Raw genomic sequence first — 72,089 nt, 5'->3', positions numbered from 1 at the left:
CTGATAGCGTTTTGTGTAACACACGCGTCAATCAATTTTCCGATATTTTTTTTTTGACGTCGACAACAACAGATGCTGAAAGGTTTTTCATTTATAAAAAAATTATATTTACCTCGTGTGCGATATAATGCTTATAATAATATATACGTAGAATATTACGCACATGTTATATAAATAACAATTTATTATATCCGTTTCAAATATGATTAAAAAACGATTCGTCGTCACGGCGAAATGCGCGCAGCGTGCGCGTCATTTGGAATTGAAAAGCCAAGACATTGGTATGAATAAATTGTTTGTTAAAATGTATAAAAAAAACAAGATATCCGCTGATGCTGTCTCGTGCACACGTCATATTATTATATTATATCACATATATACGCACACATCATAAACGATTATAAATAATTGATCGTCTTGTGTCACTTTTCCACCGCGTCGGGTGAAAAAAATCGAAAAAATCGCTTTCGCAAATGTTTAGTTGCGTTCGCTTTAGGTATACATATATATATATATTTGAATATTATACTGAATAAAATCTATGTATACATTATAAACATACTTGCAGGGTCTATGATCTTGGTATATTTTTATCCGCCTATTCGCGGTAGTACAATATTTCGTATACGCCCCATACACCAATATCCATATACAGACGTATCGTGTTAGGTATAGGGATTTAGTAAACAATTCGTTTAACATCGTGAAACCATTTGACAAAACGTAATTTATTATGGGATATATTACATTCTATGTATTATATAAATTGCGTGAATATAACATATATATGTTTACGGAGTATTGATTTACTGTAAGTGTGGGAGGCTTTCATTTTTTCTTTGGGCGAATTTATACATATCATTTGGGCGAAATTTTCAAGGACCCCTAATTTATCTAATACATAGTTTGGGCGAGCTATAAATATATATTTATATAGACTAATAGGTTTTCCTTCCCATTTTTAGGACTCTTAGGGCCAGTTGTAACGTCTCTGATTAAAGTTAACCGGAGTTTAATCGGCCGAATTTGCATGGTTAAATATCTGTTATCAGCTGATTAAGCGTAATCGAAGTTTAACCGTAGACGGTACAACTGGCCCTCAGTTAACTCTAACTGGCATGGTTAAAAATCTATTATATTATCATATATATATAATATTTATTATATTAATTAAATTTTAATTAATAAATGTCACACTTCAGTATGTGATTATAGATTTATAGACATGTGCAAAAAATGAAAACCCACACGTCTTAGTACAATCTAACAAATTATCATTCATTATCTATATTTGTAAATTGGCGTATAAATACCAATCAGCCGAAACGATATAATAATAATATTTAGCTGTAGTAAATATTATAAAAATTATTGTAGACGTAGGTATGTTACTTCCATATTATTCAATAATTTATAAATACGCCTATTTCTCGCCCAAATGATATATGCTTTACCCAGGTAAATTTTGGATTATTCGCCCAAATGAATGACACCCGTAAGTGTAAACGCTTTTTTATTGATCAAGAATATATACTTACATATTATGTGTATTCTAATATATATTATATACATACCCATCTTATTAATACTTAGAATGCCAGTTATCATTGCTATATAATATATATATATATATATATATATATATATATATGTTAGCGGTAATGTATGTAATACGTTATTTTATTAAATAACTATAGTTATTCTATAAAATTCCTAAATATGTTCGTTAATATATAAATTACACGGTTTTACTAGGTAATATATAAAATACCGATTGGGTTTTCGTTAATGTATGAAATTTTTATCATTAGGTAGATGACCGGGACTGGATTAGATAACATACAAAATTTGTTACCGTTGTTGTTTTTATTAATAAAAATAATAAGATAAGATAGTATTGAACCACACCATTTGGCATAGACTAGACTTATTCGTGTGACAGTGTACCGCAATTGGCGCTATTTAATTTATGCACAGAAGAGTTTATTACACTTAATGACGTTCCAGATCTAGATATTTGCCTTCGAAAAGCATCCGAATCCCAATCAATTGGTAATGGACAAGGGTTTTTTAAATGTACATGCCAACAAAAGTGCACCACAAAACGGTGCATATGTTTAAAAAATCATTTACTATGTAATTCTAAATGTCACCCGAAAAGTTCCTGTACTAATAAATAAATTGTAAATTTAAAAAAAAAATTATACAAATATATTGACGTGAAAAAAAAATTAATATTAATATTTTATATAATAATGTAAGGTGTGTTTGACTTAATACTATAACATTTGATTTTTTTTGTAATTTGTAATTTAATTATAACTTTTATTCAATAATAGTTTTAAATACATTAACTAAACCCTTATTGTTAGTTTATAAAATATCTAGTTGGTATGTAGAATAACTATTTGAAGTATATATTTATGGATTCATTCAATACATTAACTGAAAGTACCCGTAATTCTATAAAATAACTAGTTATTCTATAGAATTACGGAATTTCATACATTAACGCTAACATATATACTTTTAGCCTTTAGGTATATATATACATAATACATACATATTACATATACTACTGTTTTACAGTTTTGCTGCAGCCGCTGCAGGGTATATTCTATTCTTGGTTTATGATATGTGATATATGTCTTTCTGCGGGCATATAATATTATTATTTTGCACAATATCTACCGACAGTTCAACAGTTGCGATGTATAGGTATAATATACCTAACATAGGCACCAATAGCTCCATCTCTGCAGCAATTTTATCAATACCGTTTAAATAAATTAGTTTGAACGTTCGACAAAAATATTAAACGTATATCGACATATCATATATAATATAATATAATATTTCATGTTGTAATATCTGCGATTGAAATCGATATTCGATGTATTAAGGCATTACTTGTTTGAATAAAGACTTATAAAGTAGTGATAGTAAGCGGAGGGGGTTGTACCATATGACAAAAACTTATATAACATTATAGTGACAAAAAATGGTTTAAAAATAAACCAATTCAGAAAAAGTTTAAAAAATTTAAACACGCTCATGAGATTGTTGTAGCGCTCTCTATCGGTGAAGCGCGGGCTTGGTTTTATTACCTATGTAATTATATTATATTAATAAATAAGGCAGTATATTCTCGATCGTCATCAATAACAACTGAGATTCGAACCGGTAGGGATATAAAATATATAGGTAATATAATTTTCTGTTGGTAAGTTTATTTTAAATCATAAATCATAATACTATAATAGTAACAATAATTGTAGACGTTGTTGATTTATCGATCATATTACTTATTAGTAATATAGGAATAGTGTCGTTAAAATCACATGCTCTTACAATCCAAGACACGTTGTCGTTAAGGTACATTTAAATATTTAATTATATAATTAATCATTGAATATAAATTGAATTATATTAAACCTATAGGCTATAAGTTACCAATGTACCATATTATAATATATATAAGTATAATAAGTAATAACCAACATTTATGATTATCTAACATCGTTTGTTATTGGAAATATTTTATAACAATAAGAATAAAATAATATAACAACTGCAATATTACTATATATGTCTGTATCATATAATAATATATATTATGTTTTATGTGATACTCTACATTTTTCGTTTATTAGTCATTAATAATTTCAATTTTTCACTAATAAATATTATCTGTCATAACTTATTTTTCTCAAAAACAAAAAAAAATTGTGATTACAAGAACGTTCCTTTTAAAAAATATTTTCTAAAACTAAACAAAAATGTTTTCTACAAATACCTGTTCTATTGGACTGTCTAATGTGTATAGTAATGTAATAATATAATTGTGGATATACCTACTTATGATTTAATTGTCATCTGAAATGATCTCTCGTCTTTGTCACGTATAACAACTGTCAGTTTTGTCATCGTTCTATCTTTCTCCCCGTCTCTTTTCTTTTTTTTTATTCGTTATTATTATTATTATTATTTTTTTTGTATATTCGTTCACATGATGTATACAGTATATACACACGCAAACAAGTATATATATATATATATGTATAGAAAAAAAATAAGAAACAATAATACGGTCCAAAGCGCGACTGGGTCGGATGTTGTACTGTTTGTTTTTTGTCGATACTTAATTTCTTTTGTATATATAAATATAACATATCCCCGAAACAGGCACCTGTTTAAGTGCTTTAACGTGTTTATTGTTCAATTAACCATCCGAATTTATAAACAATCCGCGGCGAACATCTATTAATCAAACGGAACGGGTTTCGGAGACGATTTTGTATCACGATAAAATAATAAAATTCATTAGAAGAATATAATATAATGTAGGTAATTCTCTCTCTATGTCTGTCTGTCTGTCCATCTCTCTCTCTCGGTCCATCCAGCCATCTCTTTGTAACTCTCTGGCTCTCTCGTTTATTTTTTTACTCACCCATCGACTTCATTCACTCTTCGACGACGGCGCCATTCGATACAACAATACATGTTATTATATCACACGAAATATATGTACATATTATTACATAACAAAGTCAGTGTGTATACATTAAAACTTCTTTATATCACATATACGCTTATGCACGCATATGTACCACAGCGCTGTGTTTTCATCGACTGTCAGAAATTCGATAGATTCGACGACGTTATCGATGTATAATAAAGTATTATACGAGTACGAATTGTTGTTTCGATTGTTATAAACAAAACAAAATTGTACATCGTTGTCATCGTCGTCGTCGTGTATCCGTAACAGCGGCAGCAACTATCTTGTAACGTTTTGAATTCGATTTAGTCGAAGTGCGTGTATTTTTTTCTCTCTCTCGCACCCTCTCACAGTACGGCGCTCCTCGGCTCCGCCACCCCTCCCATCCAGCTCACCCAGTCGTTAATGGCAAATCCGTGTAGCAGACACGACCAAAAATACTGCAGGACAAGTACATCAATTAAAAAAGTATAATAATATACAACTCGAACGCTAGTCGAAGACATCATTGCACGCGAGTGAACTCGTGTAGACAATATAACGACATTGGCGGGGTAATATAGTAATAACAATGATAACTGTAAATTAATAAGCAATATTATCAAACAGATTTGTTTTTGTGACAGAAGCTCAGTTCGCATATCATTATATCATTCAATAATTGTACTGTCAACTCTCCTTATTTATTTAGTTAAAATTTTTAAAATTGCTATAAAAATAATGTTATTATGGGACAGCGGAGTGCGATGTTATTGTATAACTCCAAATTAATAATTATCATTATTTAGCATGCGACGATAATATTATTTCGTGATGATATAATTATTATATTTCCGTGTCAAAAGCAATCATTATAATAATTATTATCATGTGATTTCGGAAATATATAGTCAACGCCTGTTATTCCGACAGGTATGCACGAGCGTACCACGCAGTCGCTCAAACGTGTGCCTACAGGTAACGCCTTAAAACGTGGGGCTACGTACATAGGGTATTCCTTTTAATAATTAAATGGATAATATTTTTCAAATAATTCTGTTGATAGAATTTCCTGACCTAAACACTGTCTGAAAATATAGTCATACGATGATTTAAATGATTTCTATTCTTGTTATGAATTTCTATTATTATAGATAGGTACGCTTACTAATATTAATCTATTAAACCATAATATTGATTTTTCCAGCTTGTTAGTTTATAATTTTCATTTAAGTATAAATATAACTATATAAGGTTTATTTTTACCTTTTGTATTTTACATATTATACACTTATATAGGTATCTATTATTTAAGATAAATAAATAAATATTATGTTTAATGAATAAAAAATTTGAAAGTGACAAATATCTTAAAAATTAGTTAAAAATATAATATAATACATATAACCTAATTATATATAAATCTAAGATTCAAAAAATATTATTCTAAAAACAATATCTACTTAAAGATAAAAAATGTAAAATTTCTGTGTTAACAACTCGGATCTTAAACCTACTTTGATATAATTCCAATTCGGATACCAAAAACGAAAGAAGATCTGGACTTGGCTATATAATATACCAATCACATTCAAAACATCGCATTCCGTGAATTAACTGTACACGTTTAATGTATTATCGTATGCATATACTGCATTATAACATTTTGAATTATGATATACCTAGTGTAATAATATATTATTATATCTACTATTCGTATTTTATTGCAGTTGGATATATCGTGTACACGGCCCGGTTGGACGACGATGAGGGGGATAACATAATAATTATCAGACACCGCTGCGATCGTTTCATGGTTAAACTACGCGTGTATATAGGTAGGCGCTGCCTGCAATATTATTATATAAACAGCCAAACTAGCAAACGGCATTAAGACTCCAAGTCATATTTGTTTATGGTATGTACATGTCGTATTATTATAATAAGTGGTCCTCTACCGAATGAAAAAACAAATACAAAATACTTATATACGTAATGATATTATATTTCACCGTCTCTTATGTATATGTACATTGTACATCCTTAAGTGGTGTCGAACAGATAAGACGCCGCCGTCACTACCGCCAAAGCGCAGAGGTGTATAATAATAATAATATATCGTACAAATATACGAAATCGGTATACGATTGATTAAACGCCGCGCGCGCCCGTGTAAACACGCCACAAGTGTTAAGTCGTCGCCTCCAAAATACGCTTAATACCTACAAAGAATATGTCTTATCTCGGTAACTGTGGTCCGACCAAACCGATATCGAACCTGTTATACTGTATAAATTTATTGTAACGTAATATATTATATAGAGCACACACACTACAATGTCGCATCTTACATAATATTTACAGATACATATAAATATTTGTGGAAATCGGAGATGAGTTAAAATAAGAAGGAATTACCGCAATATTATTGTATAATAAGTGTATACTTAAATGCGATTGAAAAACAATTTTTAAATTTAATTCTGTGTGAATATTGTCAGTAGACAGCCGTGGTGTTTATAAATGTTAACATTTTTAATTTCTAATTTTCTACTCATAATTTTTAAGAAACCCAATATTTAAAATTCAACGAACTTGTTTTACGATGTTGAATCTTCAATCTTAAAAAATAAAAAAAACATTTTTTTTAAATCCTCATTTTGAGATGCTTGTGTTGATGGCATCGCCCAGCTGACTGCTTAATTATTAATCTATAAAATTATAAATTAGGTATATGTATATGTATAAAAACCCTCCAATAAGTTCGATTATATATTTATTACCTACAATACTATACCTATCGATAAATTATGTATCTATTAAACCTGTGAAAGAATACTTTCTTTACATTGCTGTCCGTTATGATAATTATTACAATAATTATTGTAGTTTTTCAAGTGAGCAGTGAGGAAAGAATATTTTTTTATCGTATTACGAAAATGTTAACCATTCCCCATTAATTTTACCCGATTTCCGCTTATGTTTGTATAATATAATTAAATCGGCGGCGTGCACACGGTTTTTTCCCCATTTAAGCATACGTCGTATAATAGTTATAATAATCGTATACATTACAATATTATAATTATGTGTATATATATATACATAGGAACCTACTCTCACTGGTTTTTTATTCGATATATATTTATTTTTATTTTTTTTGTTCACTCTTTACGATCTAGACGCCAACACGGCCGTTCCGACGATGGAAATCACATCACATTAATAAAAATTTACTTATATAGGTACGCGCCGTCGTCGTCTGCGGCCAGCGCCTCATCTCAACCTGCGGCAGCATCATCGCTGCAGTGTGTATACGCGCGCGCACTCTCGCTCACACGCCGCATAATAATATAACATCTGAGATATGTATATAAGGTATATGATAGTACCTATTCGACATTTATTATTATTATTATTTTATTTTTTCTCTCCGTGCGGTTCATTAATTAAAACGATCGTCGTCGTTTCATTCAACGTACGCGGCCAGCTCGCCTCAATGAACTCTCCATGCAGATAGATCGTTATCTTTTACATTATATAAACACGAACCTCTTGTTTCTGCCCTCCTCTCGCCCATCGCACTATCGTTTCAGTCGTCGAAGTCGTCGCCGTCGTCGTTGTCGTCGTAGGCCGTTCGATCTCGCCGTAACATCTTTGCTGTGTGTATAATTTATTTTGTAATATACACCGCGCAGATCCGTGACGATGAGGGACGTTTTTCGTCTTCCATCACCGATTATTGTGAACGAGCGAGTGCATCAATGTATACTACATATGTATATTATACTATATTATACTATTATGCACAGATTGAGAATTCAAAGAAAATAAGGCTGAGTTTCCGTGACGACATCGCTAGGTGCGTTGTACTGTATATACCTAACTAATACGTTAATGTATATATATTATATTTATATAATGATATAGCGATGGAAATTTTTCTGCAGAAAACTTAGCAAAATGTTAACGACATATATATTATACAATATATATATATATATATACATACATAGTACTACATGCATATATATATATATAATATATACAAATTCACTCTGCCAGGCATGATTGCACGAAGCGAAAACGGTCGGCGGTGATGGCGTCGGCGATCGGGTGTGAGTGCGCGACCGGTGGTGTAGAGGCGGCGCGGCGCACGGTGGATGTGGGTCGGGTAGACATCTCTTATTTACACAGTGGAAGTTTGCGAGTTGGCAACAACTTTTGCGCAAAGTTTTTCAAGCACTCGTTTATATAAACTTCGGTGTTTGTCTTCGCAGAAAACGCTGTGTGGAGTTTTTTGATAAACGCGTAAAAGTCGTTTGTCGCACGAACGCTCGCGACTAAATTTAAGTGAACTTACAAAACCCCTAAAATAATTTCGAAACATTTTACATTTCATAAAGTGTGTACTAGCAAAGACTATAATATATACGCTACTTGTATATGCATAGAGTTTCGAAGTTGAGTTATTGTGAAATATAAATGCACAGTATTATAATATATAATATGCCGTAGGTGTAATAATATATCACGCATGTTCGTGGCTAATGCACATATTGATAAGATACACTTATCGGACTGCAATAATATCAGTTGAATGTACAGTATAATGGGTATCGTGTAAAGATAATAACAATTTCTAGTTTTCTACGCAGAAAATATACACGTGAGCCCCGTGGGTAAAAATGTACTATATAATATTATATTATTTAATTTAATAATGACCGACACTATAGCTGTAATAGTTATATAGCCACCGAACATATTATACCTACAAAAACATAGTGCTTCTATAAGTACAGTGTTCACTGATAATATATGTAGTGCTATATATGAATTATATGTTCATGATAAACGGTCACGCGAAAAGAGTTATATATACTGGAGGTACCCAATTTTCTTTGAAGGGCTAATATGCATCTATATTATATAATATACGTGATACAGGCATAAAAACTTGTAACACACTTTTCGCCTGATTATTTTTATTTTTATTTTAAACAAACTGACCATTCGGTGTCGACGTGATTTGCAGAGTTATACCAAGGGTATATCAGCACTACAACTCTTTTTTTTTTTTTTTAATGTATAAAATTCAAATAAAATTAGAACTGTGTAATAAATTATAAATAGTATCAATGAACCTTCATTGAATCCATAAACACAAATACAAAACAAATACAATGTGAATATATAATAATATTGTTTTATAAACCTTTCCACCCAATTCCTTAAATTAATTGCTGGATTTAAGCAATTTTGGAGATATAAATTTGTATTTTAAAATAAATTATATAGGAGCAATGATGAGTAATTATGTGAATAGGTATCTATAATGTATATATTTTTTTATATCTAACCTGAAAGTTCAGTCTGATATAATCGAAATCAATATTGCTTATTAGTTATAAGCTTATAACAATAATATAGTTTTATACCTAGTCGTTAGCTATGGTTATTAGTAAATGAGGAATAGGTGTACTATAGGTAATATATAGGTATAACTATATAACTCATATTGAATTATATAGTAAAACCTATTTGTTTTTAACGGAAATTAATTTAAGTAAAATATATGGCTACCATGAAACAATTTTCCTAAAAACACGGTACCTCCCACAAATAAATCCTTTTGGCTACTGATATATATGATATATACATATATCATACTGCACCAAGGGTGAAAATACGATGAAAATATATTATGCCTCGTTGTTTTTCGACTTGGGCGGTGCTGTTGTTACACACAAAATACTCGACGTGTGTTGTTCAACCACAGACAACATTTCGCATGTCGTTGGCATTTATTTATTAGAAAAAACGATGTACAAGTCCTGCATTATACAAATAAACGCTTTAAGCATAAAACATTAATTAAAAGTTTTAAATAACTAAAAATAATTTTAAATAAAATATATAATAGTATAAACTGTGAAACAGAGTTTAAGATTTTCTTTTTTTTTCTAAATTATGATTATACGATGCGTTTTTTTAAAATTTTAATCACAAATAATCTCAAAATCGAAAGAAGAAATGGAATTGCGACCTTAACAACTCAGGCCGACGTCTTGTCTCGTCATAAATAACCGTTCATAATATTATCCATCACTATACAAACTCGTGAATATAATATACAACATCTAAATATGTACAATAATGTGTATGCATATGTTATGATATCGAACAAACGTCTTCGAGTGTGTGCCACGACAAGTGATGTGTATAATACTATAATGTATATAATAATATAATGTAATTTAGTTATAAATATATATTGTTTAGTATTCGAATTGTCGCGACGGACGCGAACTATCGTTAGTAAATTATATAGATATTCATAAACGGAATCGTCTAGTCGTATATAATAATATAATATGTGTGTGCTTACGATGACAAGACATATGCGCACCGCCGCACCATACACTGCAGGTCTGCAGCACATAATATAATATGTATATAGTATAATCGTCAACAGGAACCGGGACCGCGTGATTGCGGAAGTCAAACACCGCCGGTGTACATTATTGTTATTATATTTATGTATATACGTTACAATATTTTATATTATACTTATAACTTATAACCGTTATATGTATACACCCGCGGTTGTTCGCCTCGGAAGTGCAAGCGGCCAAGATGAGTCACGTCACAGGAACCGGAACTTATTTCTTGGCTGTATGCACACACGAGCGCGCGCGCGAGCGCTTGGGCATTATTCCTGCCGGTATATACACACACACTAACACACATGCATATATATATATATACGTATATGTTATATTGACGCGTGCTGGCAAACACAATAGGAAAAAACATTATACATTTCGGTTTTTATATTATATTATTGTATATCGTTATTACGTTACGTTTTTTTTTTTTTTTTTTATCGTCGTTATTATTCCGCACGAACGTCACGTGTAATGATTATTGGTGATCGTGACTTCCTGCGTCTTACAACAAGTCGGGCTGACGCGATGACGTCGAATCCGTCCATTAACCGCGACGCGCGAGCTTCACTATATTGCCTACTACAGTACATTATAATTCAGGTTACGGTATATACCTATATAATTATATGTTTATATAAATGTATAAACATTGTATTTACTTACCTAAAAATATTATCATATATACCTCTATATATATTATACGTGTGCAAGGCTTGGATTAAAAAATAATAAATGTTGACAATTTTGCCGTCTGTTGCAGTTTATCCAAACAAATCCGGGAGTCACTTATACATTCAATCGAAGAGATGTGTCATTTCAACCGTCATTTAATTCCCCATAATGTCATTTAACTTGATTTTATTTTATTTGTGCGACGGCTTGGCTTATATATATCAATATTATCGTGTGTGAAATATTGTGTTTTATGAGTCTGTGGAAAAATAAACTCACTTGTGTAGGGTTTTAGCCCGGGTTAGTCACTATTAAAACGCATCATATCGATTTGTGTATATGGTGCAGCGTGTATAGCGGGCGCGATCGAATTCGTGTACAGACATGTGTCGAGTACGAGCTTTGCTAGATGAATTGAGTGGAAAAACAGTATAAAGTGTAATTAGGGGTCCGTCTGTACGCTGCACGAGGGTCGGTCTGGCATGTCGGCTTGTTTTCCTTGGTAATGGATGACGAAGTTATCGTGGGGGTTGAGGTATTATACGTCGAAAACTGCTGCTGCAGCAGATGACGAGCGGTGAGGATGCGTGCGTATAGAATGATTATTACCTACAGAGTCCTGTCAAAAGAATAATATATAAATATATATATAGTTAATTGTTCTAGTATATATGTGTACGTGTAGAAGAGTTGATTGTTGCAAAGCAGACTGTGGATTGACAGTCCGAGATTATATAAAGGAATAGCCGCTCTCTGAAAAAAAAAAATATATATATAGCAGTAAAGCTGGTACTAAATATATATAGGGCTAGGAAAAAATAATAGTAATTCCTTTTTATTGTTAATACCGTTGATTGAGGCGGAGGCGTAGTTGAGTTATATAAAACTAAAACTCGTGGCATTAAGCCTGGATCATTAACATTATAATAGTAATATACGTATATTTTATAGTTTTATATATACCGCGCTTTGAGTCGTTGTACATAATATTGACGTTCATTTTTCAGTAAACCAAACGGCACTGCAATGATAGACAATCTTGAAAGACGTTTGGACGGTAATGAAAATCGGATGTAGACATTGTAGTGATACGCGGCAGTAAATCTGACGGTTTCGGTATTCTAATGAAAGACAAAAACAGTTTCGGATCGATCAAAGACAACCCTGTGAGTGATTACGCATTTAATTATAAATGTTGTACCAATAACAAACCTGTATAATTTAAACACATTCAAATAAAATGTCAATGTAAAATTGTCAGATGATTCTGATATACCCTGTTGTTTGTACAATAACATTTAAATGGATATGTACACGAAATAATAATTTAAAAAAATCATTCTCTTTCCAGGGTTTATACAGCTCAGAAATACATGGTATTATACTATTGTTTCATTATTTTATTTCGTTTTATTTTTTATTTTTTGGGTGGAAGGGAGAAAGGTTGACAATTTGTGAAATAGGTTGATTTATTAACCAAGAGTCCTCAAAAGTTTGATATACTGTCATGCTGGTGTATAATATTTTAGAATTTTTAAAGAACCATCATACAAATTAGAATTTTAAATTTTAATACATCATAGTTAAGTCTTACAGTCGCTGAAAGCATTTTCGAATTCCCTGAAATGTCTGGTTGGGCTACTATCTCTCACTAGATATTCCATCACATAGATTGTTATTATATCTGTGTTCGTAAAATATATATATTATACATACTTGTATTATCGACCTGCATGCGGCTAAAACATAACGCACAATTATTATAATATAAATTTGTCATTATAGGATGGTGTAATACTTCTCGTCACAGTGCTAATCACCACTCAAATTTAGTTTACAGTTTATAGCTGCAGCGGTCTTGTGGTTTTTCGAAGGAAAAATCAAGTCCTCTTTAACAGGTAGTATTTTTGTCCGCACCTATACGCACATCACAATTAATACATTATTATATTGTAAGAGCGACGGTGTTTGAAATGAAAAATAAAAATATCCCGAAAATGAACCCGCCCAATGGAAAATACGTGTGCACGCCCACGGTGTGTTGTGCGTAACGTGTGAGAATCGTGCTGTACCTTATATTATTATACTCCGTATAAACATCTATAATAATAATAATAATACATGCGCATACGTAATCATGTAGACTCGAGTTTTAAATTATTTATACGATTTATATTGTTTTTATATGCAGCCTCGTGCTTTAATTAAACGCGCGCGCTCGTATTCCGTGAACAATATTTGCACACCGATATAATGATGGCACATTCGCCGACGAACACACGCATATAGCATACACTTATTTTTTTCGTCAAAAAAAAAAAAAAAAACGATTTCACGCGACGAGGTGAATATCTCAGTTATTCGAGACGATAGACTTATAATATAATATATATGTATAGTCTCAAGGACCTTATTGTCCGCCGAACGCTCTTATAAGCCGCTTATACGCGCACACTTCTAAACACATTTACGATCGACGATTCTCTATAGTTTATTTTTCGTCTCGGAAGACAGAGAGTGATACAGAAGGGAGAGCGCGAAAAATAATAACGATAATCCGATTTCGTCCACTCATCGCGGCGGTCCTCACTATGTGTACGTTCGGGATTTCGTGATAAATATGACACGTATGTTTGACACGCGGATAAGACGTGGGAAATATATCACAATATAGAAGGGACCGTATACTGTACATACTACATATATATGAAAAACGATCGGATTTTCTAATACGCGATTTTGACGGGGCGAACATTAAAGGTATATATTATTATATACAGACAAATACGTCAAAGCTAGTTTTTTCGGTAATCGACGACGCATCACCACTGCACACTGCTGTATTACAATATTTTTATAGGAAAATAAGGAATATAGCGGGCGGTTTCCATGTAATATTCGCACCACTACCTTAGTATTCCGTCAGATTAAAATTAAATCGCGAACGTTGAAACGAAACTGAATTAAATCACACCTATATATTATAAGCTATCGGCAACATAATGTCGTATCATCGAATGTCATTATATTATAGCAGTGGCGTATTTTGGGTGATTTCTCGGGGGGTGTCAACATTTATTGAACCTCACAAACAAAATTTTTAGTTCTATTTACTAATGTAAAAAGACATTGAATTAATTTTTTAACAAATTAATATGTTAGGAATTGACAAGAAGTTTTACATTTGATAAAAATACTATACTATAAAATAAGTGACAACACCGGGGACAACACTAATGTCCAATATATTAGGACTTTTTTTTAAATGTCGGGGGGTGTCAAGACATGGAGGACACCCCCCCCCCCCAAAAAAAAAATAAAAAAAAAAAATACGCCACTGTATTATAGTGACAAACACTGACGTACAAGTAATACATAGGTACAATACTTATAGTAGTGTAAGAAGCGAACAGATAGAGCCGTCGGGTGTGCTTAGATACAAACATACGTACGCATCCGCATGTTGGCAAGATGCGCAGTTCATTGCGCCCCGGGCGACGACCATAATTGATAATATTATATATATATATTTATGATTGGTGTTACATAATGGGTATGAAGATGATATTATTATTTTCGTTGGTAATGAGTAATGACTAAAATGATTATATTAATCTATAATCCGTCATATCCATTGGTTGAAATTAGCGCGATATTTGAGTGTAGGTATATAGCAGATGCCAGATAGCAGTATCGCAACTATACTAGGCATATATTATAATAAATATATATTATATACGTATTGCTAAGCGATGCAATCTTCGTATCTTCTACTTTGTTCGCTTAGGTTTATCAAGAGTGACTCCATTAATTTTTTGTAATCAAATTGATCTACTATTTACAGCCATATTTACGGTTACTTATATAAAAACTATAATAAAATTTTTTTTTTTTTTTTTAATTAGATACAATAAGAAGTTCCTAGCCTTGGCTATCTACATCTATTGATATTACAATGGATGGTACATTTTTAACAATTTTAACATGATTATTAATTTATATAAAATTTAAATAGTATGATGAATTTGCTATCTAGTATAATATGTACATTAGTGATAGTTACGCCGAGACGTAATTGACTATAATTAAGTTCACTAATATTAAACATACTCTATTTGATCGAAAATTGAATTAACTTATTATTCAGTCTAAATTTTAAGTATATCTTCATATCTCAACAAAATATTGGTATTTATTCTACCACTTTACTTATTGCAGCTTAATCATGCACCACTCAGATTTCCAATAATAATTGTAAATATTGTAATATTCACTGACTGAAAGCTAATCAAAATAAAAATAAAAATAAATTTAAAATATTGCGATTTTATACCGGACGGTCTAACAGTTTAGCTTGAGATTTCTCATTATTACCAGAGCTCTTCAAAATTGTTTATCTGATTATATATATATATTTATATAATATATAAGATAAAATACAAAGTATGGCAAATGGCCATAATCAATCGTACTTCATTATTATTATTATCATTATTATTCAGTGGCTGCAGTGTGCGATAATAGGGAACTACATTACATATATACATGAAACGTATGACTATATCGACCACTATAGCAACAATAATCACGGACGACGAGTGTATTGACGTATAGTATAGGTATTATTGCAGTGTCGTCGAGTAGTAACGTGTAATATTGTTATGATAATAATATTATTATCATATTATATTCTTTGTCTCGTGCGGTCGTTCGTATATATGGCTTATATGTATATGGTTTGAACACGCACAGCAATATAATATCATAATATCGATTATATTACTACAATACGTCGACGATAATGTCACGTATTTTATTTCGTTTTATATATTATTTTTTTTCGGCACAAGCCGGTATATATGTGCGTAGAATATTTTCTTGATTCCGGCAAGTCGTGCGAAATCCGGACACGCGTAGGTGTATGTATATTATATATATATATATATGTATAAAATAATGTGTGTTTGTACACGCAGGCGTAATATTTGCCAGTGCGCCAATATAGGTAATATATACGTTTATACATATTATATATTATGATAGAATATTAATTCAATTTCTAGTGATAGATTTTATATTAATGTTATAATTAATATTTTTTGAACCATCCGATACCTACAGGTCGTGTCTTTTCGTTATTATATTATATATATTTTATTTTCGTTCTAATAATATTATAATGAATAATGATATTTATATACTGTCTGCACGTTATCTAAAACTTGAATCGTGTATTGTCATCAATTATATATATATATATATGCAAAACAATGAGTGATTCTTCATATATTATAATTTTTTTTTTTATAGAACTACGGTAAAATATTGATATATTTAAATAAAACATATTTGGCTTAATATAGGAGAACGCCAATCATCAGATATCTCATTGGTATAATGATAAAAAAAAAATGCCTTTAAATTCAAATCTATATATTTTAATATTAGGTATCAAACAATAAAACGCATTTATCTAAATGTAAAATATAATATTTTCAAGAGTAAAATACACGTATTTATTTTACGGAATAATAGCTAGTTAGTATTGTTTGGTTAAACGGATATATATCTATATAGTAGAGGTATAAGCATTTTCGTATAACATACATAGGTACACCTTTATAAAGTGTTATAGTGTGTAAAATACATAATTTTAAATGAAAACGCGTGTACCTACTACATATTCTCATGTACCTACATATATGAAGTATGGACATATGGAAAATAAGAGCATTAGTTCTTATAGTTACTCATTAGTTACTTTAAATTTTTTATATGCATTAATTGTTTTGAATATTTTGAACCCTATTAACTAAAATTAACGGTTCATGTTATTTAAATAACACTAGATCAGCCCGATATTTAGTAGTACTGATTCTCTGTAATCCTATCCACTTTTATTTATTATAATACACAATTTTACAATCATTAAAAACTAAAAAGTAAAACTAGTTTACTTAAAAAATTAATGAATTACACATAATACTCGTAATAATATGTATTATATAATTTATAATTTTTTTTAAAATTAATTACAGTGATAAAACATAACAATTAAACCCGTATTGCAAAACCTTCAATAAAATTCTATTTTTTTCATAACAGATGCTATACTTTTTTATCGAAACGGACTATTTTTCTATGTTACTTTACTTTTGTATACCTATACTATGCGTGTCTGTATATTCTAGTATGAATATACCTATAGTTGATCTTATATTTTTGTATTTAACTGGATATTTGTGACATTATATAAATCTAAATCAAATTAACGATGAGAAAATATGTCATAAATAATTGTGACACCATTGATAAAATCGAATAATGAATTTTCCAGAGTGGATAAGTACCGACTATAAACACAATTTTAAATAAAGTTAAAAAGTTAAAAATCATAAAAGATATTACCTATAATTTATCAGCAAATATAAAGATAAATTCTCAAAGTATTTCAAATCTTTTAAAATCATTTATGGAAATTTGACATTTTCAATCTTTTTAGTTTTTTTTTTTTATAAATCACAATGAAATTTTATTCGTTGGGTAAAAAAGCTAAAAAAATTAATACAAGGCTCCTAATATATTGTCACAATTAAAAAATATTAAAAATATATATTCATTTTTTTAATAATCATTGAAAGTTCGAATTTTGACAATAAAATACGTAAAAATCAAGAAAATTTGCAATTTATTTTGAGTAAGAAATTCATAGTAATGTATCTCTTTATATTTAATATTTGAAAATTTAATACAAGATTCTTCATGAGTTTGTTTAATTGTATCAAATAAAAAATTTCTACCGCACGGAAAGTCAAACTAAATGTTTATGAACATTTGAATTACAACATGGATATTTACTTAATTTCTCGTGTACTGATATTCTTATTTAAATTTTATTCAATAACTGTGGAAACTTGAAATTTACACGATATGTTTATTTTATTAATTTTTATACATGATAAAATTTTCAAAATATTTCAACAAATGTTGAGTTATTTATAGATATTTTTGAAATTTCCTGGCTTTTTTAGTTTTTTATTCTGTAAATGTCAATAAAATTTTATCCGTTAGGTCAAATAACCTGAAAATTTAATACAAGGTTTCCATAAGTTGATATTATACTTTTTGGAAAATATTAAAAATACATAGGCACGTTGTTTTCATAACCATTTTAAGTTCATATGTTGACAACATTTATTTAATTGAAACTTTACAAATTCTTCAGTTGTTAAAAATGTATAAAACGTTTTAACTTTATACCTAAGATTTAAAATTTAAAACAAGGTTTCACTTAAGTAGTTAATTCTGCTGCTACTGTAAAAAAATCTAAAAACCATACAAACACAGTTTTTTTTATAGTTATTTTAAGTTGGATTTGGATTAATAATTACATATTAAATAATCAAGAATTAAAATTTTAGTTACTTTTTGTAATTTTAAAATATTATTCGTGGGTATTTAAATTTCTAAAGTATACTTTAATATATTAATAGCTAATGTTGTTATAATGACTTATATTATTATTTTATAATAAATTGTATATACTATACCTATTATAAATGACTGATTGAGTTGGGTTGTAGGTATATAATGAATATGATTTAATTTATTTGAAATTTATTTTATTGTTATCTACATTTTTTTCTTTTGAAATAATAACAATATAATAAATTAATATACTATAACATATCCTAGACTGATAAACTGTCTCCACTCAGAATCGTTTTTCGTATATACCTACAATGATAATATATCATTGAATTCAAATTTAATACCATACACTATTACTATTATACCAGTTTTTTTTTATTCAATTTCTGGCGTGCGTGTAGTTTTACACGGTGACTAATAATTGATAAATGTATAAATATAACATAGGCACTTAATTATCATTAATTTTTTTGTTACATATATCATGGTGCTCAGAATCGGCAATGGCGTATATCATTTACTCGCGAGTAAACTACTAAAATTATTTTAACGTTCTAGGACAATGCGTATAGACTATAGGTACAATAAAAGTGCTGCACTCTGTGAAGGTATCATGAGCTAGTTAGGATAAGTTTGTAGTATATATATATATATACACAGAAAGAATAAGGGGTGAACAAAAATAAAAATAAGGTCGTGAAATAATCTTTGGTTCGCGAGGTCAGGTTGTTTAACACGAAAGTCCGGGACGACCGCTGCGCTCCGCCTGCGTCCCTTCTTACATAAAATACCTCTCCACCGACTTTCCATACAGCAGAAGACTCTTGTTTCTCGTTTTCCTCGGTTATCACCATGCCCACAATTTAACTCCGACTGTTCCTATAACATACAATTGCGTGCCGGATTCAATATAATATATATGCTGCAAGTGCGTAATAAATTCAGTTTTTGCCGGGCTACACAATTTTTCGGAAATATTTTACTACTTAAATGGTTTCAAAAATTCAACTGTAATTGTGAATGTTAAATACAAACCGTTTTATAGGTACGTGTGTTCTAATCTTTGTCAATTTTGAAGGAGCATCAAATTATTGATCTGCAATAAATATGATGGAATCAAAATCAGCTCTATCCTGAAAATGTTTATACCTACCTGTTTTTTTTTTTTTTTTTTTTTTAGCTTGAATTAATAAATTTAACTCTACAATTATTATATTATATGCAAAACACTGTACAGGTCTGAGTGTATTCATTAACAATTTGAAAGTGTTAAGGAAGTGCTAGAAATCATAATCATTTTAAAACTGTATACCTAGTGTAATCAAATATTAATAACAATCGTTCGAAATAAAAGTTTCTTTATTTTATTGTTTTAAGAATTTATATAATATTATCCTAATTAGATACATACATAGTAAATAATGAAATGTATTTCCTAATAATAATTTAATAATGAATAACATAATATGTAGGTACAATAAAATAAAATTGATAAATTATAATTTATACATGGACATAGGTAATAGGTGTACGACTTAATTAGATAATTAATTAATTATGTGTAAAAATGTAATGCACCTTTGAAAATTGATTTTCTTATTATAAGTATTTGAAATGAGAAGGTCTATATATAATATTAAACATCCACACATAGTTTCTAAAATTCAGCAGAATGTTTTCTGGTGAGAATTGTATACATTTAAAAATAACATTATTTAAATATATACCTAGAACAATATTTTGTTTCTCTGAATGAGCGGTTTTTGTTGTTGTATATATACCTCTAATTTTGCAGGACGCAGGGCTGAGGAGGGTCGGCGGCATGAGCTAATTTGCTCTGAAAATGGGTAGATATACGCCGGCCGCCGCCGCTGTACTACGCGTGCAGTCAAGTGCAATCCGCGCGAGTCGCGCTCGTCAAACGCTGACCGGCAGCCGCGCGGGCAACATGTTCGCGAAACGTCTGCAACGCCGACGACTATTATCCAACGACCGTCGCCAACATTCATAGGCCATCGCCGTGTTTGATTCATAGTACCGCGAGTCCACCTGTACAGCGGTCTCGACGTCGTATTCATTATTATTTCTGCTGAATTTATTGCTACAATTGCAATTATTGCTGTAATCACACAGTACCCACACATTACAGACTGTGAACAAATTCATTTTAACATCGGAAAGCTATACTGTTTTCGGCGCCGCGACCATGCAAATAGCAGTGCTCCGGGCTGGGTCGTTCTCCGCGGACAACGCCAAACCGGTAAGTTGCACAAGTTATATATGTGTCGCATCCATATCGACATATCTTCTATAGTCATTTATTTTATTGTTATTGTTCATGTATTGATACTATAATATGATGTTAATAATTCGCGTTAGGTTTTTACGATGGATATAACCAATATGATTCCTAAATCCCCAATACAATAATTAGGTAGGTACTTGATTTTTATTAAGGATCTTATATAATTCGGAAAAATTTAATTGTGAAATATATTATATTAATCCACGTTATTTGATATGTTATTTATTATAATGTTTCCGTTCACAATAAATAACTTTAATAACACATAAATATACTAATATAATGAACTTAAATGATAAACACATAGTTAAAAAGTGCTTACACGTTTTTTCGCACTGTTGTCGTATATTTAATAAGTATTATAATTACTGTTATTAATAGGTGATTTCGATACATGGATATTCACATGAATACGTTTTGTCGATTTTTCAAATATAGAAAGGTACTTGGTCACTTAGATACATATTAATATGACATATATAGGTGTAGGTAATATTTGATATTTGCTTATTCTGCGTAAACTTTAATTCCGAATTTTTGTTTTCTTATTTCCACAAAAATAAGTTGTTTTATAATGTATAAACCTATTAAAAAAATGGCATAATATTTGTGATGCTCATTAACTCCTATAACATGTAGGTACCTAGGTGGCTATAGGTACTTATAAATTATGATTTTTGTTTTTATATTTAATATTCATGTCTACGATTTGTAGTGTAGCACGTGACCGGGTATGTAATATTAGATAATATGTTAATCATATAAAAAGATTATTGACTTCATTCATAAATTATGTATAGGTGTAGATTAATAACTATCTATGACTACATAAATCTTATTAAAATTACACTGTTTTTTATGTAGTGATTCTACATGAAGAATTTTGGGGTTAAAAAATATATTATGTACCTATAATAGAGGTATACCCATATGTATTCAAACTGTTAGCAACCGCTCACATAAACCTGTATGAATAATTTTAGTTTTAGAAATCACTCATTATGTATTAAATAAAAATCTAATCACCTTTGCTATTGATGGTTTTAAGTTCAATAAAAAAAAAAACCTTTATGACATGCAGATGACAATAGTTGCAATACGCGTTTATTAGATACAATATATAATTTAAAAATACGTTAATTCTAATTAATTTATTGACGTTCAAAAACATTTATTAAAAAAAAAATATGTTTATATAAAATAATTAGTATATAATATAGTATACGTAATACCTATTAATAATATATGGTGTTGTTTAAATTATAATTATATGAATATTGAAATGTGATTCATTTATGTTATTTTAAAAATGTTCTATAAAAATCTAGTATGGAAAGACGAATATTAAAATAAATTACAAAGAAAGAATATAAAAATAAAACGTATATTGAAGAATAAAAAAATATACGATTTTAGTTTTCGACTATATGTATAGTCAATTTTTAACTATATGAACCTATTTAAAGATTTTTTTTATAATTTATATCAACGTATTATGTCGTTTATTTTTTATAAATATAGAACTTGAATATGTAGTAAAATAAACGGTTGTTTAACTGTGCATGTATAATAATACGTGTTAAAGTGTTATACGATAAATTCTGTTAATTTTTTCACTTCACACCGTGACAATAATATATATAGATGTACACGACGAATCTACTTACATTTCGTCACCTATCCATTAGCGTGGACGACATTGTAAACGTTTTATTAGTATTATAAGTTAACAGCCTGTTGAGTTATTGTTTGCGTATGTAATAATATATTATATGTGCATCATATATATATAATATATATTGTTTGCTCATATTATGTAAATATGCGGTTCGATTGTATTTGTGCGCGCGCTTCATGTAATACGCGCTCGTTCAATGACACAGTTTTTGGATATATACCTTAATATTTAGATATCTAATATAATATATAGATACACACACGCGTTCATATATTTATCTATAAGTATTGAATAATATGAACACGATCTAATGTGTATTGAATATATCTTCTACTCCTAATGTAATACGGTGATTGGTAGCTGTAATTTATCGGGGATTGGGTGTTTTACATAATCGAAATTATTATTTGATTGATAGATGATGAAGAATAAATCTCGTAGGTAGTTATTTTTTCCCCGTCAAAAATATTAAGCTCGAGTTCGAACCTACAAGCGTCGATGACAAGGGTGATGGTCTATTCATCATCGCCTACGATCCGCTCCCGTAACTCTTTGTATATACAATATACCTACACACAGACGCATAAACATATACCTAGCTCATCAAAAGTAACATCGTTGTTTAAAAGCACATAATATGTTTAAACACGTTTCGTAATGTTATCGAATACCTATATAGTTTTGCGATTTCTTGATTCTTTCCAAGACGTATGGCTATAGCCGCTATAGGTATGTAGATGAGTAAAGAGTATACTTATAACTATATAGCATTATCATATTAAGTATACTTCATATAGAACTATTAGGTAGGTATAGTTTTTTTGTAAATATATAGGTAGGTATACCACCTTTATAGAATAATATGCAATCTATAGTGTATATAATACAAATATACAATATAAAATCATATTATATATATATATATATATATATATATAAGATTAAACACCTATAATAACCTACCTACTTGAATGTCAAAACATTTGATCAAATTATTAATAATTCTTCCTTTAAATTTTACTATATTGTCACCAATAATTTAAGTTATTTACCGAGACACAAAGTAATTGTAGTAGTGTTAATTTATGTAACACTTAACATATTTTGAACAAATGGTTTTTAAATTTGTATTTTAAACTATAAAAAAAACTAACCTTTTAACTTCTACTCTAATTTAAGTTACTATATTTTCATAAAAATAACTTCTAAGTTAGAAATTTGGAAAATTTCAAAAACTAACTTATATTCTAATTTATTTAGTTTCTGTACTAAAGTATCTTAACTTTAACTAATTGAAAAAATTACGAAATGCGTGAGTTAGCCATGGATAACAACAATATATATATATATATATCGCTTAATAATGAGTAAATTTGTTTTTGCACGGTTAGTCAATAAAATATAGATTTAAAAACTGATATTTACAATAAACATGATATATTTTTAAGTTTAGTATTACAAAATTGAGAATAAATGATTAGAAATATGCGTTTAGTTACATCAAAAACCAAAATTGACTTTGTCGATAACTGATTGTGCGTAAGAATTCCGTTTTTCATTAATTTTTAGTTTGCTTATCCCGATTATTTAGAAAAATATTGAGAATTTTGACTTTTAACCCACTCCAAAGTACCAACTAGATTCACTTTCTGATCTAACAAGGAACTGAAGTCGAAAATCAAAGCATTTTTACTACCCCAAAACGTGATGACAGACACAAAAAAAAAATAAATAAAAAAACACACATCATGGTAAAATCAATACATTCCTTGTTCTGCTCAGAATCTTAAATATTTGAATCTAATTCAAAAAAATTAAGTTGAAACTACAAATAAAGTGCAGGTATAGGTAGTAGGTTATTTCCTTATAATAATTAATGTATATTCCAAATTAATTTTTAACAAAAATATACAATTTTGTTAAAAACTTAGGAAAATAATTTACGTTCTTCATTTTCTAAATATATGTATATATATTTTATTTTTTTGAACCTATAAATAATAATAAAGGCAATGTTCTCAAATTTAACATAATATATTACCACTAGAACTAAAATTAATATAACACGCTTCTTCAATATCATTACACTTTAACATAACAATAATATTTATAATTAATTATAATTATAAATTTTACAAATGCAATGTTATGTTCAATTTTCTTCATGAGAAAACCTACAGAATAATTTGTATAAAAAGTGCGTTTGTAAAGTATATAATAAATAATAATATGTACACAGACTATTCACAAGAAACCTACATGGCGTTACAACTTTCATTATACATTTATAACATTATATACTATGTTATAAAATTATTATTTCCAGATATAGGTAAATGATATTATACGACTTTGCAATAAATATATTTTACATGTGTATATATTGTATATATATACTCTATCAATAATGACATAATTGTTTAATCATACGTTTATTTTTAATTGATATGTATGTATGTATGTATGTATGTATGTATGTATGTATGTATGTATGTATGAATGTATGTATGTATGTATGTATGTATGTATGAATGTATGTATGTATGTATGTATGTATGTATGTATGTATGAATGTATGTATGTATGTATGTATGTATGTATGTATGTATGTTAGTGTTTGAAGTATGAAATATTTCATGTGAAATATTTCACTACATGGTGAAATATTTCACAAAAACGTGAAACATTGTATTTTTTTTTTTTAAACAAATTATAACGATTGTTATTTATCAATTATTAATAGTACAGACAGTACAGTCCATGAGTTCTTGGTATAATCATTGTTATTAATGCAATGAGTGCCGTGGTTGACATATTATACTATTTATACTATATTAGGGTCTTGTTTTCGGCTGTTTATAGCAAAAATTGGTTTTTTCCCTAATAATAAATCTATAATAAGTATTTAATTTTATAGAACTATAGAAGTGTATGGTACACTAATGTGAGCATTCGGTATACTTAATATAGACATATAGTATCATTTAAACATTTTTGTATGTTTTTTTATCAATTTAAAAATGTTGAATACTATTTTAAATGTATAATACCATTAATACAAAAAAAAACCATTACTAATGAAGTAATGAGTAGGTAATGGGTAATTAGTGATTGGTTTCAGTAGTATTAAATTATAAAAGTAAATTATAACAACTTTTTACTTTATACATAAAAATAAAACTTATTTAAAAAAAAACAAAATTTATTAAAATACTGAAATATTTCACACATTTGAAATATTTCATGAAATATTTCATTTTTTTAAATTTCATGAAATTTTCAAACACTAATGTATGTATATACAATATACATATATAGGTAGTATAAATGTAAAATTTGTATTATTATTATTATGTACTTATGATTAAATATATTTTATTCATCGTTAAGTAGTAACACATATAGTATATAGGTATATGCCGTATATGTATATATGTATACCTATACTATGTAGCAATGTAAGTGCCTATGTAATTTATTGTACATAGCATATACATATATATATGACATTTGTGCGTACTGCAGTACAATGATTATTATAAGAACATACTTTACTCAATTATTACAATAAAATTGTCTTACTCATTTACGTATTATATACTTACAAACTTGCTAGTCGCTTTAGGAAGGTATATAACGCATGTATTTATAGCCATTATATTGCATATTATATATAAAACGATATACTTGTAAAGTTGTAACAATAATAATAGTACCTATATTATGTACCGATACAGAAACAATATTTCGTATATAATATATATGCGTAATTAGTATATATGTATCTGCAATATGAAATAAGAATGTGCATAATATATATTTATAATGTTTAAGGATTCGTTATTACTTATTAGTAAATATATTATGTTATTGCAAGTCGAAAGATTTGCTGAATAGCATAAATTAAGGATTTATGCATATACGTATATTATAGTTTGTCATCGTAATGTTGCGAGTGAAACACAAAGGTACTGTTATATTTACATACACAATACTACAATAGAGTATATACGCATATACTATATATGCAAGAAATTAACTTCGGTGAAACAATAAGCTTTTGTAGTACCTATATACGATGCGCGTAGTATATAATTATATGACTAATATTGAGTAATATTCATACAAAGTTCTTACAGCAGTGATCAAAAATATACATTTTCCCAGAATCAGCATATATATAGTTACGGCGTGTACCCTTATTTATGTATATATATGAATGCACGGCGCACACACTCTCCGCGTCTTTCACACTATTATATTATTATATTATAATAAAGTAAGTAGCTATATACAAATTATACATGATAGGTATATATAATATATAAGTTTCGAACATCGTTTCAAAGGCCGCCACTGATTTCTTGCACCTTATGCATATATAATGTTATATATATATAAGTGCTTGTGCAATGGAATCGGGGCCTGAACAATGAGCTATAATATTATATTATGTACTTCTATATAGTGTAGAATATATAGTGGCCCGCGATTCTGTATAATATTGGTCCAGACGTGCAGGGGTGGACGTGGGTGAAGAGCAATAATCGAGGGGAAGGCATGATGTGTTTCTTATATACACCTTATATATACCTATCTATCTATATATATATACTCTGTAGCCGCTTGTTGTTTTGCAACAATTGCATCGCCCGCCCGCCCGCTCGCCGCGACGGTAGCCCTCTTTTGTTTACAATGTCGCTAATGGATTTCGTCGTGTCCCGGGAGCTCGGTTGTTCGCGCGCGACACTTGTTTCAAACGCTCGCGTCGCCTCACCGCCACCGCCGTCACACACACATGCGCACATATTGTATTGTATATACATATAGTCGTTTGCCGCACGTTCGTCACGCGTGCGCACCGTTCACACGCCGTTTTTAAACTATATATGCATCGTAATATCATTAATAGTATATATATAATATAATTGTCACCCTCGTCACCTATAACCACTCACCGTACCTATAACCTTTAACAGACGTATAATAATAATAACGATATAAAGTGATTTCGCAATACGCGTGTCATAAACGTATTCATAAGTATAAAATATATAGCTGGCATCTATATATAGGTAGGTACATATATATATGTGCGTATTACAGAGTATTATAATATATAGGTACACTCTTAAAATATAATTGCATTAGGTAGGCACAAAATGAGTTTTCGAAAATGTCAAAAAATTAATTCTGCAGAAAATAATTGCCTTTTGTGAGTAATGCGTTTAAAATCATGCAATAAACGCATAATCTATATTATATAAGCATATTAGTATTACCTGTTATATATATTATGAAAATTCATAAACAATATACCATAACAGCAGTGATTATACCTTTATAGGATTATCGATTAGTTCGCAATTTGTATTACCTATAACGGCTATAACCTATATATATATTATATATAGGTATAACATATATTTCTTTGAAGCGATACTGCAATAGTATTATAATGACGTATAATACTACATATACATCCAGCTATTTTGCAAATTTTTTTTATAAGTTTAGTAAGAGAAGGTATTTTATATTTATTATACATATAGGTAATAGGTATATATATAATATGGTAACACTAAATAAACATAATTTTTCATTGCGTAGGTTCTATACGTATAGGTACCTATTCGATACTTTCTACAACCATTTATTATATAGTCTCCTATATATAACCTTTTTAGTAAAATATTTATTTGTTTTAACTTATACTAAAAAAGATAATATAATCATAAAAAAGAAATGATATATATATATATATAAGGTACAATATTAATGTAGCGCATTTCTTTTAAGGTATTATTAGAGAGACTTCGGAACACTGAGATACCTATATATAAAAAAGTATTATATTTTACACTATTCTATTTCTATAGGTGATTTTTTATAACTAAACTGCTCTTATTTTCTCATTAAAAATATTAATTTTGTGTTTTTGTATATACATTTTGGATATGTCATAATATTCTATTAGAATAAATAATTTTTGTAAAAAAATGATATTTGTTACTATAGGTACCTATATATTTTATCATTATAATATTTTTCAAGTATTTTCTTTTTGTATAACATAATAGGTATACATATCTACACTTTTAATTTCATAATCTTGAAGTATTATTATGTAGGTATAAAAAATATATACAAAATATATACCATACAAATATACATAATATATAACCCTTTACTTACCGATTGATTGTTTTGTGGTAAAAGAACCACTCTGTATAAATGAGTATATATAGAATAGACGTTATAACAATGATGTCTGCGGTGTGAGCGTCCGTCTTTGTGTGAGTGTGTGAGCATGTGTAGGGTGACGGTGTGGCCGGGTGGAGTATTAAAGGCGGGTAACGCGATTGGGAATGGGCGCGGCCTCTTCTCCCCGTCCCATCATCACCCTACCACCACGGATCGGTTTATCGGTGGTGTGTGAAGTGTATGTGTGTGTAGGTTAGTAGAAAAGGAGAGGTGACAACTATATATAATATAATGTGTTTGTGTGCGTTTGTATACTATATAACGATAAGCATCGTGTGCACACGACCGCGGGACACGGAATGACGACGAATAGCGAACAAAAGTGTATACATGTATTGTAGTATACACGTTTGTGTGTGTGTGCGTTAGTCGAGACAAATTCGAAAATGTAAATCGAAGTTAGCATATATCAGCGCAGTGTATACACACACACATACACACAAAAGAGAATAGACTGTTTTTTTACCATCCGACGCGTGCAAGTACGGTAGCGGAACGGTTTTTATATATGTATATTTATTATATCCATTTATATATGTTAGCTATTAGGTATGATCGAAGATGCGTTATAACTGTCACCAAATATTTGCACCACCTATTATGCGTACCTATATATAGTAGTATAGTAATGATAATAAATATATAATATCATACCATATACTATATAATATATTATTATATTATTTGCGTTATATATTGTTTTGTATAGACGATGTAGTCGCGGTCGGATCGACCGCCCGCAGAGCTTTTGATTCTCAAACGTTCCCAATATATATCTGTACTTGCCTATATTATATAAATAAAGAATATATCGTTTGTTATTTATGTGGTTTTTAAACGCGAGTATGGTTTAATATGTATATACATCATACGCATATATAATATGCACTTGCGTATACTGCATGTCACTGATGCGTGCGTGTGTGTGTGTGTGTATGTGATGTGATTATGAAACGACATATATCTACGCCCCACGCGTAATGGACAAATTAGTGCGGTTTTGGTGTACCATTATACCGTTTATATGCCTATATATATTTATATATATATATTTTGAAACCAGTCAATTTCCTCCCGTTTTCCATTCACCCGCTGTTCAGTCGCCGTCGAGCCCGCATCTACGTGACACACGTCATTGGGTTTACGCCGCGACGCGACAATCGAAATTTAAAAGGCCATTTTACTATGCATATAGGTATAAATTATATAGAATATACCTATGTAGTGTACATATTATATTTTGAATTCACCATCATGGCGGTTGAAGAGCGCGAACGGTAAATCATATGTATAGGTATATAATTATATTGTATATAATGGTAATAATAATAGTTTTAACAAAATGAATGTCAACGATTTATTTCGGCCGACCCGTTTCACGTTTAATCGGGCGCTAAATTTACAATAATAAATTATGCATGTGCGTATATTCGAATAAAATAAAAACATAAATAATCACGTTTGTGTGCAGTATACCTAAGGTTTATATATAAAGCATTATTATGGCATATTATATGCATTGAGTGTGGTGGTGTGGTTTAGATGATAATAATGCATCATTTAGCATTGCATTGTAATCAAACAATCCATTTGCGTGATAGCCAATGCGGATATAGGGCGGTGATCATATAAATATTATATATACATATATATTTCTAAAGCAACGTTAAACATATTCTTATATATATTTATATATATGGCAATTTATCTATAAATAAATAAACTTTAAATATTTGTATGTGTTATTATATGACTTATAGTTTTGCGTACATTAAATGAGCGTATAAATTAGATAGGTATATTTAGTAATAATATGGTACTATAATATAATGAGATTATGTATTAAAAACATAACAAAATAACGTAATTATGTGTGTATAGGTAAAGATATATAGATTATTTTATAGGTATATAAATACATGAAGACGGCTCTTAATTTTCAAGTCCATCCGATTATAGGGTTGTCGCTTCAACAGCATGTATACCTATTTGTAGCTACGATAGGATATAAAAAAATGGTTCCTTGTCAAGCCGAACCTAAATTTATACTGCATATTTATTTGCACACTGCAGAATGCGGGGCCACTGTAGTGTTAAAACCTATTCGTTTTTCCGCTTCAGATTTACGAGAAAACACGCGGCTCTGCACCTTGTTGCAGTGTAAAATCCTCGATTTACGGACTTTTTTTTTTATTTCTTTACTGCGACGTCGTGCATGCTGTATAACTGGAATACAAATTATAATAAACGGTGTACCACCGCGATGACAATAATTATATATAATATTTGATTACAATATAGGAGTTAGTGCCTAATAATATATAATAATAATATAGGTATACCTATAAGCGTGTCGAGGGAAAACATGTCTGGCGGTCGACTGCAGCCAGGGTATATGCGGTAGTAAAAAACTAAAAAGATCGACGGCTGGCCGTGTGCGCGATTACCGTTGGTTGGCGGGGTGGTGGTAAACATGGTCGTGTCGCGGGGAACGGTTGGCGGGTTGGGCGTGCGTAGGAGGCGCTATCCGTTGAGGCGGTGCCCCGCGCGCGCGCGCTTGTGTGTGTGCGTGCGTGTGTGTGCTCGTGTGCGTGCGTGGCCGTGTGCATGTGTGCGCGTGTACGTGTTCGTGCGTACCCCTACCACCGTCGTCTGACGCGGTCCCCGCCACCGCCGCCGGTCCCGCAACAGCCTCCGCACGACCCGTTCGTTCGTCCGCCAACACCACTGCCCCGTACCGCACCCCACCGACGGATGACTCGCGACCACTAGGCGCGCGCGCATCAACAACGAGTGTGTGTCTGTGTGTGCGTGTGAGCGCTTACGAGGACGGATCTTGTGCGTGCGTGCGTGTGCGCGCGTGTAGTCGGCCGTGCTCGCAGCGTACGTTTGCTCATTATAGTACGCCGCGCCGCGGACAAGTCGCTACCGCGTACACGTCGTCGCTGCCGCCGCCGTCTCCGTAGCCACCGCACAGCAGTCTGTCCCGCATAACCGACCCGTGTCGAACACGAACGCGCTGCTACCTCGTATTACCTGCATAACAAATAATATTATAGCTATTACGATATTAATATAATATCACCGTCCGTTTATTACGTCGGTAATAGTATCGTAATATTCTCGTCTTAAATAATAATAGTAGAATTTCGTCATCGTAAACAAGACGTTAGGTGTGTTCAAATTTTTTTTTGTTAAATCTTGTGCCGTCGGACTACGGGGTTTTTGGTTTTTTTTTTTTTTACATCGTATTTGGTTTTTTTTAATTTGGTTTTTGAATCGTCGTCTACTTCGACCGCATAGGCGTGCGGCCAATGAATCGCTGTGCGAAGACCGCAACCACCGCCGCAACCCGCACCGCCGCCGCCGACGACTGCACCGCGGCGACGCCGGCCGTTGTTGTCGTAGTGGTCTCGTAGCGCTCGCGTCCCGCGAAAACCCCTTAAAACCGCGGGTCTCCCGCGTACCATGACTTCTCAGTTTTCACAACAACTCGCCAAAAATATCGGACACCAGGTAAGGAGATGATTATAACATAGTATTTTCTGATGTGATATTTTGATTATGATGAGATACATATTATACATACGTATCAAGTATTAGGTGGTTAGGAGGTACCTATATAGGTTTTACACATTTACCCACACAAGATATAGTCACTGTATATAATTTTCGTTTTACGATAAATAATCAATTTCATTGGACCTACCTATACCTTGTACGCCGTTCAGATATTCACAAGAGCTCTTATATGAGTCTCTGTCATAATTTTGTTATAAATTGCAATACGTTGGTACGTTGTAATCCAACTAAAATTTTTCGAAAAATAATTTAAAACCTAACTGATTGTCTACTTGTATAATATAAGTACCTAACATAATATGTCTTAAAATTCGTTTTGTATTGTTTAAAAAAAAGAAATATTTTTAATTCTTTTACAATGGTATAATTATATACCAATACGTATAAATGTATGTTTATACCTATTAGGTGTTATTTAGGTATTATGCCATATGTATTATATACATGGATATATAATTATAGCATTTTTCTAATTTAAAATTAAAATATATACTTAAGTGGCTGTAATTGCTATAACTTTATATAGGTATTTATATAAATCTTGGATAATCTATTTAAATGACCTATAATTATTTTAACCAGAATATCGATTTGTTTTCATTAATATAAAAGTATTCCGCTGAACACTTGATCGTTTTCGACGACTTTTACGTACCTATTCATCATCATTCGAAATAAAGCGGTTTTTTAAGAAATGATAAAATGAGAATAAAATATTAGGAATAATAATCATTTGAAATATATTAGCACATCTACCTATATTTATTATATAGGTATATTATACGTGCACCTATGTGTAGTTTCAACATTTTTATTTTGCTATACTTTGTTATGTGTGAATATTACATACATTAATATGTTCTCAATAGAATTAATTTGCATAACTTAACTTTAACATACTTTTAATAACCATCACTAGCTGTTTATAATTTTGACATGCTTTTTACGATAATCGCTCATTTTTATACATTTATTAAAACCTTATGAATATTGTAATAATTTCTATGCAATAATAATTAGGTAGAAGTAGATAAATATAGTCTTATTATTGGGAACCTATGTCTTATACTACAAAACACTTGTTACGCATGATTTAGATATATTTAATATAACTTGGTTATTCTACATGTTTTAAAGTGGAATGTATAATTAGATTTTTTGCAATATGTACGTTTTGATCATGATGCCTTTCCGCGAAAGAAAATCATTATCTCCAAATTTGTTCAGATTATACAATAACTGTAATATAACGCGTTTATTTAGTATCGTAAGACTTTATCTAATTTTAATACATATAGTATTTATTGAAACAAGCGTAAATAAACACTTTTAAAAGCATTCTAAAACCACGAGAAAAACACCGATATTATATTATTATAATAACTTATTATTATACCTACTGCAGTATCTAAATAATAATTATTATTATCAACATTACGTTGTGCCTGATTTTTTATATAGCTGCTCAATTATACTAGTATTATAATATGAGAATTTATAATTTAGGTATCAATAATTTCTGGAACGCTTTAGAATTTTTTCTTTAGTTATAACTACGGGTCTACTTAGCACGCATTATTTTAATTGTTTGCTATTGAGTCTCAAAGAATATTAGATGTATCATTTAATATAAGATATAGTAACCTATATAGTATATAATATACATTGTAGATACCTGCACTTAAATTTTGATATATGATTATCGTGACAACAGCGGGGTTTCCTTGTAAATTTTTTTTAGTGAAGCCGCATACCTATTATAATATAAATCTTTATGGGTATAAATATTAACGTAGACACCATTCAAACAATTAACTGTAAATAAATGTATACATTATTATTAATGCTTCATACTTGTGTTAAAAAATATTTATGTTTATAGCCAATAACCTTTGTTGATGAGGCTTAATTTAAAAAAAAAAATGTATAGGTTACCTACCTCGATTTATTTTTAAGTGTGCGTCAAGATATCGTGGTATATACCCTCTAAACGTGTTTATAGAGATATACGTTTATGAGTGTGTTTATAAACACAAAAACCGATAAAATTCTAATCGTAGTAATCTAGTGTAGGTACCTAGTGCACAATAATTGTACGAGTAGTGTATTATTTTATTTTTCCGAAATTTCCGCCGACCTGTTAATTTGTATAGTATAGTGCCAGCCATGGCTTATATCAGCTGTACATACCTAAATATATTATACGATTTAATAATACTCGCGATTTTAGTTATCTCGGGAAAAGCCGCCGCGGCATGATCTATATGGCGCGCCGGTCGCCCACCCCGACAACAATAATAGTAATAATTATTAACATTATTCAATATATACCCATATCACACGCATCATTTGACTCTTGACTGGCGTCCGTTGCTTGTGTCCGATGTTCGCGTGTGCTCACGAGTGCAGTGCAATGTAATTTAGTTGTATGCAACACTAAAGAGATACACTTTCGAATTTTAAATCATAAAATAATCGTCATTATTATAATATTATAAATTTATTGTTAACGCTACAAATTGTTATATTATACCCACGTAATATTTGTATATTACGCGCTGCACGATGTTCCTCGTCTACAGCAGAGTTCCTGTAAGTAAAATTAATATGACAATTATTTCATAATAATATTATATTATGTAGGTATACTTAATCGTTTTGATTTTAATTGATTTTGTTCACTCGTCGATCCACGAGATATATAGGTATAATACTGATGCAGCAACCGCGTATGCACGGTCTAATATTCATCGTGTTTTTTTTTAAATTTTAATCGACCTAACTTTTTTAAACTAACTAATATTTTAAGCAGTACGTTGAACATTTTCCTTGCGGACAGCAAAATTAAATTGTATCTATTCTGATAATATTATTCGGTCGGCGGCGTATATTATAGCTATCCGTATATAGGCATAATAATATGAAGCACATGCCGTTTTTACATTAAAGTGTATACACTGTGTAAAATATCACTGAACGCATGTATACGTGTATTGTTTATACATTTTTTATATATACCAAATATGCGCTGAACTCATTTTTTATACCTACTATAGTGTATAAGTTTAGGTATACCTATAATATAATATATATTAATATATAGATAGATATAATACCTAGGATATTAAACAAAGCTGGTTTAAAATTAAAATTAAATTAAATTAAAGCTGGTTCTTTGTTTATTATTATAAACATTCATCACATGTTTACTTATGTATATTATACATGTACATAATAAAAAATAATAATTATTGTTCCACCGCGACTGTATAATTTACCTTATATAATCGTATATAAACGCGGTAATTGTATGTATGTGTATGTCGTACGGTGGCTGAAAAACAAATTACACATTGAATACTAAATGGTATAATGTGGCGACGGCGGTCCTACTGACCTATAGACAATCGAGGGCCGAAAACAATATCACGTTTATTGATTCAATAGTTTGTAATTTGTATTTCATTCTAGCTATTGTGTTGTTTCTGCTGTCTCGATGAACAAAAAAAATTTAAAACAATTGAAATCGTAAAAACATAATATTATATAGGTAATAATATCCAGGTCCTGCAGTATACTCAATGATATCAAAGTGGCTTATACTTTCATAACGATATATTTTGGCGCCCACGTTTTGAATTTCATGTTGTTGCCGCCGTCTTACAATATATATAGGTAGGTACACAATATAAACGACCACGTGTGAATACTATTGTATGTATAGGCATATACCTACCTAATAGTTTAAATAAATACACTAGCGTTGTATATATATATATAACAAAAAGGTACTATATTATATATTGTATATGTATATTATTTGGTCTGATATTACATATTATCTATGTATACTGCGTAATACATGATTTTGCTTCAGTATAATCTTTACGGTTCTTATGCACAAGAAAGAACAAGTTGTTATTTATTTAGATGGTATACCTACACACCGACAATTGGTATCCGTGTTTGGGAGCTCCTTATTATCGCTCGCATTATGTAGGTGTACATGAATAATTATATACATATGTATAATAGGAATATTATACATATAGGTATACCTGATTAACTCACCTTATTAATTATTAATAACCCGAGGTAGTTCTAATTAGGACAAAACAGGTCATACTAGAAGCATTGTTATTGTGATTATTTTCGCTTTTTTTCTTCTTCACTCTCTCCCGTGTGTTCACAAATCCGCTGTCTGGTTTAAATAATTATATTATTATATTTTATAATCGTCACGCTTAAAAACATGTACAAAATACATAGGTATAATATATAAACCTGGCCACCTAGGTACCTACGTATATATTTTATTGATACATAATATAAATTATATAGTTCCGAAAGTCCTGTTCATGTGGCGTATAATGTTTTCAGCCCAACGTTCGGCTCAAAACGAAATTTCAATACAAACCAATATAATATACATAATATCTACATACCATAATCGTTATATCGCGTGCCTGAAAACTAGCAGTGTCCCCTTTATATGTTACACTTACAATACTGTTATACCTGTTTAATAATAATATGGTTGTTTAAAATAATCTTTCAATGTTGTGTGTCGCCGTGTAAAAATTATGGAAACATGTTTACGTATTTGCTCCGGTAGTCTATGCGCCAGAATAAACGACTATATTATTATAAAAAAACCTAGTCACTGTGCATATAAGTACCTATGTATTGTTTTCGGAAATTCAATCAAAACACATGAATATATTATATGTATATATAAGTAGGTACTTGCGAAAAAATTGATTCCTATATAATACCCTCTTTCGCACCCCACTCTCGTGTTATAATATAATATTATATATAACCATATATATTATTTTTATGTGATTTTTTCCCGAGTTATCGCCTTTGCATTACTGTACGACCCCTCTTTCGAGAAAAGTGTAGATTATAATATAGGTATATATGTATGTGTATAGCGTGTATACATGTATATTTATTTGTTTTTGACACGCAAACGGATTATCGCGTGGGTGACAACCATCGCGAACGATGTTTGCACCGCGCGAAATCTAATATCCGACTTATAGCCGTGTGTAGTTCTATATACTTGGCCGAGTGAAATATTTATTTGTTTACCCACCGGGTAAATCGTTGAAACGGCCAGATACATTTGAACGAAATATGTCATCTTAGGTTCATACATATACACACACGTATTGGTGCACATGCAACATAATATGTATGGTTATAATAGGTTAGAATGGTTAAGGTTCTATTATTTTAAAATGTTATAATCAGACGATTTAAATAGGTAAATATCCTATCCCATGTACATATACTATTGACATACAGATGAACGAGGAAATACGAATTATCGTTTTAGTATTTATTTATAATATTGTTAATTCGACTAAACCGTATTTTGTGTATATAATTAAAATGCATTATAATAAACTTATGTTTTCAGCTCTCTTACATTCATTCAAACATATTTTATCATTACAGTATAGATACCTTCTGCACTAATAACACATATTATAACATAATATATATTATAAATATCCCAAAAAACGTTCAATGCTCGTGTACCAATTATATGTGACTATATATTTATATTCTCACTATAGATATTTGCAGATTTAGCAATACTCATGATAATAATATACGGTTCTATTTTCTAAATATAACGTTGGCGGTATTATATTTATAATTAATTATAAATTTATAAAATATGTTGTACACATCGAGCGACCTGTTATTTTAATTGAAAATAAATCGTAGTTTAAATGTTTAATGTAGTTAAAGCATAAACATAAACATACATATATTTCTTTTTGATGGAATAAAATGTATACGAATAATATTTCTTCAATATGATAATACTGCCGCGTATAACTTAGAACGAACTTAGTTAAACAGTAATAATAGGTACTATTTTTACATGATAACATTGAATATTGATCTTACAGTTATTTAAAATTAGAAACATTCAAATGCAAAATAATATACTATTATACCTACATATTATTATCATAACAAAATATAATAAAGAATGAATAATATGATGCGTAATTTCATTTTATTGGTTTGCTTATAATCTACCATAATTAAATTTATTATATATCAGTCCAGTTGAAAATTCGAACAATTTTAAGGTATGTACCTCCTACAAGAAAAATTTTTCAATATAATATTACACTTAATAATCATTAGGTACCATAAAACAATAAATTCGAGTATGCATCATTAACTTTGTTTTAGTTTATTACCTACTTAAAATTATAATAAAAATATAATTATACAATGTCTGGATTTAAATATAAAATGGAAGACAATAAACGGAATGTATTGTGTTCAAAGTAGTAATTTAATATTATGTTACAATAATAATATGTTTAATACATGCGGGCTCATTGCGTACGATATGCATTTGGGTAGGAGGAGCGTAAATGGTTGCCGCCATTCGTTCTACTTTCGTATATTATATGATATAAAATAATATAGCATAGAATTTATAGAGGTGTGGGTCTAAACGACTCCGCAGTAATATTTGATGACACTCGGTGACCAATAATAAAACGTGTCTATATATTTTTAAATATCAGAATATTCCCAAACGTCTGGGGACATCAGTTTTCACTACAAATTCCCGGTTTTTCAACAATTTTGTGCATGAAGTGTATGTACATTGATTGAAAAAAGAAACTAGGTTTTCCTCGCATGCGAGGCTGGTGCATCAACCTATATCCGTATAAAAATGCTTGTCTATTTCGTGGTATAGATGAGGGGTTCGTGTTACAACAATTGAAATGCGGGAATATCTGGTACCTACACTATTTTCTCATAAGAAATCTCCGGTCTTTGTAACGGAAATTTCTGGACGGGACAGCATATACATATAGCTGTAGGTACTAATACAGTTAGGTACCTACTATACGTATTATAATACAAATACCGTTCCCAAAAACCAATACACGATCGTGGTTTTACGATGCATGGATTCGGTTAAAAATAATTTTCTACAGATCCTATGAATATATCGATTGCTGTATCCTGTTTCCGTGTATGGTATTGGCAATATATATAAAGGTATACACCCGTTATTACCATATAGGTAGGTACAGGTGTAAATCCGTCACTCGCTACCGCAAAAGTAATACGTATAATATTATATAGGTATGGGGACAGGAACGCGAATCGCGAGGAAATAGTTTTCGGTCGGACGAAATCCAAGTATACCTATCTATATATAGATGGGTACCTACGATGATACGAATGCATATATATATTATATAGACGTAGCGTGTTACACCACATCCCTATTCAAATCGAGCGCCCATACAAAATCATTGTCTATATATAATATTATATATAGCCATATATTACATGCAGAGTATATATATTATATACCTATACCGTTATACAGCCGTTGTGTACAACTTGCTTAACAACGACTGTTATATAGTGGGCATATATAGGTACATACAGTCGGCTTGTCACTCGTATAATATATGTATTATATACGTCTAGTTACCGTATGCCTATTCGGATTTTCGTTCGTCCAATCCGTCGTGTAATATCATATCACATGGATTTCGCTTAAAATATAATATTATATTGTTCCGTCAAAAATCACGTCCTCCTGCGCACGCTGCAGCCGTTTTATTATTATCATTATTGTTACTGTACGAAACATATATTATTATTATAAGTGTGTGTGAGTGTGTGTGACACTCGTCAAAATCCGATGATCCGTGTGACATCGCTCGTCGCCAGTTGTTGCAGCAGACGACAACTACTGTCGAAAAACGTAACAATATAACATAATAACAATAATGTTACATTTGACATGGTTTTTAACGGTACGAATCACACGGCTCGTTGACTCTGGTCTGCCGTCGACGTATATTATATATACGTCAAATTGTATATTTTTTTCTGCTGCAGGTACATAATATATGTGTTGTACTGCGCGTTTGGTACGTTCTGTGATCGAAGTTATCATTATCATTATAACATTGCAATTATTAAAGCAATTTTTCACGGAATATAAATGCCTATAGGTACTTCAATACTTGTTTATACTTCTATGACTATGTACGATTTTTGTACACCTTCTAATCCACTTGTGTTTAATGAATCTCGACTAGAAAAGTATATAACTTTACTTATACAATATTATAACAACTATGTATAGTTATAGGTACCTATATAACGGAACAGCCTAAAAAACATATAGTTGTATTATATATTGTCAACGTATTATATTCTAATAATACATTTTTCGTTTACAGACCACATCGTTAGTGCCGCCGCAGTCTCTGTTACCACAGCCGCCGCACACGTCTTCGTCGTCATCTTCGAGCCCACCTTCCTTACAGCTATCGCTCACCGCGGCCCGACGACACACTTCCGTCTCGCCGCAACCACCGTCTTCAACCGCAAGCGGCCACAACTCGTCTCCGCCGCCACCCCATCAGCCACGGTCAACCGTCGGTGGATCAACTACAGCATCAGCGGCTCTACCGCCGTCGTCCGTCACCGGCAGTCCCACCACGGCCGTAGCCACGGTCAGCACGTCCACAGCCGCGGCCGCGGCCGCTGCACCCCCACGGTGCTGCGACACCGGCCGACCCATATTCACCGACCCCATCACCGGGCAGACGGTGTGCTCGTGTCAGTACGACCTGCTCAGCTACCAACGGCTGGCCGCTTCAGGAGTACCGGCCCTGTCTATGTATACCGCGCCGTATCCGGAGGGCATGGCCGCCTACTTTCCGGCCCTCGGCTCTGACCAGCCCCCGTTCTACTCTGCCGTAAGTACCTATCTGTTAATTAAACGCCAGACGGACTGTAATAGCACCACTCCGTATACACACCATGACGTAGGTAGTAGAATTTGTTTATGAGCTTATGGCCTCATTTTTCTATATTATATATATGTGTTGAAAATGATTAAATTGAATGAATAATATTTTAATACGATGTTCATTAACTGCTACGATTACTTATAAATTTATAATAAACATTTGGTTTATCCGAACAAGTATAATGACGGAAATATTTCATATTCAATTCACGTAGGCATCTATATCTGTGTTGATGTCTCCGTATAATTAGGGGTTTTTTCTGTGGTGGGTATAAGAACATTTATTTAATTAATAAGCTATACCTATAATTATAATTTTACTGATAATATTTTATTTATTAAATTCAATTTAAATATACCTTTATATGTATATGTATAGAAGACACAAATGTTATGAAACAATAATTACCTATTTACATTGATCTGCATTTTAAACAACATATTACAATTATTTTCGATTGCGGGGAATTATATTTAGTATTATCTATTTATATACGCGTGTACCTAATACTGTAATGTGCAAAGGGTATCCATTATGCCTATAAGTGTGCACAAGTAATCTATCACAAAAGAAAACTATTTCGGTTATATTTTATCTGTAGTCTACTCGTGTAATACCATACAATATAATATAACGACAGAATATTATGATATCTATACTGGTGTACTTTGAAAAATTAACCTCGTGTTATCAACCTTTAATAGACACGATTCTCGTGTGTTCGGCACATAACTCGTGTATGCCGTTATGGCCCGAACGTAAAAATAATGTGCACATATTATTATAATTTATAGAACCTTTATTCCGCATGTCAGCCATTGTTTTTAACACAATTCAACCCCTTGTTCAATCTTATAGATTTATCCACCCTGTATTCCATCCGGTGTATCGTATATAATACCCTTTAGGTATTACCCAGATGTATTATATAGATTCTTATATAGGTATTATAATATCTATACATTATTTAAAATACGTATATGGTAGTGCTTAAATTGCTAGCACCGATGCGTGTATAATATAATATATATACACTTGTAAGTTTGCATATATTCATAGTATTTTAATGCATCACTTAACATAATTTATAAATATATTTCATATTTATAAAGGAATAACAATAATATATATCTCCAGTTCGTTGGAGATATCATCATTCATCATACATTATAATATACAAAAACGATTTCGTGAAATCGCCGAGTAGGTATATAAAATATACATTTCATGGATGTATTTTTTTTATATGCACACAGTATTAAGGTATCTATATAAAAACGATATAATTAGCATAATATACATCATATTTTCTTTCCTTGTCGAAGGATATTTGTACGGAGCGGACAAAAAACCCCAAGTCCAACACGTCACGTCCGTGTCATATATGATAATATATACTTCGCATCAATGTGATGTGACGGCGTTGTGATCCATTGTTCATATATGCTTATATATATCTATATAATCTATATTATATAATTAGGTCGAGTGTACCTATATAGTAGAAAGCTTGTATTATTATATTGTAACGACCGTCGTATACATGGGATACGTAAAATACTACTCTGCAGTACCCATATTATTTTGTGTTGTATAATATAACGTTAATAAACGAGTTCACCCTAATAACGCTTGTATGTATGATAATATATTTTATTATTATTAATATTATATATATTTTTGTGTGTGTGCAGGCCGCAGCGGGACTTGATCTCAAAGAGAACTTGGCAGCTGGAGCTACATGGCCATACCACTCGGTCTATCACCCCTACGATGCGGCATTCGGGTACCCTTTCAACGGGTGAGTACCCCCAAAAATACACATATATATTTAAAAAAATACATATATATAATACACATATATACTAGGGTTGCAAGGGCAGAGCAAAAGCATAACAATATATTATATTATTTTACGCATGTGCAGTGTGTGTGTGTGTGTATACGATAAACGTATTTATGTATATGTACACACGTATGTATATTGTATTTATGTTCACCTAAAACAACAATGCGTCGAACGGTCGTCCGTCCAATAAGAGTGGCGTATATTATATAATCTAACGCAATATATAATATATATATATATATATATATAAGTTTAATATGTACCTATACATAGTTTTTCGATGGGGTGCAGGAGAGTACCGTATGCCACCGCGGATAATGTTAATTTCAATTCTTTTCTGTCGTCTGTTCGAAACATCATCGTGATGACTTATAATTATATATATTTATCCATATATCTATTCGTCCTTTAATGTCGCGGGTACTTACTAAAATGAACATCATAGTTTTACCTCCACCTGGTGACTGATACATACTTTATAGTTATTAAATATTTTTCAATCATATAACAAAATACGATGTTAATTTGTTGCAAGTCTAACTGGTTTTTGATTGTCTATTTTATTTAAAGTAACATATTATTCAATTGCGATTTTCTTCGCTCACGCGTATAAAGTTTTTGCGTTCGTATCCCTTACCACATCAAATTTAAATATAGGTACCTTATTAATTATTATAATAAAAATCTAGTATAATACCTATATATTATTAAATTAAATATTTCAATATGTCATTTCGCCATGTATTGTATTCATATATGGTAAATATGTAAATATTCCATGTGAATCAATAGATACTATACAATAATTAATTATATTTGAATAATTTATAGTATATTATTATACATAATATCTTTCCTACGTTAAAATAGTATAGATACTTACCAACAGATAATACCATGTGCCACACAAGCATATTATGTTTCAACTTAAGGTTTTGTAATTTTACTGGATTTATATATATATGTTTCATGATGTATAAAATTAAATGTGCTTCCATCTTAAATTCTATATAACATTTGTGTGTACTGTATATACCTATATTATACCTTACATTTTACCTTCGTTATATTATCTACCTATAGTATTAATAATAACTCCCGTGTGTTATTTTATACCTTTTATTATCATTATATATTAATGTGCCTATAGAATTATAACAATTATTACATTATTTACAAGCTATACAGCGGGTAAATATATCTCAACTTTTTATACAAAGTATAAAAAAACCCACGCAAAACTAACGTACTCATATAAAATTATATAGATCACATAAAATATTAAATTGCTATGTTACAAATATTTATTTATCCTACTTATATATGTAGGTATCTACATATTCTATACCACCCCAACTAGTATTACGTACATTATTATTTGTTTCATGAAACATATTCAATAAAGGTTAGGTTAGTTTTCTTTCAATTTGCAATTATGATTTAACATTTTTTAATCAAATGTGGTTCATTCATATAAATAATGTATTAAACTTTAATAACTATATGATAATATTTTTTATATTATATTATGGTTATTGTATTTTTTACTTTTTAATATTTTGCTTATAAACAATGCATAGGTTTCTAAAATTGTAAGTTTACAACGTTACAAATTCTAGGTTAACAAGTTAACTGTACATAAAATGTTAATTTTTAAGTACTACAAAAGTATAATGCTTATTAAAAGTTAAACGTCTTTTGGTGGTGTTAAATGGACTTTTGATTACGGTTAACCTTTATAATCACCTCGCGTCGTCTGCTCAATTAAAATGTATATGTAACAAATTTATTGTTAAAATACAATGTGTCAACACGGTTTATATTCTTATATTTGATTTCGTATCTGTGTATATTATTGTATCTATATGCGAAATTGTTTTGATGTGCTTTTTTTTTCATTTTTCATTCCATTTTATAAACAAACTAGTTTTCTAAATCTATTATATTTCTTTCTAAACATTATGTAATAATAATAAAATTATGTATTTGTATGTAGTGTACGCGTTTAATTGATACGATATCTAATTTATCATGTTTGTATATGTGTGTAATATACACAAAGATAATATGGCTTATTGCGGGTGTTAAGAATTGCGAAACATGATTCCAACCGATTAGAAGCTTTATAAGTACAATATATTATAATATTATACTACTAATAATATGCTATATAATATATAAAATAACATACGTCCCACATCGTATTATGACAATCGGTTGACTGAACGGGAATAATATATTATGTATATGTGTAGGCGCAAAAACACATACCTATAATGGGTACCGTTGCAATGCTAGGAATTAGGATATGTTATCCAATATATATATAATATATTATTGGCAATGAATTATTTCAACTATTATTTTTACATTTAATACCCCCACGTGATGTTATAGTAATGTTTTCTGTCTGTTGTATAATAATGTATAGGTAATATGTATAGGTATACACATATAGATTAGCGATTTTGTATTTAGGGCTGATATAATAGATATTATGCTTACCGGGTAGTGCTTTAAAATTAAAAAATATATATATATTAATGAACTACAACAACACAATCATAAAATAAATAAATAAAAGTCCATCTCCGGTGGTGTGCTATATTGTGTGCCGTTGGTTGACCGGATAATGTTTATAAAAACCATATCACGTTTATATATATATTATAATAAAGAGCCGACGATTTTTCCATTGAAAAATAATAATAATATTTAAAACACCATTACGAGTTTTCATCTTGCAAAAAAATAGCCGGGCACGCATATTATGATTCTCGCGCGGATGGAGTAAAAAAAGTTCTATATAATGGGCGATTCGTGTTATCGATGTTGATGATAATGATGAAAGCCAGTACGACTATCCCTTCGGAAAGCCGATTTTTTTTCGCTCACGACCCCTGTATAATATTGTTTCACTTATACATTATTCCGAACCGGAACGCTGTAAAAAAAGGGGAAAAAGTGTTACGTTAAAAGCTTTGTCCACTTTTCAGTAGGTAGGTAGGTTAATTCTTTTTTCTCCAAACGTCGCGTATACAACCTACAATGACAACGATTTCTATGTCAGCCGTATGGCGGCCTTTGTAAATCTGTAACTTTTGAGTGTTCATACGGAATCTTATTTTCATTCGCTTATGTACGAATACCCATAACTCCTTATATTTTACCCCATATAGGATGTAATACCTATAGATATTAGAATTTTGCAAAATATTTATTATATACGCAATCAATATTTAAATATAATTTGTATGAAAAAATGTATCATTTAATATGACTTAAAAGTATATTTGTATATCTACTTTTTTTTTGTTACTCCAAATGGGTATCTTGTAAGTTAAAATGTTTGTACAAATAACATTATATACGCGTAAAAAAGTGAGAAAAATTAATCGTTTAACCAAAAATGTCAGGTCATCAATTGGATACATTCCAAAATGCATATATGATAATTATATTTAACTTGAAATTAATAGGTATATAACGCGCTAGCTATAACGAAAATATTTATTCTTCAGTCGTTAACGAATTTTATCATCATATTTTCAACATCAAACAAATTTTGTTATTATATATTCTTATTTCTCTTATTAAAATAGACTAGTATTTTTAATTTTCCTTCGAAGACACTTAATGCGTGACACGCAGTAAAATTATACTATACTCATATTAGTATGTGCATATGATGATATTAAGTTTTTAAAATTATTCCTCAAGCTCATTTTTATTGGCAAATTGGAGTTATTTCATATAGCTTGTGGTATATGATATGATGCTTATAATATATTTATATTAAGACAGATTAATAAACATGACGTTAGTTTAACTCATTAAAATTATAATCACTGGTGTGTATATTAAATATAATGTATAGTAATATTATATGATTGTATAATAAAATATTATATTACGTCATTATGTCATTATTACATTGTATAGGTATATGTTTTAATATTTTAACGTCTTGGAGAACAATATATATATATGGCTATTTTAATTTTAAAAAGTATATCGTTTTTGGTGGTATTTTTCGATTCGAAACAGGAAAATGGTAAGTTGCAAAATTCTGCATAGAATATTTTGCACCTTAACTGCTTTTGTACCGATTTAAATAATAAGCATATGAAAATTCCTATTCTCGTTAGACGTTGGTAACACTGAACCGTAATTTTGTTGTTTTTACTGTTTTCGCACGTTCTCGTATAATATTATACTTTTATATATTATTATGTGTCTTATACATACACAATATAATATATTACACAACACCCTTATTCCCTTTGGTCAACTGACATGATGTGGTCGTTGTCGAAATCGTCGTGGCTGCCGCCGACCAGCACACAGCCGCCAGATGGTTATGGATGGGTTTTAAGCACGAACGGGTGGTACGAAATGAAAAAATTAAAACTAAAAAAGTAGGTAAAAAAAAGGAAAAATGGTATACCATAATGCCACAAACACATATATACACGCGCGCGCGCACACACACACACACTTAGACAAGCGCGTTTTGGGTGTGGTTTGTTGGCACTGACTCTCTGGGAAAAGATAACAAATATACAGCCGTGCTTTTCGCCATTACACCCGGTAGATAAGGACACAGGAATTTTTATTTTTTCGTTTTAACACTCCTCGTGTTTTATCTGTATATACAACTAACGCGCGCCGCGCGCGTGTGTGTGTGTGTAGGTAGGTATATATACTCGCTTCTGTTTTTCACCGCCGCCGCCGTTGTTCCGACACACAATTTGTTAATGGAATCACGTAGGAAGCCACTCGGCGACGTGTACTGGTTAAGTAGCCGATATGCGTGTATAATAAATCATACCCCGATAACCACGCTTTTGCCGTCGTCGCTGCCGCAGCCACCGCCGACCTCCCTTCAAGTAACAGTCGATTCCAAAATTTTATCAATTTATATTATATAGGTAGCATAAAACATCGATGCGGTGTGCAATGCTGAAACTGCAATATTAATTATTATTACTACGCCGACTATATAATATATATATATTTCTTATGCCGATCGTCATTTGCATTATACTCATATGCAGCGAATACCGCAGTTTAGATACCCATATATATATATTATAATATTAGCTAAGCGCGATAATCGCCTGTATAGGTAATAAAATGTTTTATAATGTTGTTACACGTTTGGACGCGCGTGACGAACAAACATCGAACATGTATTCGACGACGTTGTTCACAGGAATATTGCACCTATTATATACCTCCTACTTGTACGTTACTCGTCATGGTAACCCTTCTGCAGCGCACCCCTAACGCACTGTTGTATAGTAATAACAGTAATGCGCCGCCGATTATGATAAGACCGGCACACACACGACGGAGGCCGTATAAAATGGCGGCGACGGATTTTTTTTTTGTAGGGCTTGCGCGTCACGCGAAAACGCATGTCCAACCGCTGTTATACACCACCACAGCCCTAACATTTTTTTTTTTTACACACCTTTACACATTGTTATAACACTGCTGCACACGTTGTATGCCCTTCCCTTTTATATTTATATATTATGATGTGTGCTAATCGAATGTATACTTTGGACCGTGTCATATTATTTCATTAGCCCGCGACCATATTGTACATAGGTATTATGTATTATGGTTGACTGCTTAGTCTATATATTTGTTTGTACAAGATGTCGTTTTGATTCCAGGTGTATACTATTACCTATATCCATATGCTTATGTAAGATACGCGTATAACGACATAACGTATATAATATTATTAAAATAGGTCTTACTCACCCTTTATTGTCCTATATTTTTCTTTTTGTATTACCTATACCTATATATATAGGTATATAGGGTCGTTTTCCCATATCGCGCGAGTTCATCATAGCTCTTCTTTCGACTTTTCAAAATAATCATTGTAGCTATGCAATGGTTTGGTGTACATTTCGTTTGAATGATGCTTAGCCGATTGCTGCAGTACCCTAATACCTACATTATATGAATGACGATAACAATGATATTATAGGTACCTACTATAATGTATATATTAATGTAATATATGCAACTATCTTGGTACATTACAGAGCTTCGTACTAAGCGTCTCGACCACTATATACACTATTTCATTTTTTTTTAATATCGAGTAATCTAACGCATTTACTGCTGATCCTCGCACGGCAGAATTCTTATTTATTTATTCCGCAGTATCGATTATTATGCGATCGCGTGTTTACCCAGGCACACGTAATATTGTAGGTACTTCTCCTTACAAACACGCGTTTTGAAAAAATATTGAATAATTTTAATATTATATTATATATATAAACATAGGTATGTAGTATGTATTGACGCCATTTTTGCAGCAATTCGAGTTTTTCATCCGTTCGTTGGACGATTCATAAACTCGTCTCAATGCGATACATTGCGATGACGAAGAAATGAGCTGCGATGTGTTGTAAAAAACGCGTTGTTTACGTTCTGCTTAATGCCGTAGTGTGCGTGATGCTTGTATAGTTTATACTGTTTAAAACCACCGCCACCGTACATTATTATATACGTCGGCCCGACAAACCGAACCGTTTAAACAAATACACACAGTCGAACGCTTCGGTTCTGTTTCCCTTCCCGAAACCAGTTTTCAATTTTATCGTGTCCGACAACCGAACGCACGTATATAATATTATACTTATCAAATAATATATTTAAATATACAATAATAGTATTACATATTATTATAATGTACCTTTATATACATATTATGCATTAGAGTGTGTTTTGTGTATTATAATACGCGTTTTGTCAATCCGATTTCCATTAACGTTGTCCTCCTCATCCTGTTGCAACCTGACAACTTGCAACGCAAGTATATATATATATATGTGTGTGTGTGTGCTGTATACCGTTCGTCCTATAATATAATTAGCTTGAATTGTGAGAACTGCGGCGAAACTAATTCATCGTATTTCATACAGACAAGTTGCTGCAAAGTGCAGGTACACACAACAGCTTACCTATGTATAGGATTCAAAATAATATTTGCTGTTGGAATATAATAATTATAACATTATGCATGTACCAATACGTCATAATATTATTATTATACAACGCGCGACACGAGCGATCTTTGTACCTTTAGTGGTAATATATACCTGCTAAACTGCGGAACGATGAAAATGATTTTCTGTCCGTCACAACACACGCGCCAGTATTACTACGTTTTAACATAATTTACCATAACATATAATATATATATATATGTATATAAAAGCCCGTCGTTACACATCATCCAGACCTATATACATAATATAAATATATAACCCTATTTCGTTGTTAACACGAACATACACACACACATAGTCGTTCTCGCTCTATTCGCAGTCCATCATGAATATTCATATATTATATTATATTATACATGTATAACGTACAACGTGCAATCCCACGGTTGCACAAAATCGTGAATTTTAGGTCGCCGAGAGCTGGTACGACGACGAAGGACTGCCGGAAATCGGAGGCTCGACGATATGATCGAAACGCCGAAAATCAAGCAGATAATGATTTATCTATTGAAAGACGTCGGGCGTGATGTTATTGTTTTCGTCATCCGTGATCGTAAATCTCCCGATCGATTTTAAAAAACTGTCATGTGGGGGGTGGAGTGGCAGGTCCCCCGTGTTTACACGGACCGCGCGCGATGCATACGAATTTCGTCGAATAGGACAGATAACATTATTGTACCGCACATGTGCAGCGTACGCGCGTATATTATAACGGGTGAAATTGCCTTTGGTGTACACCGCCACCGGATGTGCCGGACAGGCGCGAGGAATTCCGTTTGGTCATGATACGTCGCATCGAAATCCGATTCATGCGATAGGTTCTATATAAAAATGTATATTATATACACTAACCTATACGTCATGATGGTGTGAGCGACTGCATTGCAACTTAAAAAAATTTTTATGCGTGCAATGCAGTTAAAAAAAAAAAAAAAATAATAAAAAAAAATAAAAACGATACAACGCGTATTATAACGGAAACACCCGTAATATATACAGTAGTCGCCAAAGTGCGTTGCAATATTGCACTACCGGGACCTATTATGATTGCAGGTATATACGGATGTACGCGGACACCGGACAGGAAGTTGCGTCGTGGCCGTTATATGTATTATATATATACTATGTACGTCTCCTCCTCCACGTGGTGTAATAATAATAATAATAATAATATGTAACTTGTATGAATAATAATATGCGATACACGCATAATATTGTGATGTATAATAATATCATTATTATATACTACCGTAGCCCATAGCAGTGATCGCCGTGTGATCGGACACGATGAGGTCACTAACCTCAAGTTCGTCACCGCTAATCGGTTACTTCCGATAGATTTATGTGACATATTATATATTTATAAAAAAAAAAAACACCTTCCGTGCGTAGGTTTGATAGATTTTCACACACATAACGGTTACACATGTATATATATAAAACACATATAATATGAAAATGTTTTTGTGTGTGAAAACGTGTGCATGTGTGCGTTATTGACGCCTAAGAACGAAACCGGTCGTTAAAATCGTCGTCAAATTCGCGGTCGTTCCCATCGTTCGGTCCGAGTCGTAAAATCCGATAGAATTTATTGTATACCTACCACCGAAAATTTGTGCGGACGCACATATAGTGGCATTCCAACAGAAATCTATTTATACACACAAAACAAACGAATACATGTTCAATTAATATTGTTGTATAATACTGTAAAATTCATATCATGTTATCACGCGTACAGCGTATTTTATATTAAAACCGTGGGCAACACCTTGACGTTACCGCTGACGACGCGTAAAAAATAATTTAAACGATATTAAAATTAATAATAATTTACTATCATAATCTTTATCATTTTAATTATTTTTTATTATTATAATAACATATTTTTTCTTTCTTCGTTTTCGATCAAACGCACACTGAACGAACTAGCCCCGCGCCACCGCCTCCACGACGTCGAGTTGTATATTTGGTTACATGCCCGATTACAAATCATCCGTGAAACGAAAACGACAATCGGGACCGGTCTTCAAACTGGACGAAAAAAAGAAATATAAAAAACGCGGATCCATACACATACACATAATATAATACTTAAATTACTGTATGTACAACACGTATATTATATATATATGTATATATTTATAAGTTTACTGTGTGTTTCTCGCCCTTCGCCGCTGCGGCGTATATACAGTATAATAATATTACACACACGCACTCTCCTTTGTGTGAAAAAGCCGACACCGGTGTTACACGCGGTTTTACAAGTTTATCATTTTTACACCTTTCACGCACATCGGACCCGTCCGGCCGCCTCCGCTGTCCGTTCGCATTTTCCGCCAGTGAACCGACGAGGCGGACGATAGATTTCGAAAAGAATCTCTATACACACATACACCTATTATAGGTATTATATTATTATTAATATTTAGATGTATACTTTACATACAACGCACTGCCGAGCGGTTCGGGGATACTCTCAAACGGTCGGTTGGATGGACGGGAGAGGAGGGAGGGGATTATAAATACGTAATATCGCGGTGGCACATCAAAAAAGGGTTAAACACACGCCGACACCGATTTAACGGGTCTGGTTCGGAGAAAAAAAACAAAACGGATACGGCGGCGACGACGATGAGGGGCAATATATATAGTCGCGCGGTGACCCGGTCGTGTGTTTTTCGTATTTTTCGTTTTCATTATGATTATTATTATTATTATTGCCCACCTAGAATTTTTTTTCACTCTATATACATATTATACTCTCTCGACCCTCTTTACCGCTCGCAATATATTCGACTGCGGTTGGCCGGTAACCATAATAATATTACTTCACCATAACTGCACCACTGCACCGCACATAACCTCATCTATATGATATATTTTACGCGCCCATCATTGCTTAATATATATATAATATTACAGTGTTTGAAATCACTAGGTATTAAATAATATTACTACAGCTATACACATATAATAATTATAATGGAATATTCGATCAAAATCACCGCTCATCGCTACTTTTAGGCAAACGTAAGATACCTATCTAAGAATAACGCTTCTTTAATATATATACGCTACATTTTTTTGTTAGTTAATAATATTTATGTACCTGATTAGTACCTAACAAAGATAAATTTTAAGCGAAACCGTTAAATATTTCGGTATATTCATTGAAAAAAAAATATTCGAATATTTTCGAATTGTGATGCATATATGACTAGAGTACCTAAATTTTATTAATGAAATTTTTTTAAAATTAATTTTGCTATAGACAACCAAAAGTTGAATAAAACAGTACACCTTCGACGATGGTTGTATTATACAATAATAGATAGTGCAGTGCGATAATGTATAGCGTTGCTATAAATACGTGATGCAAATAGCGCGCTATTTCCATCCACTAAGAATTTTTATATTATTATATATCGACGTGTTCATCAAATAATATACCCAAGTACATTCATTACAATCGCCATAATACTACGTGATATTTATTGTAAATTTTATCGAAAAATATAATAGTTACATAATAGTTTGTAGTCTTCCAATAAAATTCCACATATTATTAGGTACTGTGGTTGACCGTCATTGCTGTGTTTTCAAATGTTTTCGTGATGTATAATACCAAAAACAAATCCTAGGTAGTTATTATATTTTATATTATTATGACGGTAATTTATTAACCAGTCAAAATAACAGAACTTTATGCGGGCCACCCTTCTATTAGTGCATACTGATATTGTGATATATAATTATTATTATTGTGCTAATCGTTTGTATCCCCACTCAAGCACTTCTAAACGCGTGCGGCGTTTTATTATGATTACGATAATTGTGTGCGTTTGTACCTTAAAACTATTAAAATTATATAATATAGGCTACAGTAGACCAGAACAACTGTGGCAGCCTACTTATACAAATTAAGTTTTAAGTTTAAAATTTTTTTTTTTTACTTCTATACTAAAATTTTATGTAACCGTTTTTACGACATTCGTCGTAAAACTAATTCAACTGGCAAACTTGCTCTCTAATACATATAATAATTTTTGTGTACTATGCACCTTGCACTCTTATAATATGTACATAATTGAAGTTATTAAAAATTATAAAATTTAAATATAACCTCTCATGAAAATGTTTCAGCGTTTAATTATAATATATTTAAAATTAATTGTTTCGCATTCCCGATTTATAAAACTTTGTTTCACTACGGATATGGGTGTATTGTTATGTAATGTTATAAACGCTTGGTTTATTTTATCGTTGTGGATAGGTACGTTAACAAGTTTTATTTGTGTCTCTGAGAAGTTATAATATACCGAATGTTGGTTTTCTGTTTATTGTAATTATTTGGACACAGGTACCTGCAGTTGTTACTTATAATTACGAATTGTGTTATTATATCATTGGCCGTTGCACATTTGCGCTATATCTATGTAATGTGTAATAACAATATTATACGTTCGTTGACCATTAAAATAGTATGTTTCCCGAAAACGCAATTATTCTTAATATTAGACATTTATTTTAATAATAAATATTGTGGTTATGGGTCTGGATTTGTTGCTATATCGAGTAGATAAAGCTAGTTCGAGGATTACAATAATATCGTTTGTATGATAGTTACAGCCAAATAAGTATTACCGTTATCATAATAAGTTTAATTAATACACATCTGGATGGAAAATTCGTATGGACACATCATAATAAAACTGTTGAACTGCTATAAAAATGTTAACTATAAATTGACCTCGTCGATACTGTTATAAAGGTACACAATTATTACACATGATATGTATTATTATATCCCTATATACAGGTTAGTGAACCCGCGGTATCAAAATCTCATGATGAGTGCCGGTACCTATATCGGTACTATTTTGGCATTATAATATCATATTGTTGCTTATATTTAATTACGCGTGCTAAAACCCGGTTATATATCTTTAACGTTGGCCTTTCTGAAACTAAAACGCATTGACCAAGGTCGTTAAACAGTTCGTGAATACGATTTTATTCTTAATAATTTGATATTTTTGTCGGGCAAATACAAATTTAAACGTAACATGAATTATCGTACCCATACGTGTAAATAACAAATTTATTTTATTTTATCCATCATGAAATTATTTAACTTATGACTGTTTCCTAAAACACCGCACATTGGTATAACTATGACATAACTTGCATTCAATATACAGGAATTTTTGTAAATTTAATCGAAATAGCGTTAGAAACGAATAAAATTCAAACATCTTTAATCAATTAATATTTATAAATCAATCAAGAAATTTTAGGATTTGTTATCATCAATGGCTGTAGTCATATTAATTTTGCATTTTCTATCGTGCCTTTAGGAATCCTTTAATTTTTGTGTATACGTAGTAGAATATAGTATACACATATTAATACTTATAAAATATTGTAGGTCAGGGTTTAATACCGTAGTAAAACTAGTACGTGCGTCAGAATGCCATTATCAATTATTACCGCGGTGCAGATATTATAAAAAATCGTATATCATTGTATAATTACGATTTTTTATATTAAGTACATAATATATTGCTATTCTTACATACATTATAATATGATCACATAATATCATATTGCAGATGTGGTCATAGCGGGAACATAAAATATCACACTAAAATGATTAAAAATAAATGTATATACTATATACAATGACGTATTTTATTATTATATAACGTGTAGGACGTATAGGTATAATGGTTATATATCGTTACCATGTTTTGCGGTGAATATTATCGTGGTATTGGGTTAACGTGTATAATAATATGGTTTTCATCTTGATCGGCAGGACCTTCGTACATATATAGTATATAACAATATCATCGCCGCTTGTTAAAAATAATCAAATCTAGACGAAAGAATAACGTACATCATAATAATCATATAAACATCATATAAACTGGTTTAACCGTGTGTTCCACATTTAAAGAAGAAAAATTATCCTAAAACTGACGGAAAATTATTATACAGTTTATACCTACTTGCACTCATTTCGAATAACCGTACCGTACGGTAATACGTGCACGCAACTGTCAATATGAACCATCTGCTACCAACGCGGCCGTTAGCAGAATTTAGATATAGGTAATTCCTATTATGCAATCCATTATTATGGCATCTGATCTTTTGTTCGTGAATTCATAATGTCACAGTACATAACTATAGGCGTGTGATGCTGTATACATCTTATAGCACCTACAATATATATATATAGTTATGGAGAGTATTTGTTTTTGTTTAAGGTGCAAGTACCTACGTATACCTACATATATAATCTTGTTTTCTAATTTAAATTTTTTTTCAACATTAATTTTGTATGTAATATACCTATCATACTGTGTACCTATAATATACTCTTGCGTTATCAGAGTCGATATTATAATATATAATGAATATAATATATTGTCATACGAAAATGGAAGTTTTGAATTTTTCAACCATACCACGTCCCCGTTGTTAAGAACTGAAAAAAAGATATTGACATAGTATCTGCTTAAGAGTGCGAATTAAACAATTACACGGAGGCAGGTTATAGGTACACATAAAATGTGTCCATATAAGTACCCATATTATTATAAATAATTCTATGTCGGTGGTACATGCTGGCGTAAAAATGAATCAGTTTATTCCCGTTTAGAAAAAATTAAACGAGTTTCAAAATGTATTCCAAATCAAATTTATTCCACCGTCCCCATGAACCTAACCCCTGCTATAGGTTGACAATAATAAAAACTGAGTGGATTTAAAATAAAAAAATAAAATAAAAAGGAAAAAAATGTAAATCGGGTTTTAACGCCGTGACAAGTAGAGATGGCTCTAAATAAAAATCCATTAGTTCGTTGAGACGTTAATTGGATATTTCGCCTGAAGAATCGGAATCGTGATTAACGGAGACGCTGTATACGTATGTGTGTGTGTAGTGTATACAGAATGGGTGGTGGAGAAAAGTCGTGGTGTTCAGGTCGGCGGCTTCGTGGGCGGGTGTGTATAATGCTGCTACTGGTCGCGAAGAGGGAAATGATGAGAGTTATTCAAATTCTATTAAATGGAGGGCGGCGTTTAATTGGAATTAATAAAAAGGATCGCCGTCAGCGGCGGGCAAAAAAAAAAATCTGCATAAGTTAAAAAACATTTACACCCCTCCACCACCCCATCCGATTGGCAGACCCGAGCCCAGCCCGGGGAGTTATCCCTGATTTTTTTCCTCACTCTCTTTCCTCAAAAAGTTTAACCGCGTGAAATCGCCTCGGCGGTTTTTTTCTCTCGTGATGGCTTCCGCATTAAATCTGGTCGCGTGAACCGACGACGGAATTGTTTAAAAAATTTGTGCGATTTCCTTCGTATAATATATTGTCTATATCACACCCGCTCAGTTTATACCTAGCGGCTGGCTTAACTCGTTGATTATAATAATTTTTAGTAATATAAAATTTAATCAACCTGCAGTTGTCACATTCACACACATACGTACACGTAGTTGGCCTAGGCATAATATTATATTGCTATTTTGTTCTGCCTGTTTATAAAATAATGGTCTTAAACTCTAATTATAAAATATTATACACGTGAGTTATTATTTATATCGATTTTTTTCGTTTCGCTTCAGATACGGCATGGACCTGAACGGTGCCAGGCGGAAAAACGCCACTCGAGAGACAACCAGCACGCTGAAGGCTTGGCTTAACGAGCACAAGAAAAACCCGTACCCGACCAAAGGTGAGAAGATCATGTTGGCCATCATCACCAAGATGACGCTCACGCAAGTAAGCACATGGTTCGCCAATGCCCGAAGGCGGTTGAAGAAAGAGAACAAGATGACTTGGGAACCCAGAAATAGAGTCGAAGACGAAGACAACAACAACGAGGATGACCGGAAGAGCCCAGACCCAAAAGATCTCGGTAAGTGCCTATACTTAGCAAGTGTGTATACTTATTATACTTCGGAACAGTCACGAGTGCAATGGTAGTGGTCGAGGTTGTTTTTGCCTTTATGTAAAAGATAAATAAAATATTTCCTTGTTTTAACTAGAATAATTTTATAAAAAAATACGTAATGATACGTAATTATGATAAAATACTAAAAAAAATTCATTATTTTCCTGATACAGTGCCAACAGTGGTACGATTTATTAATTATAAATAGATAACTACGCATAACACATATAAATAAATTATGAAAAATAAAATTTAAATTATGTTAAAAGGTTACTGGATTGACATAAAATTTTTCACAGGTGTGGGTGCTTTACGGTTTACTGCATTAATTCCACTTCATTGCTATAACCGTATTCTGCGGATCCTATCTAAATTTCTACTTGTGCATTAATAATTGCATCACCCTTTTGTTCTCCATAAATATATATTGGTAATAGGTGCATAGTTTAATCTTATCTAGACTTTTATTCATTCCAAGTATATACATGGATTTGTTTATTATAATTATTAAAATGCATAATATATATTGTGTAATAAACGAATGTTCTCAGTCGTTGGTTGTACCAACCTATACATAACATATAAAGCAAATTTCAAAAAATATAGACAAATTATCTGCAGTGTGGTTTTCGTCCACTACGTCGTGCTTATGGGTACGTTAAATTAATTATAATAAAGCGTTATATACTTTCGTGTACTGACGAGATCGTTTGGTGAATTCGTGCTTAGTGTCAAATTATTAATGCTGCAGTTCGGATCGAACAGTTCAAATTTGAATGTATATAAATATTATAAATACAATATATGTCATGTATTATACTGTCACATGGATGTATAAAATAATCTTCATCGTATATTATACAGTACACTGCAAATGCTTGTGTGCGTATTAAGTACATAATTCCTACTTTAGTTACAGTAGGTATGTGTATTCGGTTTTCCGAATCTAATTTGTTCGGTCGATTAATACGAATTATTGTACGCCATGAAATCTGTCCCCCTTTCATTCCGTATTTACAATTTTATATTAATGATTTATTTTTTTAACCAGATCTAAGAATAAAACGTACAAGTCGGTTTCGTATACATCCTCGATTACTATAATATTTACTATTATTATTATTGCTTGAACACTTTGCAGCAGTACGCCGCCGTGCGCGACCCGAATCACGCGCCCCGTCGGTTCCAATGACCGTTTCGAAGCACCTCCCTCTACCGTCGAACGTCGCTGTATATACATATTATAGTTTCCCTCTTTTTTATTTCCCCTGTTTCAGTGGTCATAAATTTCCGGAGCCGAACACTAGTCACGTGCCTGTCGTAATGACAATAATAATAATATCTAAAGCCAATAACACGCTCCATATAATATCTCGTTCGGTTTTCCGTCTGCGTGTCCTATATAATATAATATTAATATATTATAATACCATTATGTCACGTCGGAAGGCTAAGCACACACACACACTCACGTTGCATTATATATTTTTCTCATCGCCAGACGCTCTCCCCCGCGCGCAGAGAAAATTTTTACATGACACGTGTGTGTGCTGGAAAAAAAACAAATAAATATTAAACATTATTATTATCGTTTTGCTGATGGAAATGTCCTGCGGCACACCGCCGATCAGTAACGTACTAATTATAAAACTACAGCGTCGAAACCGGAAACGGTGTGTAAAACGTGTCTGTAATATTATAACCGCCAAAAATCCGTAATCGAACCGTTGACAAGTGTTATATTTTATAGAACACAAACCTACGTATAATGGGCTTTATGTTTATGTATAGGTTATATTAGTAAAGTACGCATTTTTGAAACTAACGCTACATATGCTACATACACTATCGTTTCAATATGTGGCAACAAATAATTCTGGTTCCGTTGTTGTTCACTTCACGGAATCTTTTGTAATTAATTTTTTAATTCATAACACATCTTCGTCGTAGATGAATAACATTGAATAACATTTTGAAGCCGGCGTAAAAGAGAAACTATTGTTTTCATGGTCTTACGACACGGTCCGTCGACGGTCTTTTAAGCGGTTCAGTGGTGGTTCGTTTGGTGTATCATCTACGTATACTTTAGCGTGCGTTCCGAATAAACTGTAACAATAAAACCGCACGTTAGCCGTTTCGTCGACAGTAAAAAAATCATAAAAGTCAATAAATAATATTTTATTTTACACAATTACAATATCTTGTACCAACCGTGTATACATTTAATAATACATGACGTGCGATAATATTTTATAAAACGTTTTTCGGGCGCGCTTAAATAAGAAATCGAGTAAAAATGAGTAATAATAATTAACGATCCCGCGGTCCGCTGCAGTTGCACACCGCGATAACTCTGGCGGCGTCTATATTAATTGTATAATATTATGTATATGTATAATTTTTAACATTACTCGGGATTATTATTATTATCGGTTTGGCGCCGGCGACGACGTTTTAATGTGCAAAAATACCATGTATACATAATATTATATAGTGTTTTAAAGACAAGTGTATATATACGCGCTAAAGTGGCCTAAAGTTAATTAAGAATAAACGCGCGTCGGTTGCACATAATACATATCATATATATTATAATCGGTGTGTATACATATGTATTATTGTATAAATCGACTACGACCAAGTCAAAAGTCATTACTTAAGTATGAAGTTTTACACTCCTTCGATATACACTCGTGTCGTTTATTAACATTCTTAAAGGTCAACGTGCGAATTATAAATTATAATACATAATATTATGATGAAGTGTAATACCATAAATTATAGCGTTTCATTCGACAAAAATAACTAGTTTAAACGAGCTTTGGAACTGCCGACCGTGTTCAACAGGTGTTTATGGAGAAATATAAAAATAACATTTTGGGATAAAACCATGATAAATATTATAACATACAACCCAATGATTAATTTCTAATATATATCTATGGTTAGTTAGACCTGACGGAAATAACGAGGTTATTATTTTTGATATCTTCTTCTGTTCCCCTCTATATTTGGCATGATGAAAGTTTACTGTTTAATATACATAATTAATTTACTTAAAAGTGAAAACTAAGTATAAAATATCATTAAATGAAATTATTCCGTTTGTGTCGGCAGATTGTAAAGACTCGGGCACGGGATCGAGCGAGGACGGTGACCGGCCGGGCGCTAATCACACAGGCAGCGAGTGGAGCGAATCGCGGGCCGATAGCGGACCGGACTCTCCGGAGCTGTTCGAACGGCCACCGCCACCACACTTCCTGCACCACCCACCGCCGTACCATCACGGCCACTATCCCGGAGCGCCACACCATCCGCCGCCGTCACACCTTGGCCACCACCATCACCACCACCATCCGTCGGTGGCGCCTCTGCATCACCGATTCGCGTCCGTGTCGCCACCGGCCACCGGTGGAGTCGGCGGCGGACTCCTGCCGTCACAGAGTAGTGCCCCGAAGCCGCGCATTTGGTCGCTGGCCGACATGGCTAGTAAGGACACGACGACCACGACGACGGCCGCGGCCGCGGTCGAGACGACGACGCCGTCCACACCACCGCCGCCTCCATCGCCGCAGCAGCAGCAGCAGCACCAGCGATCGCCGCACCACCAGCAACTGTCGCCTCCGTCCGTCGGCGGTGCGTCATCTGGGCACCGACGGCCGCCCGCCGTCCCTGTACCGTCGCTACCCGCTGGTTACGCGCGCCACGAGCAGCTGTACCGATCCTTTTACGAGGATCCCGCGGCCGCAGCCTATCACGCGCGTGCCTTCGGTGGCGGCGCCGGTATCGTGTTCCAACCGTCCGCGGCCCACCAGCACCATTTGCACCATCACCACCAGCAGCAGCAACTGCACTCGGCGGCCGCGGCGGTCGCCGAACCGTCGCCCGCCTCGTCATCGTCCGACGCCGAATCCGTCGTGGCTGTCCAGCACGCCGAACGGGCTTGACGTGAAGCGGCTCGACTACAAAACCACACGTAAATCCAAAGACAAAACAAAAAAAATAAATATATAAACATTATTTTGTAAATATTAACGATAATATTATTTAAGAGTAAACTTTGTAAATAACATATTATTACGAATATAATATATTATTATATATTAATAAGAATAAAGTAAAAACACATAATATATATGATAATATGATATTATAGAAAACGGCATGTATAACACATTGTGCGGACAATAAAAAATAGTAATGATACTACTGTTAAAAAACAAAAAAAAACTATATATACGTATTAACGAGGAAGAAATAATAATATTATATCTAAAATATAACGTGATTGATATATTTATATATATATATATATATTATATATAAATACAGGTCGGCGAGTACTAATAGTGATGTATTATATATTATTACAGTACCTATGCATATTAAATATACCTTGAGCAGATTTCTCAGGGAATTCGGGGGTTCTAAGTGATGTGATTGATGGAGGGTAGATCAGTGGGGGGGAGAGGGGTTGGGGAGCAGAGACTTAATCGTTTTATATTTTATTTCGCCGAGAAACCACATACAATACAAATAATATTATATACTGGGTACGACATGCGCATTATTGTGGTATGTGCGTGTACCTACACAATGTTTTATATACGTATACTGTGGGTGTAATAATATATATTTATATATTATATCATATTATTATGTAGAGGACAGGCGTACCCGAGTCTGTCCGGTTTAAGACGACTGGACAATCTTTTACGTTTGCCGCGGGGACACGAGATACACGATTGAAATTGAAATTGTCATTACCTATTATTATTTTTTTCTCGTGCGAGGCGAACCGATTGTTGACGTTCCTTTCTATACGACATTATGTTTTATTATTTTAATTTATTTCCTTTCATCATCTTGTTTTTATTTTTTCTCGTTCTTATATAGCGATAGGACGTAAACTACGGTTTTTAAGATATATATATACACACAAACTAGACGGAATGTATGACAAAAACTACTATATAATAATATTATCTCTTCTCGTACAGCATCATATTATATATTGTTTTCCATTTTAGTGTATATTTAGCGGTTTGTACATTGTATTTGTACGATATATAATTATATTTATAGCGGTACGCGATATTATTTTATTTTGTAATTAATTGGAATATAAAAAAAAACCATTGTTATAGCTTTTAAATTTAAATTATTCTATTATGTTTTTTTTTGTGATATTGTAGTCGGTACTTTTCCTAATACATTGTTTTTTCTTAAAAAAAAAGTGTTTCTATTTTTTTATCCTCTTACTGGTCCGCTCTATTTCTACATATATTGAATTGTTTACTGTAATAGCCAACTACTATATTATATATGAGCATATTTTAATTCTATGCGACGTCATCGTCATCTTTTTTAAACAAAAACAAGTTTTACGAAGCCTATGAGTTACACGACACCCCGACAAGAATTTTTTTCGTCTATTCTTGCAGTAAAAAAAAAATCATGTCTTTTTGTTTCGTGGACATCGATTGGAAGGTAACTTAAAACTTCACAAACATCATCCTTAACTACAGATTGTTAACTGTTTTTTTTTTTAATCAACTCTAGACAATAATTGTCCACTCGCTATACAATTATAGATCTAGATCATGACATATATTATACACCGGTGCGTGTTTAAAATATGTGCTAATATATTTGTTTAGCTATTATATGCACTAATTCACTGGTTAATGTGCACACTATAGACTTACGTCCTATCCGGAGAATACGTCGATTTTTGAACGTTAGTTTTTTGAACAAGGACGGTAAAAATAATATCTTAATATATTGTTACAATAATAATAATAGCTAAAGGGACGTGTCATATTCGCGTCTTTTGACGATACGTACATTTTCGTGCATCAGTAAAATAATAAAAATCGAAGTACAAAATATTATCGTGTTATTTAATATTACAGCCCTCCGTTGCAGAGTGCAGGTTAAATGACAACACCTCGTAATAATATTTACATATAATTATAACGACAGGACAATTTATCAATTTATTTATTAGGTATATGCACACTCAACAATATATATATATATATATATGTGCGTGAATACCTAACACATATACATGTAACATATTATACACACAGCATAATACGTATATAACTAGCATATAACTAGCGCGAAAACAACGTATAAAAAACACCAATCAGATTTTCGATTTTATTTATCGTGGTCGTTTTTTTTTTTTTCAGTTGTGTATATTATATATGGACACTGCTAATTACATTATTGTCGTCGAAATCTAAACGGAAAAAAAACCGACGATTTATCTCTGTCGTCACATGCGCGTTATTGAGGGTTTTATAATATATACATATGTGCATATATACATATATATTATATGAAACGAACCCATTGGTCATTGCGATGTATATATAGACACCGAGTGTGAGTTAAAAAAAAAAGCGGAAATATGCAGCAAAAACGTATATTATTTTATCGTGTGTTACAATATTAGTGACTATAATACACACGCATACAGGTATATGTATAATATCTAAAAAGTCGTCACTTTGGTGTAGGAGAATTTGGTGTAAATAAAACACACGCTCGTTTCTGCAACGAATAACAATATAATGTGTACTTAAAAAAAAAAAACAGCCGCCGACGACGACCAGACACAATCGAAAGGTCATCGCCGGCGGTCTTCAGATATATTACCTATGTATATATATATATATATATATATATATAATATACTCGTATATCGTTCTGGCGACGATCGCTTTTCAATCTTTTGCGCATGACCATTTTACACGATCGATTTGCTTAAATTCAAAATCATAATTCAATTTTTATTATTTATTTCTTATTACATTATTACTGTCTTCTGGAGGGGGAGGCGATCGCTCCTCTACACCGCCTCTCCTAAATTATAGGTGCCTGTCCCGTGACCGGCACATACCGCACGTAAGTATTATACGTAAGTCCAAGGTATATGACCACCACACACTCGCTGCTTTAGGAGTGGGCTCGGATGCAGTACCTATATATATTATATGCACCTATTACACTCAATGCGGCGACAGACTACTCGGGAGGGACCGCACCTGTTAAATACGCGTAATAACGGACAAACTGACTATATATACATATATAGATAGATACGGGTGGGCGGGCGGGCGAGCGAAAGACAATCGGTCGGCGTGAAATATTTGCGCTAGGGATATTTAATGGCCAATTAAACGCGTACGACAAGAATGTGTGCGCGCATCGCCGCCGCCGCAGCGTGTGTGTGCACATTGTTGCAAAACGCATTCCAAGGCCCAAATTGTGACTGTGGTCGTAAATCACCGCAAGGAACTCGCATGTATATTATATATACTATACCCATGTATTATTATATTTAACACGCTGCAGTGGTGGTATATATATATATGTACTACTCCGCTCGCGCTATATATATATACACGTGTCGGAAGGAGGTGAGAATATTTATATATATATTTGGTTTTTTTCTCATCGATGACTTTCAACACCTCCGAAGATGGTTGCGACCAGATAAGGCGAGTTTTTTAACAAATCGACGTGGTGTCTTATAGACGCGTGTACAACGCGCACATATTATATACATATATAATATAATGTATATAATAATATGTGCGCGACATTTCTGCTGCTGCCGCCGCAGCGGACCACCAACGGATCGTTTCAACTGGCCGTCGCTCAACCGGTGGTATGAGCGTATATATTGTGTATAATAATGTTATGTACCTATAATAATATATAAACATGTGTGTATTGGAGACGGCAGTGTGTATAATATGACTGCTGCAGGCTACTAAACTATACTACTAAACTTCTTAGCGCGTCATATAATAGTATTATTTTTACCTATTCACTCATAGTTGCGACCTATTTGTATTCATGTACAATGGATAAAATCGAGCTTCAAGAGACGCGCACTCGAGATTCGAGCGGAGAAGGTTAGGTGTGCTTACAAATTCACTACAATCCTCCCCTTAAATTAAATACAAATAACACGACCATTTTATCTCTAATTCGGCTTTCACGCGGCGTCTGCAACACAGTCGACAATAATGGTAATTATTTCATCGTCATCGATCAAAGGCAACGGCTTATACTGAAATCGCTGGCCTGACCGTCATGTTTATGAAATCTAAAACTGAAAATTCCTATACAAAGTTTATAGTGTTCTACTATTACTCTGACACGATGATTACATTTAAAAAATAATTTCATGACTGTTATAATGTGCGCGTGACAATAAACGACAAATTATAATAATGGACGATGTACAGAATACAAAAAAATATTTTTTTTGGGGAATGGCTTCAATCCAAACCCCCCCTCCTCTCTACGAGTAGTATAAGTTCGTCACTGCGTACTTCTGTCGTGCGACAAAAATTTCACAAAAACAAAACGCACTCCAGTGTTCTAGAAATATTATAAAGCACGTCAATGTAATAGTATTATGATGACGTAAGTATTGTTTGTATAAGAAATTATGTAATCGATACTTTTTCGGTTAATTATATTATTGCAATCACGACAGTCCAACGCGGGTTCAAAATAGATGGTAGGTAACTGTAGGTATAGTTTTTTCATGTATAGGTATATACCACACCGGTATTGTTACAGTTAGAGACAGACTACAGGCTATGTACACAAGCAAATTTTTAAGCAAACATATATCGTATATAAAACGTGTGTCCCACACTGCGATCGTATAAAATCTATACAAATCTATAACAATTATAGTAATTAAGAGGACGTGATAACCGCATGTGTTGTCTCCGTCTCACAAGTGCGTAACATGGCAAAAATTGTTTCGCGCGGGTAAGAACTGAGAAGTCCATAGTCATAACTAAGAAACCAAATTTACACCATGAAAAAAGTAGAATTTCAACTATGTCTCGACGTTTTTATTTTTTCGATAAGACCAATTTATCAAAAGTTATTGAAGTTTGGAAACCTTAAAAATATCAGATTTTCAAAAGTCTTTTAACTTTTTTCTTATTAATGATATCAAACAAATAAAAACGCTATGACACAGAAAATGTTATCTTCTATTTTGTGTTAACTTTTGGTGTTTCTACCAGGATTACAGACCGAGTGGTTCTATCCTACGCTACACAGTTTTTGTAGTCCTCGCGGCATTACATATAATATATTATTAATAACATAATAATGACTAACGATTATATGTCGCCAATCAAATCATTTTAACGAACCATTATTACAAATACCTAATAATCATCGATGAGTTCTAACAAAATGTAACACATTTTATTCCTTAACATAGAACATGTGTAGGTATTAAAAAACAAAACGAACTGTGGAGATTATCAAATGCCTTAATATTAATCATCGATATTGAAATTATTTATACCATATCCAATTTTCTATTTGATGACAGCTATAGGTACCTATAACAACTGAACGGCGGCCGACCCTCAACCGCAGCGCTTCCGCCCACTCGTGTCGTCGCCATCAATATAATACAATAGGTACCTATACATAATATATGTTGTTTAGCTGAGAGAAATATAGCAATATATATAACAATAATGCACTATAAACTTTATCGTGACGGAATAGAATCCGATTGCTGCTATATATATTATATATTATACATCATCTGCTACAGTCTGCGGTCAACATTGATGCTATGTGCTTGTATATATAGGTAATACAATATTATAGCAATTACTCTCTGTGTATATATGTATCGTAAATAATGTTATTAGTCTTAACGCCCAAATGACAACACAATATGTGACTTGTCATTTTCGTCTCTATGTACTGATGCTGTTTATGTAAAGGATCCCTATCTTCCTTTGACCCATCACTTGCATATAATATATAGAGCTATATACAGTGCGGTTACGGTGCTAAATCGATTCGTCTGGACTGCTGCAGGTATAGGTGATGGTACCTTTAGGAGATGCGAATCTCGAACATTTTGAGGGTGGCAGATTCGACAACTGACGAGATCGAAGTTCGTAAATTATTATTTATTATTAACGCACTATAATATAGGGCCAGACTAAATCAGAGCTACATCTATATGTTATTACAACACTTGCATATTATATAATATATACGCATATATCGTTATCATTGAATTAGTAATAGGTTGTATTAAGTGCACGGTATGTGGTATACATGCAATAGCCTGAATCAAGTGCATCATGATTAATGCCACATCGTATCGTATTGAATGCGATGAATTTAATCGACACGATATGTAAAGATATATATATATATATTTACTATTTATCATACCTAAATATATAAAAATAAAAATGGAAATGAAAATATTTGTACGAGGTAAACTCTAGAATTACTTATTAGACCTTTTTGATTTTTTTTTAAATTAAAGAGTACGTTGTGGCGCAAGTTTTTGTCATAAATTTAGTCTAATAAAATTGAGGTGGTAAGAAGATGGCCACACTAAAATAAACATTAGTGTCGCCACATTTCTACTAAAAAAATATACTAAAGGTTGTTTTTTTGTAAGGTTGCTATTGGCTTCAAATCTAAGGTTGTGAATTATTTACAACTATATTTATTATTGTTTTCTCACTATTCATTTCGCGTTTTCGCAATATTCATTAACATTTTTTCGCTTCATTAGGTCGTAGTTGATTTGATTAAAATTCCCAAAAGAAAACCAATCATCGGCCGCTATATACACGAGAAGCAAAGAGATTGCGTTCTTTCAGAGGAAATTATACAAATGCCAATGGGGAAACCAATAATTTACCATAGTCTTCTTGGTGGTGTAAAAAAATGTCCACATTTAGGTACGACGCTTCGATCAAAATATATGGAGATGATTCCCATGTTTTTATTGACACTTTGACTACGATTTATGAGTTTGGCCAGGTAAAGAAATGAAGAACCCGGTCTTTGCTGTTGGTTCTCTATTACCAAGCACGTACAATATGTTATTGAAGAATTACCACCAAACTCTACTGACTTCAAAGTGATCATTAGAGACGATTGAAAACCATCAAACGAGCATAGAGGCCGTTTCAATGCTCCACAGTTAGATGAAGTGGCAATAATAATTGTTGGTCATGAATTTATTAAAAGAGACATTATACTTCGGACAAGAGCCGATATCATCAAGCGCGTCAATAGTTTTTACGCACACAGACTAATGAGTAAAAGTAATTCCAGCAACGTTTTGCAAAAATATCGAGTTTATGTAAATTTGTAAATCCACGGGAAGTTTTGAACATGACTATAACTGACTATTAAACGACGAATTAAACACTAATCTTAAACCATATGGAGTTGGTAATTTTAACAGGGAACGAAGTCCACAGGGATCAGCTGGTATTATATTATAAGTAGGGAATGGTGGACTCTCTGAATTTATGGTAATGGTGGTGATCCAATATTGCAGTCATCGTTGCACATCATTAATAAATGTCCATAAAAAATTTCGGGGACGGCATCATAAGCAGCACCGCCTTTGACCGATTAACTTACTCTAGATATGACTCTTGTAATAATAGCGATTGTCTCCATGTTGTACATTTAAATAATTTTATTGATACTTAATTATATTAACGTTTGTTGAGATCTATTTTATTTTCCTATGTTTATGTTATATGATGTTTGTATACTTTGTAGCAATAATACATTTTTATTAGCCATAGGTATACACATGCAAGTTATCCGGACAATAGAATATTATTCAAGTATGATAATTAAAGTCGCGATAAAAAATAATATAGGTAAATTTTCAAAATTGTATGGTTACAGAATAACAATAAAATTAATTTAAGCAATAACCTAATAAATATCTAAATATTTAAGTGCTATATATAGCTGCATGGCTGAAATTCATATGCTGAGGATAATCGATATGTTAAAAACGATTTCTAACACTATAGGCCACAAATTCCTATACTGACTTTACGATGAACACTTATAGCTGTCGCCTGCAGGAGACCATCAATGCAAATCGTAGCATTCGGGCACTGAGTAATAGCACTGTGTCTTCAAGTGTGGGATGAGCCATATAGAATTGCAGTATAAACGAGGAAAAAATCGTAAAACTACTACGAATACTATAGTAAAACTAACTATATATTATGTATTTGAATCACGTCTGATAAATTGCCGTATAGAACCTTATCGTTTCGTGTACCACTGCGAATTTCCGATTTATATGTAAACAGGTGGCAGATAATATGATATTATATTATAATATTGATATAGAAAAACTATATAAGTCCTGACGACTGCCGTCACACGTATACAACCAGTTTCCAGAATTTCCGTACAAGCGTCGTTAACAATGATATCGTGCGAATGAAATCAAAAACCTCGATTTACTTACATCCATTTCTGAAATTACTTAAAAATACGGCACTTATAATTAAATGATATTGGTATTTGAGCAATTATTCCACATTCGTAAAAATAAAAAATAAACGCCAAATAATTTATCGCTTCACTCATCAACAATGATGAGTGACACTAAATAGACCATTCTCAAGGTTTGTAAAAAACACCCTGTATGACATCATAACATTATAATAGTATTGAATGTGCCCAGCCATATAGGTACTCGAGTTTTCTGTTTAGTAAGTACCTATAAATACCTGCACATAATATATATAATTAGTATTATATTGGAATATATTTATTCACTCGATAATATCCACAAGCTCGTCGCATACGCGATTATCGCAGACTTGCGTGTAACTATTATGTATATAAATGCGTGACATTTGGAGTTCATATATATATATATATATATTATATATAAGTACCAATGTCTCTATGTGTACACACAACCCACACGCACACACTTGTAAAAATATACGTGGTAATTCCATACGTGATAATACCGCACGAGTGTTCGTAATCGCGTTTGGCTTACAATATCCGTTGTGGGAGGAGGAGGCGTGTTACTATAATAACCGTATATATAGGTACCTATCTATACATAATACAATTACCGGCCATATAATAATTATATGTGTCAGTAGCCAGGCGTAATTCGCGTACCCATACGTATACGCATAATAACGGTAATAACAATAACAATAATAATCGTACGAATTAGTAAACTTGAAAATCGTATATCCGTACCTACACTTCCGCTCGCGTGTCGAATTCTGTAAACACACCGATTAAACCGGTTTAGACGGATCGTCGTAATTCCGAAATTATGACGTGTGTAATGTGTACGTCTATATGACTAGTTAATTGTCAATTATTTTTTTAAATAATTTAGAATTATAAAATATATGTATTTTATACCTATTATACATATTATTATTATCATCGTTTAGACCACGTAAATCGTGACTCATTTTGCGACTAAATGAATTTACGTTTTTTTTCTTTTTTCTTACGACACTCATATGATGTTCATATAATAATTATTATAAAGGTGTACCTACATGTATTGAGAGCGTGTCAGCATTACATTTATATCGTCTTCAAAAAATAACCTTCTCAGATAAATATAGATAAATGCATAATATTGTTTTTCTTTTCGCTGAAATGTAGTAATCTATATGTAAATACCTATATTAAA

At 31.9% G+C, this 72,089-nt stretch overlaps 1 protein-coding gene across 3 annotated transcripts; it reads left to right on the top strand.

Moving 5' to 3' along the window:
• The first annotated feature begins 20,965 nt into the window (after positions 1-20,965).
• Positions 20,966-63,776, top strand: mirr (iroquois-class homeodomain protein mirror). 3 transcript variants are annotated; one of them, XM_089226308.1, is made up of 5 exons: positions 20,966-21,295; positions 41,120-41,641; positions 43,390-43,496; positions 58,224-58,516; positions 61,670-63,776. In XM_089226308.1, the coding sequence occupies exons 1-5, from the start codon at positions 21,242-21,244 to the stop codon at positions 62,497-62,499; spliced, it is 1,806 nt and encodes a 601-aa protein (XP_089082434.1). In that variant the 5' UTR covers positions 20,966-21,241; the 3' UTR covers positions 62,500-63,776. The 3 variants fall into 3 exon arrangements, with proteins under 3 accessions (XP_089082434.1, XP_089082435.1, XP_089082436.1); XM_089226309.1 differs by lacking the exon at positions 20,966-21,295 and adding an exon at positions 32,156-32,798 and having other exon boundaries at positions 61,670-63,775; XM_089226310.1 differs by lacking the exon at positions 20,966-21,295 and adding an exon at positions 35,237-35,456.
• The last annotated feature ends 8,313 nt before the right edge of the window (positions 63,777-72,089 follow it).

The sequence above is a fragment of the Diuraphis noxia genome, unplaced genomic scaffold, assembly GCF_037042655.1.
Source record: "Diuraphis noxia isolate RWA-SAM2 unplaced genomic scaffold, SU_Dnox_SAM2 contig0004, whole genome shotgun sequence".
Lineage (NCBI taxonomy): Eukaryota > Metazoa > Arthropoda > Insecta > Hemiptera > Aphididae > Diuraphis > Diuraphis noxia.
The sequence above is the reverse complement of the archived record's forward strand: the minus strand, read 5'-3'. Positions and strand labels throughout refer to the sequence as shown.

What these genes read in the sequence shown, in the direction of transcription:
- mirr (XM_089226308.1), top strand. Translation starts at nt 21,242, where the DNA reads ATGCAAATAGCAGTGCTCCGGGCTGGGTCGTTCTCCGCGGACAACGCC. An exon ending in AGCCCCCGTTCTACTCTGCC is followed by an intron (nt 41,642 to 43,389) that starts GTAAGTACCTAT and finishes GTGTGTGTGCAG; the next exon opens with GCCGCAGCGGGACTTGATCT. An exon ending in CCCAGACCCAAAAGATCTCG is followed by an intron (nt 58,517 to 61,669) that starts GTAAGTGCCTAT and finishes TTGTGTCGGCAG; the next exon opens with ATTGTAAAGACTCGGGCACG.